This window comes from Triticum dicoccoides, chromosome 5B (genome assembly GCF_002162155.2).
Source record: "Triticum dicoccoides isolate Atlit2015 ecotype Zavitan chromosome 5B, WEW_v2.0, whole genome shotgun sequence".
Lineage (NCBI taxonomy): Eukaryota > Viridiplantae > Streptophyta > Magnoliopsida > Poales > Poaceae > Triticum > Triticum dicoccoides.
In genome coordinates, this window is record NC_041389.1 from 300,622,824 (window position 1) to 300,694,912 (window position 72,089).

The window sequence follows — 72,089 nt, forward strand, 5'->3', positions numbered from 1 at the left end:
ACAGGCCAGGTTTGACTTGGACCGGCCTCGTTGACTGCTGACGTTATAGTGACGCAATGCTGACGCAATAAGTATTTTCTGGATTTATTTTTATACAGGAAATTCCAGAAAATACCACAAACTTCTAAAATTCATATAAATTCAACCGTAACTCCAAATGAAAAATGATCAGAAAAATCCAATATATCCATCTGTACCATTTTCATGCATGTTAGAACAACTTATAGCTGCTATTTAGCACAAATCATATAATGGCATTTAAATATCCACATATGGAGTTTGAATTTGAATCTTGGATTCAAACCAACTTAATTTAATCTGGTTGCTAGTTGCATTAGCTCAAACCACATCATATTGCCATGTCATGATCATGCATCATATTGTGCATTGCATTGATTGTGTTCTTCCTTGTTTGCCGGTGTTTGTCCCCTCTCGTTAGACGTGGTTTCGACGATGAGTTTGATGACACCGATGAAGAAATTATATTATCTTTAGAAGTGCCTTACAAGCAAAACCCCCTTGTTCATTCCGATAAAATCCCACTCTCTCGCCCCTGCTCTCTTTTACTGCATTAGGACAACACCGATTCATCTGTTACTTGCTGCGGTAGCTGAACCCCTTTATCCTTTGCATGACCTGTCATTGCCACAGTAAATAGATGAAACCCACTAGCATGAGTAGGAGTTGTTTGAGCCCTGATGTGCCTACTCATTCATGCTTGTTGTCATGCCTGCTATTGCTTAGAGTTGTGTCAGGTCTGACTCATCGGGGATGAATCAGAGGTGTGTGAACATGTCCTACTGTTGAGAGCTAAGTGTGTGAACACGATTTGGTAAAGGTAGCGGTGAGAGGCCATGTAGGAGTACATGGTGGGTTGTCTCATTGCAGCCGTCCTCAGGAACTGAGTTCTGTGTTTGTGATCCATGAACAGTTACTACCACACATTGGGTTCCGGTAACTCGACCCCTCTCGACTTATTAATCAACATGATCTCTGTCCAGGAGTTGCAACTAGTTTCTAGTGTTTGTAGGTAGTGTTAGTAGTCTACCAAGTGGCACCCGGTACAGGTGGGCTTGGGATAGACTAGGCATAGTGGCCCGGTGTACCAAGTAGCACCCGGATAGTGGGCTTGGGAACCCTGCACACATCGTTTGGGGCCATGAGCGACACCCCGGCCGGATCTCCTTGCGGTTGGAACCCGAATAGGCGATAAACCTGGACGAGAGACTTGTGTGGTTAGTCAGGTCGTGGCCGATACCCTCGCTGGGCTTCCGCTTGAAGGTTGTCGAGTACATGTCGTGTAAACGGCGGTAAGTGGTGAGAGCATGTGTGAAGAAGTACACCCCTGCATGGTTAATATGATCTATTTGAATAGCCGTGTCCGCGGTAAAGGACTTCTGGGTTGCCTGTACAGTTCTGTCAGGACCCCGACTCAATGCCACATCGATCTAGCATGTAACACCTCATATCACTTTGCGGCCTCACGCACGGTATTCCCACGGGTGTCGCCTTACCTTTGCCCGGGACCGTTTGCGCCTTTTGGCACACGTATATGATAGTGTCGCTAGCATCCATATGATAAGGAGCCCGGGCTGACATGGCTAGTCGTAAACCCAAAGTGGCACAAACTTACAGGGACAGGCATCCATGACCCAGCATCGAACGTGTCGATCATCAGCGAGTGAATCCAGGCTGTAGCACTGGGCTAGCAGGACTCCGGTGAACCGGGCTGTAGCAGGCTAACAGGACTCCGGTATTCATCGCGTGACATTTCCCCGAAGGGACAGACACAGGAACGAAGAAGGACACATGCCGGCCAGCCTAAGTGTTCCGGAGCAGTAGCAAGCTACCATGGCTCGGTGGAAACACTAGGAGACATTTCCCGGTAAGAGAGGCTACTAAAGATAAACAACTAGATAGTCAGATCCCACACATACCAAGCATTTCAATAACATACACACAATATGCTCGATATGTGCAAACACAACATGGCATCACAACATGACTCTACAACTCAAGTATTTATTCAATAGGCTCCGAGGAGCGAGATATTACAAACAGGGGTCTCATGACCCAACATTCGGAGCATACAAGTCAAAGCACATGCCGAAGCTTAACATGTCTGAGTACAGACATCTATAAATGAAAAAGGCTGAAAGCCTGACTATCTACCAGATCCTGCCGAGGGCACAAGATCGTAGCTAAGGTAACAAGCTAAACGTCGAAGTCCACGAGGTACTACTAGCGAGACTGAAGTCTCTCTGCAAAACATAAAATAGGCAAACATGAGTACAAATGTACCCAGCAAGACTTACATCAGTACTAACGACATATGCATCATTATCAACAAAGGGGATGGTGGGGTTTAACTGCAGCAAGCCAGCTTTGACTCGGTGGCTATCCTGAACTACGACTGCAAATAACTCTTTTGAGGTGGCGCACACGAGTCCACATATTCACCATATCAATACACCACTATGGATCCGCTCCCGTCTCCCTACGAGAACGCCATCCATAGCACTCACGCTTATCTTGCGCATTTTAAAGTATCCACTTTCACTTGTCTATGAACTGATATAAGCAACCCAGAAGTCCTTTACCGCGGACACGGCTATTCGAATAGATGATGTTAACCCTGCAGGGGTGTACTTCTTCACACACGCTCTCACCACTTACCGCCGTTTACACGACATGTACTCGGCAACCTTCAAGTGGAAGCCCAACGTGGGTGTCGGCCACGGCCTACCTAAACACTCAAGTCTCTAGTCCAGGTTTATCGCCTATTCGGGTTCCATCCATGAGGAGATCCGGCCGGAGTTTCGCTCACAGCCCCAAACGATGTGAACAGGGTTCCCGAGACACCAAACGGGCGCCCGGTACACCGTGCCACATGCCTACCGCATCACAGCCCACCCCTCCGGTCAGCGCTGCCCATGGCCTCCAGCATACTACAAACACCAGAAACTACTTGCGACTCCTGGACAGAGGACAAGGGTGATTAAGAAGCCGAGAGGGTCCATTGGTTTCGGGCCCAATGCGTGGTACTAGCTGAATCATGGATCACAAACACAGAACTCAGTTCCTGAGGACGGCTTCAATGAGACAACCCACCATGTACTCCTACATGGCCTCTCACCGCTACCTTTACCAAATCGTGTTCACACACTTAGCTCACACACAGTAGGACATGTTCACACACCTCTGATTCATTCCCGATGAATCAGACCTGACACAACTCTAAGCAGTAGCAGGCATGACAAACAAGCAAGAATGAGTAGGCACAACAGGGCTCAAACAACTCCTACTCATGCTAGTGGGTTTCATCTATTTACTGTGGAATGACAGGTCATGCAGAGGATAAAGGGGTTCAGCTACCGCAGCAAGTAACAGATGAATCGTTGTTGTCCTAATGCAGTAAAAGAGAGCAGGAGCGAGAGAGTGGGATTATATCTGAATGAACAAGGGTGTTTTGCTTGACTGGCACTTCTGAAGATAATATAGCTCTTCATCGGTGTCATCGATCACATCGCCGGTACAACGTCTATCGAGGGGGAACAACACCGGCAAACACAGAAGAAACACGATCAATGCAATCCACAATATGATGCATGCTATGACATGGCAATATGAATGTGTTTTGGGCTAATGCACCTAGCTATGATTTAAATGAAGTTGGTTTGAATACATGATTCAAACTCCTACTCCATATATGATTATTTAAATGCCCTTTATTTGTTTTGTCCAAAACAGAGGACAAACATTGTTCAAACATGCATGAAAATGGTACAGATGGATTCCTTGAATTTTTCTGATAATTTTTCATATATAATTTATTTAATTTGGAGTTACAGCTGAATTTCTATGAATTTTAGAAGTTTATACAATTTTCTGAAATTTCCTGAATTAAAATAAATCCAGAAAACATTACTGCGTCAGCATGACGTTGGCATGACGTCAGCAGGTCAACAGGGGCTGGTCCGGGTCAAACCTGACCAGTGGGGCCCACTGGTCAGTGACTCAGGTGACTAACAGAGTTAATTAATTCTAACTAATCAAATTAATAGCCACGGGGCCCACTGTCAGTGTCAGCAGGGGTAATTAGTTTAACTAATTCAATTAGTGCTAATCCTAATTAACTAACAGAGCAATTAGCACTAATTAAAATCCTACACTAATTCAGTCAAAGGCCGGCCCCACATGTCATGGACACAGGGGGGGTCCCGCCGTGGTCAAAGTGGGTCAAACCCACCGGCGACATGACGCCGGCGAGGCCCGAGACGGCGGCGTGAACCGGAAACGCGCTACAGGGCACGGGCGAGGCCGTGCTTGGGCTCGTTGGAGAGCCCTTGCTGGTGCGCATCGAACGGTGGTGGTGGCCGTGCCTGTGGTGGCCGGTACCGACGACGGCGAGCTCGTGAGTGGCGGCCGGAGTTCGGGTGCGGTCGGGTTCGGCGCTGCTACTCGCAAACAAGGGAGCTGAGGCGCTGGAGGGGCTCTACGGGTCACTGGGGTCATCAGGAGCACTCGGAGGCAACGAGCGCAGGTGGAGGAGCTCGGGAGCACGAAGCTCACCGGCCATGGCGGACGGCGGCCTCGGGTGCTCGTGGGGAGGCGGCTACAGGGCATGCGCGGGAGAGAGAGGTGAGGGGAAAGGAAGAGGGGCTCACGGCGGACTCGCAGAGCAGCTCAATGGGCTCGGGGAAGCTTCTGTGACGGAGAATTGACGACGGCGATCTCCGGTGGCCGACGAGGGGAACGGCGGTGCTTGCGACGTCCAGGGGCTTCCGGCGTTGGACGGCTCGGTGAGGAGGAAGAGAGGGACGAGGCGGAGCCCGTGGGCGTGTCGGAGAGGCGAGTCGGTGGCTGTGGCCGCGGCGAACGGCGTCGGTGGCGACGGCCGTGCGTGTGAGAGAGAGACAGAGGAGGGGATGAGGCGAGGGAGAGTGCGAGAGGGAGTCGGGGCAGCGTGGCGTCATCCAGGCACGGGGTCAGGGAGGAGGGAGAGCCTCCAGCGCGAAGCAGGAGGTGGCCAGAGCAGGGTGGAGGTGGCACGCGCGGCGGCGTCGCGGTGTCCCTCCTCTGCCTACTAGAACGAGGAGGAAGGCGACAGGGGGAGGCGCCTGGTGGGCTGCCAGCACAGGAGCTGGGCCGGTTGCTGGCGCCAGGTGGGGCGCTAGGTGGGCTGCAGGTAGGTGGCCCAGGTAGGCTTCTGCTCTTTTTTTATATTTCTGTTCTATTTTCTTTTATTTAATATTTTGCCACTGTTTTGAATTTAAAATAATCCAAACAATGCCAAAAACTCCTCTGAATATTTTTATTTTGCTAGATGGACTTTTCCAAAAGCTCATAAAATATTTCAGGGGTATTTGAAATTATATTCTAATTATATGAATATAATTCAAATTCAAATAGCTAATGATTTAAATTCAAAGTCCCAAGATTAAGTCCTTAAAAATGTTCAATATTTTGGTTGGGACCAGAACCCTTTCCAAAAATTATCAAACATTTAAGAAGAGCATTTTGGAACAATGAATGAGATTTTAGGGTTTTTGCCCTTCTTTTATTTAGGGTTTTGAGGCTTCCAAATTTCCCCAGTTCAAGTTTTCATAAACATGATGCAAACACTAGGCAGCCCCAGAAGCTAGGGATGTGACAACTCGCCCCCACTAAACAAGAATCTCGTCCCGAGATTCAAGCGTAGGGTAAGATGAAGGGGAAACGCAAACTAGTACAATCTTCACGATCCAGGTTGCTCTTCAAATGAACGTTGATTCAATCACCATCTTTGTCTCGACGTCTTCCTCTGAGAACTCCAGCTAACATGACGAGAAGAGGGAAGGAAAACTCTAGAAGAATCTATCTTCTCAAAGACCGAACAACTCAGGATCAACTCATGGGATGAGACATTGTCACATCTCTCGAGCTGAGACACGAAGCATACATCTGAGGAAATGGAGTGAGACAGATGACGAGGGCTCACTAGGTAGACAACAATTCCACACCTAAGAAGGTGGTAAACGATTGTCAACGTAGCGAGGAGTTGAGTTGCCATGATACCACGACGAAACATCCTGGAGGAGGGTGATTCGTAGATTATCCCCTTAAGTGGCAAAAAGAATTACCTTTGATTCAGAGATCATTGAGACTCTTTAAACCAGCCTAAGGCAATTCTCGAGCGATCGTTTGGAGGGGGTCGGTAGAATGGCATACTCGGACTTGGATGATGTGGATTACCTTGTTGAAGACAACGTAATGGATGATTTTACTTACCACCGGAAATGGAAGAGACCCATGGTAGAATGGCACAATGGCGGTGCAAGCTGGGAACATAATGCAAATGCTGGGAATGATTCTGGTAACTGGGGAAGAACCCAACAATAGAGAGTGAATTCACTGTTTGAAAGGTCATAGCATTGCCGAGGAAACTGAGAGGAATCCCAGTTAGAGCCGATGATAACACGTAGCGCTTGTGCGTGCTCTCAAGAACTTGAGCATTTCCACAATCATCAAGGTTTTACCAATATCCGTGTCAAGGGTGCTGACAACACAACATACTACCATGATGAATAGCGATGGACGATGCAGATGCAAAGGAGGATAACACTTTCTCAGATTTCACCTTAGCGAGGCCAAGGGAACGAAATCTGTATGATCGACCGAGAGACATTTAGCACTCCGCTTCTAACGTTCTCCTTGATGTGCTAGTGTAACCCATTCATAGATATGGTTTGATATCTAGAACATCAAGTAAAAAGGTCGGACTTCGGAACACAGAAATCCATAGGGGCAACTTGGGAGTAAATCCTACGAAATCCCTATGGGGAGGTGGCCAACTTCTCCAATCAAGATACTACAATATTAGGTCTCCCGGTGGGGTGTGTTAGCCACGACATCCACTTTACCGGTTTCCGAGGGACCGATATTATAGTTCTTGGGAAATGTTCCAAACCATCATATCTGCCTGAGATTCAGATCTGGTTGGTGTCAGGATATTCCAGACTCATCGAGTCTAGGAAGAAAAATGAAAGTTTGCAACACAAATCGACGAGATGACGTTGCGAGATTCTCGGGGAATGAACTACGATAGTAAGCTCCAAAACATGAGCTGGTTCTGCTACAAACATGTGAACACGTTGTCCCAGACAAGCATGGCCACGTAGTAGTCTTATAATTAAACACTACCGAGTTCAGGTGGGGAACCATAATCGAGGATATCGAAGTCTTTACGCAAGTCCATGGATTAGATCCCAAGCATAGACTTCTTTTCCTTGAACAAGTCAATCAGTGGCTTAGTGTGCTAGGGACACATATAGAATGAAGGTTGCAAGCCTCCAGACTACAGAATACTTCGCACGTGTGCATGACTGATTTGGGATGATTCCAAAGGAAACAAAACAATCTTCCTCGAATTCATGGCGGCAACTTACATCAGATGCACATGAATTAGAGGAAGTCACTACTTTCATCCAAACATAGGCTTCATGAACGGAGCACGAAGACATTGCTTACAAATTTTTCAACACTAGGTTGATGTTCAACATGATTCGTGGGGGGAGACAAAATGCTACTGATGGGCTCAACAGCAACTCATCGGAATTTCCATATCACTGGACTTCCACCATCATGTGAACACGATGATAGTATTGGTCAGACCAAAGATGTGATGGTGTATGCTCGAGGGATCAACCACGAGTAAGACAACGTTACGAGCATCGTTGGTACTGATTTGATTTGACGATAGCCCACACTCAAATCAAAGGATTGATAAGACAATAGGTCCAGCAACTAATCACAGGGACCAATCGATGAAGATATCATCTTTCTTAAACACACACCACACAAGAATATCCCTTTGGAACGAACTAAGTCAGGCAAGCTTTTATCTTCCAATTCTCCAAGTTGTTGTCTAGCTTAACCAACTAGCTCAGGGATATCCAACACAGATTCTTGGAGAAAGGGTGGTTCACAAGAAACCAACTTGATCACGAGCTCAACATAACAGTCAGGAAACAACCCGGTAACACTTGCAAGAAGATATTTGGAAAGTCACGAACCACCGGTATGTTACTAAGCTCGAGAATAATCTTGATTTTGAGGGAAAGACGACATGATCAAATGAGTGAGGACTTGAAATAATTCGTAACTCATTGGGCGAGGAGTGCACCAGAATAGGGACTAGGTAGCACAATCAGTCTTAGGGTGACGATTCAATAATCAACACGCTAAGAATGAGGTTATCGTCCATTTAACTACCAAGCAACAGAGTTGCTAGCAGTATTGATTTCACACACCACGATTCACTTGTCGGCATTCCGGTTACAATAACACAGGAACCGAGGAATGAACAATGATGGCAAGAAGTATCACTGTACCAAGAGTTCATAGGATGGTGTGCAATTCCTATAACAATCCCGATATAAAGATGGTAATACTCCAAGGTAGAGCAGAACAAAAGCTGGATTAGCAATTTGCTCTGTGGAGCACAACTTCTTTGACCCAATCCTGGATATGGAAGAGGTACTGGAGTTTGTTTCTCCTAGTCATTCCGCGATAGAATGGCTTGACGGACCACAAGAGTAATAGGCATCGATAACGAATGCATGCATACTCTTGACTATCAATTGATAGACGAAGGTCAGTAGACAACTAAAGAGGGATAACTCAAAGGAACATATAACTTTCTGAGTTGTGGATGCATAGATTAGTATGTCGAACCAGGTTCAACATAATTCTTCCGGATAACCCATGCAGAAAGGTTGAGCTGGCAGAGTCACAATATAGCATGGAGAACTCATCGAGAGCACTCTTGTTGTCATCTTTTGGTTCAGAAGAACTCCTGCCAAGAATGGTTCATGGTAATTGGAAGAAGGATGTACCACGAACCTCGAGGACTATCGCAAAGGTTACTAATAACCTAAAGGAACTAGCAAACACTATCAACATGAAGTAAGTAGAGTGAATCTTGGGTTCAAGAACCCAGGAATAGAATACCTACTCCTAAGTAGCATCACGGGATGCTTTCGAGAATAAAGGCCAGAAGCATCACACTGGGAACACAGATCATGGCTAGACCACTAGATGATCCCCTAAGCACTTAGGGTCATAATAATAATTCCAACATATATGTCGAGGCAATAATTACCTCAACACACCGGTTAGTGTGCTTATTCTGACCATAAGGGACATCGGGAACGGAAAGAAAGGATTTGCAAATGCATCAGACTATTTAGAAACCTGGGATGACTCGGACAGCATAACGGCTGTATATGCTCAAAAAGAATTGAGACAATCACAAAAATGGTGGCATAACCACTCAGAATCACCATACCAAGGTTTCGAGATCAACAGTTAACATACAGAAGTCGTAGAAATTGAACTCAAGCTTAAATCCAACAATCTTATAAGTCTACGGATTAGTAACACGTGATCCTGATAGAAAGAAGAGATAGCCTAGTTCTTAATCCCCGTAGGAAAGATAAGATGACTCAGATCAGAAGGGCATGAGGTATAAGGAGTAAAAAGAGCCTTACGTTCCATCCCACAATCAATTCCCTTATATAACTAAAGAATTTCTAGACTCAACTTCGACCAGTTTGGCTTGGTAATCCTACAGGCAGTCAAGCTCTGATACCAACGCTGTCAGGACCCCGACTCAATGCCACATCGATCTAGCATGTAACACCTCATATCACTTTGCGGCCTCACGCACGGTATTCCCACGGGTGTCGCCTTACCTTTGCCCGGGACCGTTTGCGCCTTTTGGCACACGTATATGACAGTGTTGCTAGCATCCATATGATAAGGAGCCCGGGCTGACATGGCTAGTCGTAAACCCAAAGTGGCACAGACTTACAGGGACAGGCATCCATGACCCAGCATCGAACGTGTCGGTCATCAGCGAGTGAATCCAGGCTGTAGCACTGGGCTAGCAGGACTCCGGTGAACCGGGCTGTAGCAGGCTAACAGGACTCCGGTATTCATCGCGTGACATTTCCCCGAAGGGACAGACACAGGAACGAAGAAGGACACATGCCGGCCAGCCTAAGTGTTCCGGAGCAGTAGCAAGCTACCATGGCTCGGTGGAAACACTAGGAGACATTTCCCGGTAAGAGAGGCTACTAAAGATAAACAACTAGATAGTCAGATCCCACACATACCAAGCATTTCAATAACATACACACAATATGCTCGATATGTGCAAACACAACATGGCATCACAACATGACTCTACGACTCAAGTATTTATTCAATAGGCTCCGAGGAGCGAGATATTACAAACAGGGGTCTCATGACCCAACATTCAGAGCATGCAAGTCAAAGCACATGCGGAAACTTAACATGTCTGAGTACAGACATCTATAAATGAAAAAGGCTGAAAGCCTGACTATCTACCAGATCCTGCCGAGGGCACAAGATCGTAGCTGAGGTAACAAGCTAAACGTCGAAGTCCACGCGGTACTACTAGCGAGACCAAAGTCTCTCTGCAAAACATAAAATAGGCAAACGTTAGTACAAATGTACCCAGCAAGACTTACATCAGAACTAACGACATATGCATCATTATCAACAAAGGGGATGGTGGGGTTTAACTGCAGCAAGCCAGCTTTGACTCGGTGGCTATCCTGAACTACGACTGCAAATAACTCTTTTGAGGTGGCGCACACGAGTCCACATATTCACCATATCAATACACCACTATGGATCCGCTCCCGTCTCCCTACGAGAACGCCATCCATAGCACTCACGCTTATCTTGTGCATTTTAAAGTATCCACTTTCACTTGTCTATGAACTGATATAAGCAACCCAGAAGTCCTTTACCGCGGACACGGCTATTCGAATAGATGATGTTAACCCTGCAGGGGTGTACTTCTTCACACACGCTCTCACCACTTACCGCCGTTTACACGACATGTACTCGGCAACCTTCAAGCGGAAGCCCAACGTGGGTGTCGGCCACAGCCTACCTAAACACTCAAGTCTCTAGTCCAGGTTTATCGCCTATTCGGGTTCCATCCATGAGGAGATCCGGCCGGAGTTTCGCTCACAGCCCCAAACGATGTGAACAGGGTTCCCGAGACACCAAACGGGCGCCCGGTACACCGTGCCACGTGCCTACCGCATCACAGCCCACCCCTCCGGTCAGCGCTGCCCACGGCCTCCAGCATACTACAAACACCAGAAACTACTTGCAACTCCTGGACAGAGGACAAGGGTGATTAAGAAGCCGAGAGGGTCCATTGGTTTCGGGCCCAATGCGTGGTAGTAGCTGAATCATGGATCACAAACACAGAACTCAGTTCCTGAGGACGGCTTCAACGAGACAACCCACCATGTACTCCTACATGGCCTCTCACCGCTACCTTTACCAAATCGTGTTCACACACTTAGCTCACACACAGTAGGACATGTTCACACACCTCTGATTCATTCTCGATGAATCAGACCTGACACAACTCTAAGCAGTAGCAGGCATGACAAACAAGCAAGAATGAGTAGGCACAACAGGGCTCAAACAACTCCTACTCATGCTAGTGGGTTTCATCTATTTACTGTGGAATGACAGGTCATGCAGAGGATAAAGGGGTTCAGCTACCGCAGCAAGTAACAGATGAATCGTTATTGTCCTAATGCAGTAAAAGAGAGCAGGAGCGAGAGAGTGGGATTATATCGGAATGAACAAGGGTGTTTTGCTTGCCTGGCACTTCTGAAGATAATATAGCTCTTCATCGGTGTCATCGATCACATCGCCGGTACAACGTCTATCGAGGGGAACAACACCGGCAAACACAGAAGAAACATGATCAATGCAATGCACAATATGATGCATGCTATGACATGGCAATATGAATGTGTTTTGGGCTAATGCACCTAGCTATGATTTAAATGAAGTTGGTTTGAATACATGATTCAAACTCCGACTCCATCTATGATTATTTAAATGCCCTTTATTTGTTTTGTCCAAAACAGAGGACAAACATTGTTCAAACATGCATGAAAATGGTACAGATGGATTCCTTGAATTTTTCTGATAAATTTCATATATAATTTATTTAATTTGGAGTTACGGTTGAATTTCTATGAATTTTAGAAGTTTATACAATTTTCTGAAATTTCCTGAATTAAAATAAATCCAGAAAACATTACTGCGTCAGCATGACGTTGGCATGACGTCAGCAGGTCAACAGGGGCTGGTCCGGGTCAAACCTGACCAGTGGGGCCCACTGGTCAGTGACTCAGGTGACTAACAGAGTTAATTAATTCTAACTAATCAAATTAATAGCCACGGGGCCCACTGTCACTGTCAGCAGGGGTAGTTAGTTTAACTAATTCAATTAGTGCTAATCCTAATTAACTAACAGAGCAATTAGCACTAATTAAAATCCTACACTAATTCAGTCAAAGGCCGGCCCCACATGTCATGGACATAGGGGGGGTCCCGCCGTGGTCAAAGTGGGTCAAACCCACCGGCGACATGATGCCGGCGAGGCCCGAGACGGCGGCGCAAACCGGAAACGCGCTACAGGGCACGGGCGAGGCCGTGCTTGGGATCGTTGGAGAGCCCTTGCTGGTGCGCATCGAACGGTGGTGGTGGCCGTGCCTGTGGTGGCCGGTACCGACGACGGCGAGCTCGTGAGCGGCGGCCGGAGTTCGGGTGCGGTCGGGTTCGGCGCTGCTGCTCGCAAACGAGGGAGCTGAGGCGCTAGAGGGGCTCTACGGGTCACTGGGGTCATCAGGAGCACTCGGAGGCAACGAGCGCAGGTGGAGGAGCTCGGGAGCACGAAGCTCACCGGCCATGGCGGACGGCGGCCTCGGGTGCTCGTGGGGCGGCGGCTACAGGGCATGCGCGAGAGAGAGAGGTGAGGGGATAGGAAGAGGGGCTCACGGCGGACTCGCAGAGCAGCTCAATTGGCTCGGGGAAGCTTCTGCGATGGAGAATTGACGGCAGCGATCTCCGGTGGCCGACGAGGGGAACGGCGGTGCTTGCGACGTCTTGGGGCTTCCGGCGTCGGACGGCTCGGTGAGGAGGAAGAGAGGGACGAGGCGGAGCCCGTGGGCGTGTCGGAGAGGCAAGGCGGTGGCTGTGGTCGCGGCGAACGGCGTCGGTGGCGACGGCCGTGCGTGTGAGAGAGAGACAGAGGAGGGGATGAGGCGAGGGAGAGTGCGAGAGGGAGTCGGGGCAGCGTGGCGTCATCCAGGCACGGGGTCAGGGAGGAGGGCGAGCCTCCAGCGCGAAGCAGGAGGTGGCCAGAGCAGGGTGGAGGTGGCGCGCGCGGCGGCGTCGCGGTGTCCCTCCTCTGCCTACTGGCACGAGGAGGAAGGCGACAGGGGGAGGCGCCTGGTGGGCTGGGCCGCACCGGTGGGCTGCCAGCACAAGAGCTGGGCCGGTTGCTGGCGCCAGGTGGGGCGCTAGGTGGGCTGCAGGTAGGTGGCCCAGGTAGGCTTCTGCTCTTATTTTATATTTCTGTTCTGTTTTCTTTTATTTAATCTTTTGCCACTGTTTTGAATTTAAAATAATCCAAACAATGCCAAAAACTCCTCTGAATATTTTTATTTTGCTAGATGGACTTTTCCAAAAGCTCATAAAATATTTCAGGGGTATTTGAAATTATATTCTAATTATATGAATATAATTCAAATTCAAATAGCTAATGATTTAAATTCAAAGTCCCAAGATTAAGTCCTTAAAAATGTTCAATATTTTGGTTGGGACCAGAACCCTTTCCAAAAATTATCAAACATTTAAGAAGAGCATTTTGGAACAATGAATGAGATTTTAGGGTTTTTGCCCTTCTTTTATTTAGGGGTTTGAGGCTTCCAAATTTCCCCAGTTCAAGTTTTCAGAAATTTAAACATGATGCAAACACTAGGCAGCACCAGAAGCTAGGGATGTGACAAGTTCATAGACAAGTGAAAGTGGATACTCTAAAATACGCAAGATAAGCGTGAGTGCTATGGATGGCGTTCTCGTAGGGAGACATGAGCGGATCCATAGTGGTGTATTGATATGGTGAATATGTGGACTCGTGTGCGCCACCTTAAAAGAGTTGCTTGCAGTCGTAGTTTAGGATAGCCACCGAGTCAAAGCTGGCTTGCTGCAGTTAAACCCCACCATCCCCTTGTTGATAATGATGCATATGTAGTTAGATCTGATGTAAGTCTTGCTGGGCACATTTGTACTCACGTTGCTTAATTTATGTTTTTGCAGAGAGACTTCAGTCTCGATAGTAGTACCGCGTGGACTTCGACGTTTAGCTTGTTACCTCAGCTACGATCTTGTGCCCTCGGCAGGATCTGATAGACAGTCAGGCTTCTTAGCCTTTTTATTTTGTAGATGTCTGTACTCAGACATGTTAAGCTTCCGCTTGTGCTTGACTTGTTTGCTCTAAATGTTGGGTCATGAGACCCATGATTGTAATATCTCGCTCCTCGGAGCCTATTGAATAATATGCTTGAGTTGTAGAGTCATGCTGTGATGCCATGTTGTATTTGCACATATCGAGCATATTGTGTGTATGTTATTGAAATGCTTGGTATGTGTGGGATCTGACTATCTAGTTGTTTATCCTTAGTAGCCTCTCTTACCGGGAACTGTCTCCTAGTGTTTCCACTGATCCATGGTAGCTTGCTACTGCTCCGGAACACTTAGGTTGGCCGGCATGTGTCCTTCTTCGTTCCTGTGTCTGTCCCCTCGGGGAAATGTCACGCGATGAATTCCGGAGTCCTGTTAGCCTGCTACAGCCCGGTTCACCGGAGTCCTGCTAGCCTAGTGCTACAGCCTGGATTCACTCGCTAATGACCGACATGTTCCTTGTTGGGTCATGTATGCCTGTCCCTGTAAGTTAGTGCCACTTTGGGTTCACGACTAGCCATGTCAGCCCGGGTTCTTTGTCATATGGATGCTAGCGACACTATCATATACGTGAGCCAAAAGGCGCAAACGGTCCCGGGCCAGGTAAGGTGGCACCCGTGGGAATACCGTGCGTGAGGCCGCAAAGTGATATGATGTGTTACATGCTAGATCGGTGTGACTTAGGATCGGGGTCCTGACATCTTCGTGGATCGCCAGCTCCTCCTTCATCTTGACGTCACGGACGCCATCAGAGAACGCAGAAATGATGGCCTCCCAGTCACCCTGGTGATCTTGAGGCAAGCATTGTTGAAGCGCTAGATGTACTTTTGCAAGATCTCTCTGGGTTGCTGCCTAATGCGGCGCAGGTCACCCACGACCGGTGGACGGTCGCGAGTGCCCTGGAAGTTGGCGATGAAGCGAGTGCGCATCTTGTCCCAGGAGGAGATCGTGCCAGGAGGCAGGTTCAGGAGCCAGGTGCGGGCGCCGTCCTTGAGCACCATGGGAAACCAGTTCACCATGATCTTTTTGTCCCCGTTGGCGGCTTCGATCCCCAACTCGTAGAGTTGCAGGAACTCCGCGGGGTCTGCAGTGCCATCGTAGCGGGGAGGCAGGTCAGGTTTGAACTTGCCCGGCCATGCGACACTGCACAGCTCGGTGGTGAAGGCACGATAGCCTGCGGTAACCACCAGAGCTCTCTGCTGATACAGGGCTTGCTCATGGAGATTCCCACGCGCTGCTGCCTGAAGCAGCACGGGGTCTTGACGTGCTGGTGCAGGGATGCGGTCGTGGTGTGCCGGTGCCTGGAGCACGCGCGCACCTTCTTGGGGACGAGGGATTTCTTGGCAGCTCCGTTCTTGACGTGCCGGTGCCGGACATGGTGGGTCTCATCCTGGGGCCGCGCGCCTCGGGGCCAGGGTGCCTTCTTGGGGAGGAGGCGGCGGAGGCACCTCCTGATCTGCGCCTCCTGCGCATGATGGAGGGCGAGGCAGCGAGAGGGACGGTGCAGGGGAGCCCCCTGCGGCGCTGACGAGCTCGGTGATGCGAGCGAGCCACTCCTCGTAGAGGTCGTCGACAGGGCGGTAGTGCAGGAGCTCATGCGCTAGGAGCAACGTGGTGTGTGCGTCCATGGGGGCGCGATGGGCGTGGGAGGACGAACTAGCTGGAGTCAGCGATGGGGTGGCGGTGCGGCCTTCCCGCCGCACCGAGGATGCAATGATAAGGACTGCTGCTTGTTCCCTGTCGGGCCGGTGGTGGCGGGCGACATGGAACGACGGGGACACCCACCAACGGGGGCCGTCTGGGCGACGCAGGTGGCACGAGTAGCTCGACGCTCGGCGCGAGCCCGACGAGCGTCAGCCATGGACACGACAGAAGATTGAATGTGAAGCAGCGGAAGAAAGATTCCGGCGCACCCCTACCTGGCGTGCCAAATGTCGGATGTTGGGTTCCGGCAGACCCTTAAGGTTCGAACTCTGGTGTGCGCACGAAGATCTCTCCCCTACTGACCTACGTCCGATCATCTTGTGAGATCTAGGCTAAAACAATGAACAACACAAGGGACACACGACTTATACTGATTCGGGCCACCGTTGGGGTGTAATACCCTACTCCAGTGTGTGGTGTGGTGGATTGCCTCAGGGGCTGATGATGAACAGTACAAGGGAAGAACAACCTCGCGAGAGGTGTTCTTGAGCTGGTGCGATGAACTTCTTGGGTGAGTTCGATCGCCTTTCTCTCTATCTTTCCTAAATCTTCAACCGATGCCCTACCCTGTGGTGGCTAGCTCTATTTATAGAGGCCTTGGTCCTCTTCCCAAATATTGAGCGGGAAGGGCACCAACAACGACCATTTTGAAGGGGAACATCTACTACAAGTTACCCTGACTAACGTTGGTCTTCGGCTGCCAAAAGCACTGGTGATGACGCCGTCTTGGGCTCCATGGTGACCTCCATCCTGCCGCTCCGCTGGTCTTGGTCTCACTGCACTCAAATGGCAACCTTTGCTTGATGCCTTGGTACTCCGCGCCTGTGATTGCCCCCTTTGCACCAAAGAGGAAACAAGGACACTACGCAGGCCGGCGCCCGCGTGGCGTCCGCCTGGTCTCGATCATCATGGCTTGCGTCACGAGCACCTCACGAGGTACCCTGCCTTGATCTCTCCGCCTCCTCGCGAGCCTGCTTGGCAAGGCTGCTCCTGAGGAAAGCGTTGTGTCGTCCGCCCCGCGAGGCTTGGCCCCTCGCGAGGGTTTTGAGTCTCGTGCTGATGAAGATGGGCCGTACTAGGCCTCCACTTGAGCCACACCGCAGGCCGCAGGCAGGCAAGTCTAGGGACCCCCATTCCCAGAACGGCGACAATTGTATTGATGTGGCATTGTATGCCTCTTGTATGTATCCCCAACTATTTTGTAAAGGTACGATGTAATGATATCCACCTTGCAAAAGCGTCTCCAATATGCGCTTCTATCCTTGGTGGGACCTTTGAGTTCCTTTAGGATAGGGTCACATATTGGGCGTGACACAGTGAACACCACTTCAGTGAAAAAAGGTTTATCAAAACTTCTTCTTGCCTGAATAACCAAAGCAGACATGCAGTTACCAACAGACCAATCAATCTGCAAATAATTCCAAATTCTAACACTGAAGTTGCAGTTAAAGAATAGATGGTCCCTGGTTTCTCTTATCTGTAAAGGACAGAGCTTACAATCAACTCCATCCTCCATGTGCCAGTGCCTCCTTTCCACCATATCCTTTGTGTTCAATCTGTCCATAATGAGCATCCAAGCAAACACCTTAATCTTGAGAGTGCAAGAAGACTTCCATATCCAACAAGTCAAGGGATTGAAAGTTTCAAACACAAAAGTGTGAGAATTAAACATCTTAGGCCTGTACTGCTTGGATGAGGCTTGCCAAAACCACACATCTTTAGAGCCAGATTCCCTGTTGTGAGAGCCCATCATATCTTGAATCATGGTCAAATCATCAAAAGCCTGAGCAGACAAAGGAAGATGAAAATGCTGGTACATGTCCTGGGTGCTGAAAACTTCCTTAACTGAAACCCATGGATCCTTAGCATATGAAAAAAGCCTTGGAAATCTAGTCTGTAGGCTAGAGACCTCATTACCAAGATTCCAATTCTCAGACCAAAAAAGTGCAGTGTCACCTTCATTTATCTGCACCCAAGAGCAATCCCTTAAATTTTGCATCACCTTGCAAATATCTCTCCACCAAAAAGAGCCACAATCATTTGTTCCCTGGGGCACCTTTCCAAAGTAATAGGAGTCCCAAATTAGAGACACCCAGGGAATATCTCTTTTGTTTAGGAAATTACTAGCATGTTTGAGGAGCAGGGCCACATTATGAACTCCCAGATTGAGGACACCAAGTCCTCCTTTGTTTTTTTGGCCTGCATATAAGCTCCCAAGCAGCAAGAGAAGGGGCTGGCTCATCTCTATGTTTCCTCCAAAGACACTGCCTCTTAATTCTCTCCAACTGTTTAAGGATTCCAGCAGGAATATCTAGACTACACAAAAAGAAAATTGGCATGGAGGACAGAGCAGAATTTAAAAATTGCAACCTTTCACCTTGATTTAGGAAAGAGGACCTGGCAGTCATTCTCCTTTCCATACAATCCACTAAAGGCATAAAATCCACCATTTTTGGCCTTGTGGTTCCTGTCGGCATTCCGGGAACGGGGGTACCCAGACTTGCCTACCTACGGCCTGCGGCGTGGCTCAAGGAGTGGCCCAGTATGGCCCATCTTCATCAACACATGATCAAGACCCTCGCAAGGGGCCAAGCCTCATGGGGAAGGACGACAGGAGGCTTCCTCAGGCACGACCTCGTCAGACTGGCTCGCGAGGAGGCGGAGAGATCAAGACGGGGTACCTCACGAGGTGCCCGTGACGCAAGCCATGACGACCAAAGCCAGGCGGGCGCCAGGCGGGCGCCGGCCTGCGCAGAGTCCTTGTTTCCCCTTTGGTGCAAAGGGGGCAAGCGCAGGCAAGGGCATCAAGCAAAGGCAACCATTTCAGTGCAACAAGACCAAGACCAGCAGGACGCAGAACGGAGGTCATCGTGGAGCCCAAGCCAGCGTCATCGTGAGGGTCTTCGGCAGGCGAGGACCAACTTTAGTCAGGATAAGTGTACTAGATGTTCCCCTTCAAAATGGCCAATTGTTGGCACCCTTCCCGCTCAATATTTGGGAAGAGGCCCGGGGCCTTGCTCTATAAATAGGACTAGCCACCATAGTATAGAGGCATCTCGAATCGCCCCCTCAAAAGGGACAACACCACCATAAGAACAGACCCTCGCGAGGTTGTGCTTCCCCTTGTATTGTTCATCATCAGCCCCAGAGGCAATCCACCACACCACACACTAGAGTAGGGTATTACACCACAATGGTGGCCTCAACAAGTATAAATCTCGTGTCCTTTGTGTTGTTCTTCGTGTAGTTTAGATCCTAGCGAGGCGGTGAGACATGAGTAGGCTGGGGGTGTGATCTCCGCGTGCACCCCAGTGTTCGAACCTCAAGGGTCTGCCAGAACCCGAAATCCGACATTTGGCGCGCCAGGTAGGGGTGCACCGGAACCCGCCTTCCGTCGCCTCGTGTTTCGCCGCCCGTTTCATCCATGTCCGACGCCCGTCGAGCCTGCGCCGAGCGCCGGGCCGCTATCGCCACTCGCGTTGCCCAGACGGCCCCCGTTGGCAGGTGCCGCCGCCGTTCCCCGTCGCCTGCCGTCAACGCCGCCATCGGCCCGGCGGGGAACGAACAGCAGGCGTCGTCCCTGCATCCGTCAGTGCGGCAGGAAGGCCGCACCGCCACCCCGTCGCTGACCCCAGCTGGTTCTTCGTCCCACGCCCGTCGCGCTCCTGCGGGCGCGCACGCCGCGCTCCTCCTGGCGTGAGAGCTCCTGCACTACCGTCCCGTCGACGACCTCTACGACGAGTGGCTGGCCCGCATCACCGAACTCGTCAGCACCGCTGGGGGCTCCCCCGCACCGTCCCTCTCGTTGCACCGCGCCCCGCCCTACGCGGGTGATGAAGCTTCGGGGGCACCTCAGCCGCCTCCCCCGGAAGAAGGCGCCTTGGCCGCAAGGCGCATGGCCCCTGGGCAGAACCCGCTCCGCCCGGCGCCAGCGCAGCAAGAGAAGAGCTGCCAGGAGATCCCTCGTCCCCAAGAAGCCGCCCGCGTGCTCCCTGCACCGGCTCGGCACGAGCGCGCACCTGCTCCGGCGCATCAAGACCCCGCGCTGCGCGTGGAGGCAGCGCACCAGGACTTCCAAGATAAAGCTCTCCATCGCCCAAGGCCTCCCGCGGCCACTACAGGCTGTCGTGCCTTCTCCGCCGAGCTACGCAGCGTGGCCTGGTCGGGCAAGTTCAAGCCAGACCTTCCCCCACACTATGACGGCACGGCTGACCCTGCTGAGTTCCTCCAGCTCTACGAGCTAGGCATCGAAGCCGCCAATGGGGATGAGAAAGTCATGGCGAACTGGGTCCCCATGGCGCTCAAGGACGGCTCCCGCACCTGGCCCCTGAACCTGGCTCCAGGCACGATATCCTCCTGGGACGAGATGCGCACCCGATTCATCGCCAACTTCCAAGGCACCCGCGACCGGCCCCCGGCCATGACCGACTTGCGCCGCATCAAGCAGCAGCCGGGGAGACCCTGCAGAAGTTCATCCAGTGCTTCAACAGCGCTCGCCTTAAGATCCCCAAGGTGTCCGAGGAGGCCATCATCTCGGCCTTCTCTAACGGCGTGCGTGACGTCAAGATGAAGGAGGAGCTCGCAATCCATGAAGACCTGTGCACCTCCTTGGAGCTGTTCAATCTGGCGACCAAGTGCGCTAGGGCTAAGGAAGGGCGCCTGTCCCTCCTCGAGCTGCCAGTTGCTGACCAAGAAGAGAAGAAGCCCAAGACTAAGGACGTGAAGCGCAAGGGGGCTGCAGTGCTTGCAGCAGAGCCAGACACCAAGAGAGGAAGGGATCAACCAGTCATCCAAGGGCAGATGGTACTGCGTGTACCACAACCTCCACACCCACAACACCAACGAATGCCAAGAGCTCAGAGCCGTGCGAGACGTACATGCCGGCCGACGCCCCGAGCGCAGCGACCGGGGCTACCGCCGAGGAGGGGGAAGAGGTGGAGAAAGATGGAAGACCGTGGACCTCGCCAAGGGTGGTGTGACTGACCTCGCGAGGACCGCTGGCAAGACCAGCCTCGTGAGGGAGGTTGGAGGGACCCACCTCGCGAGGGGGGTTGGAGAGATCAGCCTCGCGAGGATCGCCCACAAGGCAATGCGGGCCTCCCTCCACTGCCGCCGCAGCCGAGGAGGAATGAATACCATCATCAGGACAAGGGGGTTGGGGGCTTCCAGGAGCCGCGCGCAATCGCTTGCATCTTGGGTGGCGCTCAAGCCCCGGCCTCTCAGCGCATCTTCAAGCAGTTTGCCCAAGAAGTGAATGCAATCCTCCCCAAGCTTGAGGCCACACACCCTCTCAGGTGGTCATCGTGCGCTATCACGTTCAGCTCAGCGGATCAGCTCAAGTGCGCGGCCACAGCCTGAGTCCTCCCGATACTTTGCTCCCCAATCATCAGCAAGTTGCAAGTCACCAGGACCCTCATCGATGGCGGAGCGGGGCTCAATGTCCTATCTGTCGAGACGTTCAACAATCTCCAAGTGCCATACAATCAACTGCAGCCGACCAAGCCTTTCTCAGGAGTCACTGATGGTTCCACAGTTCCGATAGGGCAGGTCCGCCTTCCTGTCACCTTCGGGCAGCGCGAGAACTACCGCACCGAGCTCATTGACTTCGACGTCGCTCACATCCGCCTGCCGTACAATGCCATCCTTGGGTACCCAGCCCTTGCCAAGTTCATGGCCGTGACCCATCCCGGCTACAATGTCCTCAAGATGCCAGGAAGCGGTGGAGTCATCACGGTGCTCTGTGAAGAAAGAGATGTTGTGTGTTCTCTAGAACGCGCTTTCCAAGCCGCACCAATTGAAGACCCAGATCATGGAAGCGGGAGGCTTCTCGAGGCCGCCCCCAAGAAGAAGAAGACATTGCCTGGAATGACCCCTCGGGAGGCAGGCCCCTCAGGGTCCGCGCCCGTTCAGGGGGCACCTCCTTCTGTCGCATAGGAAGGCGCGCCCGACGCCCTCCTCGAGCAAGGCTCGGGGGCTCTCCCCTGGAGGGCCATCGACTTTGCCAGGATCACGAGGGAGGCGCTCGGGCACCACTTGGAGGCGTGCTTCAAAGCATGTTTCCCTCAAGAAGGAGCAAGGCAAGGAGGGCCAAACCCCCAGGAGTTCATCAGCGAGATCATTCAGGAGCTGCAGGAGTCAAGAGTCATGAGCGGCAACCGCCGCTTACCCGCCGTAGCCCCCCATCCAGGCGAGGATGGCGGGCTGCGTGTATGCATCGACATACCAGAACTCAACCGAGCCACCTCTCAGGAGCGCCTCTGGCCCTCACGCGTGGGGCGCTGCAAAGGTCCACCCCACAGCTATGTTTGCATGCTTCACGGCCTGCCGAATGCGGCTGCGGTGCGTCAGCGCCTCATGAGGAGCATCTTGGAGGCTTAGGCGGTCAGGCATTCTGCAGTCCTGGTGGAGATGGAGATGGTCCGCGAGGAGCCGCCAGTGCCTCCGGAGCCTCCCGAGGCCCCGGGTCCCGGGGGCTCATGAAGATCGTCTCCTGCAGCACACACCGTCCACTACTTCAGCATCCCTTCATCTTCAATGTTATCAGGTGACATCCTCCGAGCTTCATTTTCAGCTGGGAGCACCCCCCAGGGTTGCATCATTCCCAGGCCGTGTGGGTCCGTCCCTGCGGCATGTATCCCTTTAGTTCATGTTTTCAGCTTACTTTATCGGGGGCGCCCCTGGGGCTGCATCATCCCCAAAGTCGCTCGGGTTCGACCCAGCGGTGATCGTCTCTTTCTGCGTCTTTATAAATGGATTTGCTTCTTCATGGCTAATGTGCTTGACCCAATCGCCCGCTCGATTGACACCAACTGATGGAGCTGCTCCTTCATAGCACGACGCTTGCACATGGGTCCGTCCCTGCAACGTCGACAAACCTAAGTGGCTGAGCTCTCGCCGCGGCAACCCCGCAGGGCGCCACGTCACCAAGCCTTCAGTGCCTTGTTTCCCTCCCAGAGCAACCAACAGCTAGCCGGCAATTGTAACGGCAAACCCTCACTTTTCTCATGATGAACTCGCAGGATCACTCTAAGGAGCAGCGTCGGGTGAGGTCTCCGCGGCGTATCCTTCGCTCTCATCCGCGCGAACCGCTTGCACGTTAAAGGGGGGGGGGTACCTGAGCATCGCGACTCATGGGCTCTTACCGGCTCTCCAGCCCTCACCCTCTAGCCTTGTCCACGGCATCGCGACCTGGCATACCAGCGACGGCTGAGCTTGCTCGAGGGCCGGGACCTGAGGACGTAGAGCACGAAGGGGAGTAAAGGCGAGAGGGAAGAAGCACGAAGGGACCTTGCTAGGCAGCTCCACAGCTGCCGATGCGCGGGCCTGGTGCCGCGCCGAGGAGTGGCTTCTGACTCCTGAGATAAGTCATCCTCCAGAAACGCTAGCTGTCACAGCACCAACCCGGCACCTAATGCAGTTCTGTTTTTGGCGATGTCGCGCTCCTTTCTCACTGAGCGATGGCTGCTTGAGCGCTAAGGGGGACCTCCTGAGCATCGCGACTCAGGGGCTCTTACTGGACCCCGGGCCGCTCACCTCCTGGCCTTGACCACGGCATCGCGACCTGGCATACCAGCGACGGCTGAAGCCTGCCTTGGGATCGGGACCTGTCAGCGCAGAGCATCAAGTCCTCGCGAGGTTCGGAAGGAGGAACTAAGCTAAGACTGGACGACCACCCCTCACCATTTCATAATAAGGTTCATATTAACAAATGGAACTACAAGCACCTTACAAACCCCCGCGGGGTGTGTTCTGTGATTCCTAGCAGGGAACAAAAGGAGCAGATCCTAAGGAGTGCTAACTACACGCGCCACCGCAAAAGACGCCATCACCAACAGTGGGCCGTTAGCCACCGGCGCCAACCCCATACAGATCAGTGGCAACGGCGGCCCGACGAGCCTGCCCTGCTCCGGAAGCGACGCAAGCTCGGGGGCTCGTAGTTGTCGTCGCTCATCTCCGGGGTCGCGAGGAGCTCGGTGGAGTCGCTGGATCCTTCGACACCTCCGCTACCTGAGGAGCTGCTGGGGAAGCGGCTGACGAGCCTAGTCCTCGCCGCAGCAAGATCACGACAGCCTTTCTCAGGGCAGCACTCCAGCCGGCGCCCCTCCGTGTCGAAGACCTTGAAGAACATCAGGGAGGAGCCATCATACTCGAGGTGGATTGCGAGGGCGCCACCCGTCCTGCCGACCCGGGTGATCTCGCCCCAGCCACGGGTCAAGTAGTCGCTGCCCGGAGCGACGACCTCGACCTCCGCTTTGGTCGTAGGGGCACTGCAGCCAGCGTGCTGTAGCCAAAGCTCGATAGTCCCCCTCGGCGGGATCTCGAAGGCGAAGGAAGGAGGGAGGCGAATCCAAGACCGAGGAGGCGTGGCGGTGTGAAGCACGAGCTCGCAAGCAGAGCCCATGGCGTGAACCCCAGGAGGAACGACGCGCACCGCCGTGATCCGCCGGCGGCGACGGTGCCTCTGGCAATGCTGCTCGGTGTCAGCATCTTCAGGGCCCTCGATCCGGGCATACAGAGGTAGTGGGAATCCCGGCGGTGGCCATTCGGACCATGGCCTCGACACCTCCTGCCATGCACCTCCTCCCCCGTGGCGAGGGATGAGCCGTTTCTTCGGAGGAAGCGGGACAGGACCCTCTCGGGGGGCCTTCCCCTTCTCTTCGGCAGAAAACCGATGGATCGGAGCCATTGGCGAAGGGAGCAGCAAGGCCAAAGAGGGAGACGAAGAGTAGCGGGAAGAGATGAACTTGAAGGGCTCGCGCCGTTCCGTACATATAGCCAAGGGAGTCCAACCGCCGGCCTAAACGATCACAGGTAATCATGACCCGTTTTGCATGCAGGGACTTGTCAAATCGTGCAACTACCAAGGCGTCGTGGGGGAGCCAGGACGCCCACATCCAATCAACCGCCATGCGGCGCCCAAGGCCGAAGGCTCTTTCGGCCCGTGGCGCTTTGCACTTGCCTCTTCGCTTCTCTGCTAAGCCAAGTCCAAGCGCGCCTTGGGCCCGGGGGCTACTGTCGGCGTTCTAGGAACGGGGGTACCCAGACTTGCCTGCCTGCGGCCTGCGGCGTGGCTCAAGGAGTGGCCCAGTACGGCCCATCTTCATCAACACATGCTCAAGACCCTCGCAACGGGCCAAGCCTCGCGGGGAAGGACGACAGGAGGCTTCCTCAGGCACGGCCTCGTCAGGCTGGCTCACGAGGAGGCGGAGAGATCAAGGCGGGGTACCTCACGAGGTGCCCGTGATGCAAGCCATGACGACCAAGGCCAGGCGAGTGCCAGGCGGGCGCCGGCCTGCGTAGAGTCCTTGTTTCCCCTTTGGTGCAAAGGGGGCAAGCGCAGGCAAGGGCATCAAGCAAAGGAAACCATTTCGGTGCAACAAGACCAAGACCAGCAGGACGGCAGAACGGAGGTCATCGTGGAGCCCAAGCCAGCGTCATCGTCAGGGTCTTTGGCAGGCGAGGACCAACTTTAGTTAGGATAAGTGTACTAGATGTTCCCCTTCAAAATGGCCAATTGTTGGCGCCCTTCCCGCTCAATATTTGGGAAGAGGCCCGGGGCCTTGCTCTATAAATAGGACTAGCCACCATAGTATAGAGGCATCTCGAATCGCCCCTCAAAAGGGACAACACCACCATAAGAACAGACCCTCGCGAGGCTGTTCTTCCCCTTGTATTGTTCATCATCAGCCCCAGAGGCAATCCACCACACCACACACTGGAGTAGGGTATTACACCACAATGGTTGCCTGAACCAGCATAAATCTTGTGTCATTTGTGTTGTTCTTCGTGTAGTTTAGATCCTAGCGAGGTGGTGAGACATGAGTAGGCTGGGGGTGTGATCTCCGCGTGCACCCCAGTGTTCGAACCTCAAGGGTCTGCTGGAACCCGAAATCCGACAGTTCCCTCTGGCAAGCCAAGATAAGTAAATGGCATCTTTCCAATTTGGCAACCAAAAGTAGCAGCTAAATCCATCATCAATGCAGGGTCAACATTTATTGGAATAATGAAAGATTTGTGGTAATTCACATCAAGACCTATGGACTGAGAGAACACTTGCAACATATCTTTCAAAGCCAAAAGCTGAGCCCTGTCTACAGGGAGGATGATCAAGGTATCATCAGCATATTGGATCACTAGGTAATCCTGATCATGACATGGTATAGGAAGGTGAAGAATTCCTCTTCTGAACATGTCATTGATAACTGTTTGCAAGAGATCAACAACTATAACAAATAAAAGAGGAGAGACAGGGTCACCCTACCTAACTCCCTTCTTGCAAACAAATTTCCTCCCAGGGACTCCATTGAGAAGAACAGAAGAAGTACCAGTGGCCAGAAGCTGTTTCATCCAAAGGATCCATTTCTCATTGAAACCTTTATGCCTCAAGATTTGAAAGATGGCTTCATGCTCCAAAGAGTCAAAAGCCTTCTCAAAGTCAAGCTTAAGAATTACAATTAGCCTCTTAGACTGATGGCATTGGTGCAGGTACTCAAAGGTCCAACCAATACAATCCTAGATTGTTCTACTCTTTATGAAACCATATTGACTCTTATGAATACATTGCATTATCACCTCTTGGAATCTGTTGGCAGCTATTTTGGAAAGAAATTTCAGACCCATACTAGTAAGAGAAATAGGCCTATAATCACGCACTTCCTCAGGTGTGAGCTTTTTGGGCACGAGGGTGATGAAAGAACCATTGATATTCTCCAAGACAGTAGTACCCCCATGGAAAGATTGAGCTAATTCATGGAGGTCCTATGAAATTATATGCCAACATTTCTTGAAGAACAGACCATTAAATCCATCGGGTCCTGGGGCTTTATCCACAGGCATGTGTTTGACCACCTTATCCATTTCCTCCTTTTCAAAAGGCTTGGTGAGCAAATCAAGGCCCTCCACAGGGGAAATAAGTGAAGATAGATCAAAACCCATCACAATCCCTCTTGAGGTGCCCATTCTATTTTTATAGCAGCTCCAAATGATTCCTCCCATTTGGGACTGATCAGAGACCACAAAACCATCTGTTAACTTACGACTAGAAATGGAGTTTCTCCTGTGTCTCTCAGTGGCCATGGCATGGAAAAATTTGGTATTTTCCCCTCCAACTTTGAAGTACCTGATAGTGCATCTCTTTTTCCAATGTAGAAATTGCAGATGCAAAAGCTTTTCCAGATGGCCCTTGACAATTCTTCTGAAGTTGATCTCCTGCCTAAACAGAGGCCTCCACTCCTCCAACTCATCCAAGAGGAAAACAACATGATTACTTTTGCTAATCAGCAATTTTAACTTGGAGACATTCATTTGCCACCTTTTGAGGCACATTCTCAAAGATTTAAATTTATCTGCAATCCTAGCAGTTATGTGCCCCTTCCCAGAAGGTTTTTGCCAGGATGATTCAACACATTCCATGAAACCCTCCAACTCCATCCAATAATTCTCAAACCTAAAAAGATTTGACTTCGGGATGGAAGTCTTAATAGAAACCATACATGGGACATGATCAGATGCAGTCCTAGCCAGGGGCAGCACCTCAGTCATGGGGTAGTCTGTAATCCAGTCCACTGAAATGAAGAACCAATCTAATTTCTCAAGAAGTGGGTTATCTTGCATATTAGACCAGGTGAAAGATCTGCGTTTGATGGGTAATTCAAGGAGGCCCAAGTGCCCAATTATCTCACTGAAGATAAACATGTCATTTATATCCCCACCAGGTAGATTCCTATTATCCATGGACCTTATGAAATTAAAGTCACCTAACAGTAACCAGTTCTCATCAACAGGAATACACAAGTTATAAAACCAAGTAACAAAGTTATCTCTGGCTTCACCCTGGCAAGGTCCATAAACAACAACCAAGGTCCACTTTTCATTATTTTGTTAGGATACAAACTGAATAACCACATCAAATTTCTGCACTTCAATTAAAGTCGCAATAAAAACAAATGAATTCCAGACCACACGAATTCCACCAGAGGCTCCCATGGAAGGAGAGCAAGCAAAAGAATCAAACCTTTTAGGACAGAAACTTTTAATTGACCTAGAGTCAAAGGATGAGCATTTAGTTTCTTGCACTATAGCACATCGGCTTTCCTCAATTCTTTGTCTGACAGCTCTCTGCCTAGCTTCAGAATTTAATCCTCTGACATTCCAGCATAACACATTCCAATTTCTACAATGATTACTCATTAAAACACAATATAATAACAGCCATAAACCACATGGCACACAATGCCACATGTCCAAAAGAGCACATAATAGTCTGACCCAACATTAATACATATAAGTTTTCATGACAAAGCATCCAACAAAAGGACAGATAACTAGCAAACTTATGGGCTTGCCAGACCCAAGAAAACATGGCCACACTAATCATCAAAATTAGTGGAAGCAGCAGCTGGTGGGTCCACCATAAGTGCATCCACAGAGAGAAGGCTGGCATCAATTTCCAGCTCCCTTCCAATTTCTTGCAGACCACTGACATGCGTAGCGGGAGGGATCCTTCTGAAGCAGGATCATCAGGCATCTGAGCAGTGAAAGGCTTGGCTCTGGGCTTCTTCCTCTTGGGATGCAAAGTGAGCTTCTGGAAGGTTGGCTTGAACCCATCATGTTGGACCGAGCTCCTGGTGCATTGCCTAACAGAAGTGTCCACAATTGGAGTTGGCGCCAAAGTTTTGGGGCCTCCTGACTTTAGCAACCACAGCCGCAGGTGAGATTACGTTCTTAGAAGTTTCTTCAAGATCATCAGAGAACAATGCCCTGGCAACTGGCCTGGCTGGCTCCTGGTCCTTCCAGGTGAGTAATGGCAAGTCCATGTCTCTGAAAGCAAAGTCCCAGCTTCTCTTTGACAGAACAACTGGTGACAGAGGCTGCAATAGGATAGGCTTTGGAAGAGGAAAAACAACAAGTGCTTGTAGTAGGTTTTCAAATGTTCTCTTCCAAACCATTTCAGGCGGCAGAGGAGGCCCATAGGGAACCGTTGGCAAAGCAGCAACATGCCTGGCAATAGGAGGCTGATAAACAACAATGGCCCACTGGTTAGCTGCCTCCACATCATCATTCAAAGGAGCATATGGAGCCTCAGGCAGATCATCATCAATCATGATGACAGGAGCAGCGGGCACCTGTTGGACAGCATCAGAACTAGGCTGAGCAGAGAGGTCAACCACCATTGACTCCTGGTCTTGGGCAGGCTGCTCCTCAGGATCCACAAGCTCATTCCAATTGCCCCAATTATCATCCGCCACCTCACTGATCACTGGTTCCGGAGGGGGAGGGGGGACTGCATTCCAACCCAAAGCAGGAAAAGGTGGTAAGTTAAATGGAGGCAATTCAAGGAAAGGAATCCCAGGAACATGGTGAGGATTGCCATTGATGGGCATCCAGTCTTCATCCTGCGGCATCTAATCAGCAAAATTTGCACCCAAAATATACAGAGGTGCAGTCCAAGAAACTCTGACACCACCCCAAGCCGCAAAATCCATGAACACCACATCACGAGGCACAAGCATATCCTCCGGGAAAGAAGCAAAAACCAAAGACCGAACCAGATAGGGGTCCTCGCTAACCCAGTGATGAAACTTGCCAAACGTGTTAACATGAGCTCTAATACATTCAGTATTGCGAAGATCTAGTGGAATAACCAGGAAAATAAGCAACCCCTGGCGAAAACCCTGAACACTACAGAAAGAATCCCCCTCATCATGCTTCATAAAACGCACGAAATGATCATTACCCAGCGGTTAAGGCTGTAGCTGTAGCAACGAGAACCTGACAACAGCATCTCAGAGCTCAAACAATCCAACCGAATGAATCCATGGCTGCACAAACCTGACTAGTACTCCGTGTGCTTGAAGCCACTACACCACCTCCTCTCTAGCAGCACCAATCTCATTAGGCCGAGGGATAGGCATTACCTCAGCAAGCATGAACTCTTCGTGGCGGTGCACAATTGGGGTATGTGGCGTCACAAAAGTCCTCGGCAGACGATCTTCCCCGCCATGGATGATGTGATGGCCAGCTAGGACGTACAACAGAGGGTCCAGGTGGAAGTTGGCCATCGAAACAGAGAAGTCACACTCCGCCGACGGCGAGTGTAATGGCGGAGGAGGGGTTGCAAGCGGTGAGGTCGATGGAGTCCTGGGGCCAGGGCTGATGGGACTGGACGAGGAAGTAAATGCGGAAGTGGAAGGGAGGTCCAAGTTTGGTAAAAGCATTGTCAGAGAGATATTCTTGCAGCGCACCTTGGAAGTTGCAGCGTTAGCGGGTTTAGCTTGCCAAACGAGACCCAAAATCTGAGCAAATCTGTTACAATCCTTCTTGGCGTGACCGATCCGGAGGCAAGAGATGCACCAGAGATTAGATGTGCAAGCAGAAGAAAAATGGCCCTTTTTTAAACATTTCTGACACGTATGAATTTCCTCAACCATTCCAGCAATCAAGCTATCACAATCATCCGCAGCTTGCTGAGATGAGGGGATTTCCAATTGCCCCACAGAAGGCTCCTGCTCAGCCCGGTCTACTGGCCCACCAGAGGTTGCTGGATGATCTTGGCCCGTGGCACGTGCACAAGTTGGCCCATCATGGCTTTGCATGTCCACATTGAAAGAACCCGAATTCCCGCCCAAGAAGGACGGTGTCCGATCAGCCAGAGATAGGAGATCTTGAACAGTACCGAAAGATATGGACGGCCTCGCCGACGTCCACCGGAGATTTGCCGGCAAGGTTGGACGAATGACTACCCGCTCATAAGGAGGAATAGAATAACCCGCATCTTAAGAAGTTTGAATGCAATTCTCCGATGGCGGATAACAATAACCCCGACAAGCAGTGTAATTTTGGAAAACTGCATACGATAATTTCTTACCAACCGGATGAGAAGATTTGAACGAAGATTTAGATGGCTTAGAATGCATGGCCAATAAACCAAGGGCAGCACCCGTTTTGCAGGACTAAAAAGGATCCACTCAGCATCACATTCTAGCTTCCAGATCTTAAACTCACGACTCCAATTAGGACCACCGTTACTCCAAAGATGAAAGTAACATTTGAAATGATCACAAGCAAAAGATCTAAGACTAAGAATGATCATGGCTACTGCCTTGCAAGAGACTTGAAAACCAAATACCTTATCCTTGGTCAAGAAAACCATGAGTTCGATAACCGAGCCACCAATGGCCGCCTCCAGGGCTGCTGCCACCGAATCTTCGTTCAAATGAAAATTATGATGTCCAAAGGAGACCACCATGGTGAAGAGATCCGAGTCATCCATGGGGTGCACCGAAAATCCAGTAGATTCAAACATCTTATCCGCGAAAACCAAACCCTTGGAGAAGTCCAAGCCAAGGGTAGAGCCATCATTGGAACCCATAAGAGATGGGTATGAGCGTGTAGATCCCAAGACGCCGAAGAGATCTAGTGGAGAGAAATTAGAAAGTGGTGGCTAGAGGAGGAGATCGTTGGAGGTGGTAGGTGTCGCCGGGGAGGGGGTGGGAGGACGCCATCAGATGTAAGTCATTATAAAGTGCCATTGGGTGACACATCTGCATAAAGTTACAGGTTCCTGCCATGAACTTGGTTTCTACAAGGAGATGATAAGATGGACCAACACTATGATCCCTAGCAAGCCAAACAGATAAGTTCTACCTCTTGTCCATAAGCGTTCTGTAAGCTAAAACTTGTGCATGAGAAAGCTTCACCACTCTTTGAAGCCTAGGTGCTCCCACTTTCGGCTAGAACATTGATTCAGCCTAGGTGGTTGCAATGTCCTTTGCTAAGAAAGAGTTGGCGGGGGGCCGGTCCCTTTATTTTTTCGCCCGGTAGACTCCGGTCCCCGGCAACAAAATTGAAAAAGGGTACCGGCAAGATAGCCTGCCGGGGAAGGCTCGTTTACTTAACTAAAGAGGCATCCCACCTCTGCATGGACATACACATGCACGAGTGTTGGAAATATGCCCTAGAGGCAATAATAAATTAGTTATTATTATTACATTTCCCTGTTCATGATAATCGTTTATTATCCATGCTATAATCGTATTGATAGGAAACTCAGATACATGTGTGGGTACATAGACAACAACATGTCCCTAGTAAGCCTCTAGTTGACTAGCTCGTTGATCAAAAGATGGTTACGGTTTCCTGACCATGGACATTGGATGTCGTTGATAACGGGATCACATCATTAGGAGAATGATGTGATGGACAAGACCCAATCCTAAGCCTAGCACAAAGATCGTGTAGTTCGTATGCTAAAGCTTTTCTAATGTCAAGTATCATTTCCTTAGACCATGAGATTGTGCAACTCCCGGATACCGTAGGAATGCTTTGGGTGTACCAAACGTCTCAACGTAACTGGGTGGCTATAAAGGTGCACTACGGGTATCTCCGAAAGTGTCTGTTGGGTTGGCACGAATCAAGACTGGGATTTGTCACTCCATGTGACGGAGAGGTATCTCTGGACCCACTCGGTAGGACATCATCATAATGTGCACAATGTGACCAAGGGGTTGATCACGGGATGATGTGTTACAGAACGAGTAAAGAGACTTGCCGGTAACGAGATTGAACAAGGTATCGGGATACCAACGATCGAATCTCGGGCAAGTACTATACCGCTAGACAAAGGGAATTGAATACGAGATTGATTGAATCCTCGACATCGTGGTTCATCCGATGAGATCATCGTGGAACATGTGGGAGTCAACATGGGTATCCAAATCCCGCTGTTGGTTATTGGCCGGAGAGTTGCCTCGGTCATGTCTACGTGTCTCCCGAACCCGTAGGGTCTACACACTTAAGGTTCGATGATGCTAGGGTTATAGGGAATGTTTGTATGTGGTTACCGAATGTTGTTCAGAGTCCCGGATGTGATCCCGGACATCACGAGGAGTTCCGGAATGGTCCGTAGGTAAAGATTTATATATGGGAAGTCCTGATTTGGTCACCGGAAAGGTTTCGGGTGCTATCGGTAACGTACTGGGACCACCAGGAGGGTCCCGGGGGTCCACCAAGCGGGGCCACCGGCCCTAGAGGGCAGCATGGGCCAAGTGTGGGAGGGGACCAGCCCCAGGTGGGCTGGTGCGCCCCCCACCAGGGCCCAAGGCTCCTTGGGTTTGGGGAGGGGGCGCCTCCACCTTACTTGGGGGGCAAGTTTCCCCCTCTCCCCCCTTGGCCGCATCCTAGATGGGATCTAGGGGCTGATACACCCCTTGTGGTGGGAACCCTAGAGGGGGCGCAGCCCCCTCCCTCTCCTCTATATATAGTTGAGGTCTTTGGGGCTGCCAACACAAGAGTTTTCACCTCTCCCTGGCGCAGCCCTACCTCTCTTCCTCCTCGTCTCTCATAGTGCTTGGCAAAGCCCTGCTGGAGTGCCACGCTCCTACACCACCACCACGCCGTCGTGCTGCTGCTGGACGGAGTCTTCCCCAACCTCTCCCTCTCTCCTTGCTGGATCAAGGCATGGGAGACGTCACCGGGCTGCATGTGTGTTGAACGCGGAGGTGCCGTCCGTTCGACACTAGGATCATCGGTGATTTGGATCACGACGAGTACGACTCCATCAACCCTGTTCACTTGAACGCTTCCGCTTAGCGATCTACAAGGGTATGTAGATGCACTCTCCTTCCCCTCGTTGCTAGATTACTCCATAGATTGAACTTGGTGATGTGTAGAAAATTTTGAATTACTACTATGTTCCCCAACAGTGGCATCATGAGCTAGGTCTATGCGTAGTTTCTATGCACGAGTAGAACACAAGTTGTTGTGGGTGTTGATTTTGTTCAATATGCTTACCGTTACTAGTCCAATCTTGTTTCGACGGTATTGTGGGATGAAGCGGCCCGGACCGACCTTACACGTACACTTACGTGAGACAGGTTCCACCGACTGACATGCACTTGTTGCATAAGGTGGCTAGCGGGTGCCAGTCTCTCCCACTTTAGTCGGATCAGATTCGATGAAAAGGGTCCTTATGAAGGGTAAATAGCAATTGGCATATCACGTTTGTGATTTTTGCGTAGGTAAGAAACGTTCTTGCTAGAAACCCATAGCAGCCACGTAAAACATGCAAACAACAATTAGAGGACATCTAACTTGTTTTTGCAGGGTATGCTATGTGATGTGATATGGCCAAAAGAATGTGATGAATTATATGTGATGTATGAGATTGATCATGTTCTTGTAATAGGAATCATGACTTGCATGTCGATGAGTATGACAACCGGCAGGAGCCATAGGAGTTGTCTTAATTTATTGTATGACCCGCGTGTCATTGAACAACGCCATGTAATTACTTTACTTTGTTGCTAAACCGTTAGCCATAATAGTAGAAGTAATAGTTGGTGAGACAACTTCATGGAGACACTATGATGGAGATCATGATGATGGAGATTATGGTGTCATGCCGGTGACGATGATGATCATGGAGCCCCGAAGATGGAGATCAAAAGGAGCAAAATGATATTGGCCATATCATGTCACCTTTTGATTGCATGTGATGTTTATCATGTTTATGCATCTTATTTGCTTAGAACGACGGTAACTTAAATAAGATGATCCCTCGCAATAATGTCAAGAAAAGTGTTCCCCCTAACTGTGCGCCGTTGCGAAGGTTCGTTGTTTTGAAGCACCATGTGATGATCGGGTGTGATAGATTCTAACGTTCGAATACAACGGGTGTAAGCCAGATTTACACACGCAATACACTTAGGTTGACTTGACGAGCCTAGCATGTACAGACATGGCCTCGGAACACGGAAGACCGAAAGGTCGAACATGAGTCGTATAGAAGATACGATCAACATGATGATGTTCACTGATGATGACTAGTCCATCTCACGTGATGATCGGACACGGCCTAGTTGACTCGGATCGTGTAATCACTTAGATGACTAGAGGGATGTCTATCTGAGTGGGAGTTCATAAGATGAACTTAATTATCCTGAAGATAGTCAAAAGGTCTTTGCAAATTATGTCGTAAGCTCGCGCTTTAGTTCTACTGTTTAGATATGTTCCTAGAGAAAATTCAGTTGAAAGTTGATAGTAGAGAATATGCGGACTAGGTCCGGAAGTTGAGGATTGTCCTCGTTGCTTCGAAGAAGGCTTATGTCCTTAATGCACCGCTCAGTGTGCTGAACCTCGAACATCGTCTGTGGATGTTGCGAACATCTGACATACACGTTTTGATAACTACGTGATAGTTCAGTAATGATAAACGGTTTAGAGTTGAGGCACCGAAGACGATTTTGAAACGTCGCGAAACATATGACATGTTTTCGAGGGATGAAATTGGGATTTCAGGCTCGTGCCCATGTCAAGAGGTATAAGACCTCCAACGAGTCTCTTAGCCTGCATACTAAAGGAGAAAAGCTCAATCGTTGAGCTTGTGCCCAGATTGTCTGAGTACCACAATCACTTGAATCGAGTGGGAGTTAATCTTCCAAATAAGATAGTGATGTTTCACCAAAGTCATTGCCACCAAGTTGCTAGAGTTTCATGATGAACTATAACATCTCAGGGACAGATATGGTGATCCTTGAAATATTCGCGATGTTTGACACCACGAAAGTAGAAATCAAGAAGGAGCATCAATTGTTGATGGTTAATTAAACCACTAATTTCAAGAAGGGCAAGGGCAAGAAGGGATACTTCATGAAATGGCAAATCAGCTGTTGCTCTAGTGGAGAAACCCGAGGTTGAACCCAAACCCGAGACTAAGTGCTTCTGTAATAAGGGGAACAGTCACTGAAGCAGAATTACCCTAGATACTTGGTAGATGAGAAGGCTGGCAAGGTCGATAGAAGTATATTGGATATACATTATGTTAATGTGTACTTTAGTAGTACTCCTAGTAGCACCAGGGTAATAGATACTGGTTCAGTTGCTAAGTGTTAGTAACCCGAAATAAAAGGCTACGGAGTAAACGGAGACTAGCTAAAGGTGAGCTGGCGATATGTGTTGGAAGTTTTTCCAAACTTGATGTGATCAAGCATCGCACGCTCCCTCTACCATCAAGATTGGTGTTAAACCTAAATAATTGTTATTTGGTGTTTGCATTGAGCATAGACATGATTGGATTATGTCTATCGCAATACGTTTATTCATTTAAGGAGAATAATGGTTACTCTGTTTATTTGAATAATACCTTCAATGGTCTTGCACCTTAAATGAATGGTTTATTGAATCTCGATCGTAGTGATACACATGTTCATGCCAAAAGATATAAGATAGTAATGATAGTACCACCTACTTGTGGCACTGCCATGTAAGTCATATTGGTATAAAACGCATGAAGAAGCTCCATGTTGATGGATCTTTGGACTCACTCGTTTTTGAAAAGTTGAGACATGCGAACCATGTCTATTGGTCTATATGCATGAAGAAACTCCATGCAGATGGACCGTTTGGATTCACTTGATTTTGAATCACTTGAGACATGCAAATCATACCACATTGGCAAGATGACTGAAAGCCTCATTTTCAGTAAAATGGAACAAGAAAGCAACTTGTTGGAAGTAATACATTTTGATGTGTGCAGTCCAATGAGTGCTGAGGCAAGCAGTGGATATCGTTATGTTCTTACTTCACAGATGATTTGAGTAGATACTGAGTATGTTTACTTGATGAAACACAAGTCTGAATTATTGAATGGTTCAAGTAATATCAGAGTGAAGTTGAAGATCATCGTGACAAGAGGATAAAATATCTATGATATGATCATAGAGATGAATATCTGAGTTGCGAGTTTGGTATACAATTAAGACATTGTGGAAATTGTTTCACAACTAACACCACATTTAACACCATAGTGTGATGGTGTGTCCGAACATCATAGATGCACCCCATTGGATATGGGGCATACCATGATGTCTCTTATCAAATTACCACTAGCATTCATGGGTTAGGCATTATAGACAACCACATTCACTTTAAATAGGGCACCACGTAACTCCATTGAGACGACACCGTATGAACTATGGTTTGGAGAAACCTAAGCTGCCGTTCCTTAAAAGTTTGGGGCTGCGACGCTTATGTGAAAAAGTTTCAGGTTGATAAGCTCGAACCCAAAGCGGATAAATGCATCTTCATAGGACACCCAAAACAGTCGGGTATACCTCCTACCTCAGATCCAGAAGCAAAAGGGATTGTTTCTATTAACGGGTCCTTTCTCGAGGAAAAGTTTCTCTCGAAAGAGTTGAGTGGGAGGATGGTGGAGACTTGATATGGTTGATGAACCATCACTTCAACTAGTGTGTAGCAGGGCACAAGAAGTTGTTCCTATGGCACCTACACAAATTGAAGTGGAAGCTTATGATAGTGATCATGAAACTTCGGATCAAGTCACTACCGAACCTCATAGGACAACAAGGACACGTACTGCTTCAGAGTGGTACGTAATCCTGTCTTAGGAGGTCATGTTGCTAGACAACAATGAACCTACGAGCTATGGAGAAGCGATGGTGGGCCCGGATTCCGGCAAATGGCTCGAGGCCATAAAATCCGAGAGAGGATCCATGTATGAAAACAAAGTGTAGACTTTGGAAGAACTACTTGATGGTCGTAAGGCTATTGGGTACAGATGGATCTTTAAGAAGAAGACGGACGTGGACGGTAATGTCACCATCTATGAAGCTCGACTTGTGGCGATGAGTTTTTGACAAGTTCAAGGAGTTGACTACGATGAGATTTTCTCATACGTAGCGATGCTTAAGTCCGTCAGAATCATGTTAGCATTAGCTGCATTTATGAAATCTCGCAGATGGATGTCAAAATGAGTTTCCTTACCAGTTTTCGTAAGGAAAGGTTGTATGTGATACAATCAGAAAGGTTTTGTCGATCCTAAGGATGCTAAACGGTATGCTAGCTCCAGCGATCCTTCCATGGACTGGACTAAGCATCTCGGAGTTGGAATATACACTTTGATGAGATGATCAAAATTTTTGGGTTTATACAAAGTTTATGAGAAACTTGTATTTCCAAAGAAATGAGTGGGAGCACTATAGAATTTCTGATGAGTATATGTTGTTGACATATTGTTGATCAAAAATCATGTAGAGTTTCTAAGGGTTATTTGAAAAGTGTTTTTCAAGGAAAAACCTATATTAAGCTACTTGAACATTGAGCATCAAGATCTATAAGGATAGATCAAAAACGCTAAATGGTACTTTCAAACGAGCACATACCTTGGCATGATATTGAAGGTGTTCAAGATGTATCAGTCAAAGAAGGAGTTCTTGCCTGAGGTGTAAGGTATGAAGTTAAGACTTAAAGCTCGACCACGGCAGAAAAGAGAGAAAGGACGAAGGTCGTCCCTTATGCTTTAGACGTAGGCTCTACAGTATGTTATGCTGTGTACCGCACCTGATGTGTGCCTTGCTACATACCTGGCAAGAGGGTACAAAGGTGATCAAGGAGTGGATCACCAGATAGCGGTCAAAATTATCCTTAGAGGAATAAGGATATGTTTCTCGATTATGGAGGTGATAAAGAGTTCGGCGTAAAGGGTTACGTCAATGCAAGCTTTAACACCTATCTGAATGACTTTGAGTAGCAAACCGGATACGTATAGTGGAGCGACCATTTGGAATAGCTCCAAGTGGAGCGTGGAAGAAGCATTTACATTATGACCTAGAGATTTGCGAAGTACATACGGATCTGAATGTTGCAGACCCGTTGACTAAAACCTCTCTCACAAGCAAAACATGATCAAACCCCAGAACTCATTGAGTCTTAATCACATGATGATGTGGACTAGTTTAGTGACACTAGTAAACTCTTGGATGTTGGTCACATGGCGATGTGACCTGTGAGTGTTAATCACATGGCGATGTGAACTAGATTATTAACTCTAGTGCAAGTGGTAGACTGTAGGAAATATGCCCTAGAGGCAATAATAAATTAGTTATTATTATTACATTTCCTTGTTCATGATAATCGTTTATTATCCATGCTATAATTGTATTGATAGGAAACTCAGATACATGTGTGGGTACATAGACAACACCATGTCCCTAGTAAGCCTCTAGTTGACTAGCTCGTTGATCAAAAGATGGTTACGTTTCTTGAGCATGGACATTGGATGTTGTTGATAACGGGATCAAATCATTGGGAGAATGATGTGATGGACAAGACCCAATCCTAAGCCTAGCACAAAGATCATGTAGTTCGTATGCTAAAGCTTTTCTAATGTCAAGTATCATTTCCTTAGACCATGAGATTGTGCAACTCCCGGATACCGTAAGAATGCTTTGGGTGTACCAAACGTCACAACGTAACTGGGTGGCTATAAAGGTGCACTACGGGTATCTCCGAAAGTGTCTGTTGGGTTGGCACGAATCGAGACTGGGATTTGTCACTCCGTGTGACGGAGAGGTATCTCTGGGCCCACTCGGTAGGACATAATCATAATGTGCACAATGTGACCAAGGGGTTGATCACGGGATGATGTGTTACGGAACGAGTAAAGAGACTTGCCGGTAACAAGATTGAACAAGGTATCGGGATACCAACGATCGAATCTCGGGCAAGTACTACACCGCTAGACAAAGGGAAATGAATACGGGATTGATTGAATCCTCGACATCGTGGTTCATCCGATGAGATCATCGTGGAACATGTGGGAGCCAACATGGGTATCCAGATCCCGTCGTTGGTTATTGGCCGGAGAGTTGCCTCGGTCATGTCTACGTGTCTCCCGAACCCGTAGGGTCTACACACTTAAGGTTCGATGACGCTAGGGTTATTGGGAATGTTTGTATGTGGTTACCGAATGTTGTTCGGAGCCCGGGATGAGATCCCGAACGTCACGAGGAGTTCCGGAATGGTCCGGAGGTAAAGATTTATATATGGGAAGTCCTGTTTTGGTCACCGGAAAAGTTTCGGGTGCTATCGGTAACATATCGGGACCACCAGGAGGGTCCCGGGGGTCCACCAAGTGGGGCCACCGGCCGCAGAGGGCAGCATGGGCCAAGTGTGGGAGGGGACCAGCCCCAGGTGGGCTGGTGCGCCCCCCACTAGGGCCCAAGGCTCCTAGGGTTTGGGGAGGGGCACCTCCACCTTACTTGGGGGGCAAGTTTCCCCCTCCCCCCCCTTGGCCGCACCCTAGATGGGATCTAGGGGTTGCCGCACCCCTTGGGGTGGGAACCCTAGAGGGGGTGCAGCCCCCTCTCTCTCCCCTATATATAGTTGAGGTCTTTGGGGCTGCCAACACAAGAGTTTTCACCTCTCCCTGGCGCAGCCCTACCTCTCTTCCTCCTCGTCTCTCGCAGTGCTTGGCGAAGCCCTGCCGGAGTGCCACGCTGCTCCACCACCACCATGCCGTTGTGCTGCTGCCGGACGGAGTCTTCCCCAACCTCTCCCTCTCTCCTTGCTAGATCAAGGCATGGGTGTCACGCCCAAGATGCGACCCTATCCTAAAGGAACTTGAAGGTCCCACCAAGGATAGAAGCGCATCTTGAAGATGCTTTTGCAAGGTGGATATCATTACATCAACATTACATAATAGATAGGGATACATATGAAAGGCATACAATGCCACACGAATACAACATCACAATACATAGAACATCATCCGACTACGGATGAAACACAAATAGAAACTCAAACGACATCCACCCTGCTAGCCCAGGCTGCCGACCTGGAACCTATCCCCTGATCGAAGAAGAAGCCGAAGAAGAAGAACTCCAAAACAAGCAACATCGCTCTCGCGTCATGATCATCACATAACCTGTACCTGCAACTGTTGTTGTAGTAATCTGTGAGCCACGAGGACTCAGCAATCCCATTACCATGGGTATCAAGACTAGCAAAGCTTAAAGGGAAAGGAAGGGGTAAAGTGGTGAGGTTGCAGCAGCGACTAAGCATATATGATGGCTAACATACGCAAATAAGAGCAAGAAGAGAGCAAGCGGAACGTTCATGAAGCTAGCAATGACCAAGAAGTGATCCTGAACTCCTACTTATGTCAAACATAACCCAAAAACCGTGTTCACTTCCCGGACTCCGCCGAAAAGAGACCATCATGGCTACACACGCGGTTGATGCGTTTTAATTCGGATCTGGTGTCAAGTTATCTACAACCGGACATTAACAAATTCCCATCTGCCCATAACCGTGGGCATGGCTTTCAAAAGTTTATACCCTGCAAGGGTGTCCCAACTTAGCCCATGATAAGCTCTCGCGATCAACAAAGGATATACCTTCTCCCAGGAAGACCCGATCAGACTCAGAATCCCGGTTTACAAGACATTTCGACAATGGTAAAACAAGACCAGCAAAGCCGCCCGATGCGCCGACAAATCCCGATAGGAGCTGCACATATCTCGTTCTCAGGGCACACTGGATAGGTCATCCTACGAGTAAAACCAACCCTCGAGTTGCCCCGAGGTGGCCCTGCAGTCTGCCCGTTTCGGACCAACACTCGAAGGAGCACTTCCCGGGGGGGGGGGGGTTAAAATAAAGATGACCCTCGGGCTCCGGAAACCCAAGGGAAAAAGGGCTAGGTGAGGCAAATGGTAAAACCAAGGTTGGGCCTTGCTGGAGGAGTTTTATTCAAAGCGAACTATCAAGGGGGTTCCATAAATCACCCAACCGCATAAGGAACGCAAAATCCAGGAACATAACACCGGTATGACGGAAACTAGGGCGGGAAGAGTGGAACAAAACACCAGGCATAAGGCCAAGTCTTCCACCCTTTACCAAGTATATAGATGCATTAATTAAGTAAGAGATATTGTGATATCCCAACATAATCCTGTCCACCATGGAGCAATCTTCAACTTCACCTGCAACTAGCAACGCTATAAGATGGCTGAGCAAAGCGGTAACATAGCCAAACAACGGTTTGCTAGGAAGGGTGTCAAAGGTTAGAGGTTCATGGCAATTTGGGAGGCTTGATGAGCAAAAGATAGGTAACACAGCATAGCGATAGAACGAAGCAACTAGCATAGGAATGATAGTAGTGAGATCCAGGGTAGCGGTCATCTTGCCTGAAATCCCGCTAGGAAGAAGAACGAGTCCATGAAGAAGACGAACGGGCGTAATCAAACGAATCCTCACAAACGCAGCATTACCGGAACTATCAAGGAGAAGCGCAACCGGAAAGAAGTAAACAACATGGTAAATGCACAAGAATAAACATGGCATGATGCACAATCAAGTATGATGCATGTCCGGTTTAATGAGGCATGGCAAGGCAAAGTGCAACAAACAACACTACAAATTAAGTGGAGCTCAGTATGCAACGAGTTGCATATTGACGAAACACCACATCAATTATTTAGTTCTCTCTTGTTTATGTACCCAACAATAATAAATGTTGTTAAACATGACAAGGGGTGAAGCATAAGAAAACTACCTATCTAGGCAAGTTTATATGAGGCCAAAACAACAAACAACAATTCCGAAAAATCCCCATGTGCATATTTTAGATTCGGTACTGTTCTGCCCTAAAACATATTTTAAGGTTGTTAAACAGGAAAATAAAGTGAACCATGTTAAACTAGGCCTTTTTCCACCCCATTTACATATAAAGTTTATTAAAATTGGAGCTATGGTTGTTTAGTTATGAAATAAAGCATTTTAGCATGTCATTTATGCAAATTAATGCAAACAACAATTTTAAACATTTTAAATGTTTTTATCATGATGCGAATGACATAAACAAGTTTATGCAATATTTATGAAAATGTTGACATGAGCATGTTATGAAGCATTAGTCACCATGGTGGAAAGAAAGGGTGCCACGACAACGAATTCGAAAATGATGCCACGACAACATATCGATTCCGGTAGCTCATGGAGATACCGGTGCAAAAGGAAGTGTGACGTGAGCGACTCATGCAAGATGGTGGGGTGATCCCGGATTCCGGGTTCCCACGAGACAACGGCATGGAAAACGAGAAGGAACGTGCAAAGACAACTTGGACACGGTTCGAACATGAGCACCTCATACAACATGCATTCGTTCACGGGCGGTCGTCTCGGCAGTTATACCTTTGTAGCGTGCGTTTGAGGCGGAACGAGTACGACGAAGGAAGTAGTGGTACACGAGCCATAGTGGAACCACGCCAAAAATCTCCATGTCTACATTGCGTTTGCTCCCTCAAACTCCTCCCTTTACCTTCATGTGCAATGTTTTACATTCCGCTGCTATACTCTTAGAATTGCATGTGTAGGTTGATTGCTTGACTTGTGTAAAGTTGCTAAAATCTGCCAAGACTTAAAATTGGAAAAAGGCTAGATTTTTATTTGGTCAAGTAGTCTAATCATCCCCCCTCTAGACATACTTTCGATCCTACACAAGGTGAGTCGCGCGCCCCCCTAGCCCAAACCGAATTGGACTAGGGGGCGCCCCCCCTTTCCTTCTCTCCTTCCCCTCCTTCCTTCTTCTCCTAGTTGGACTAGGAAAGGGGGTAACCTTCTCCTACTTGGAGCATGAGTCCCACCCCCCCCGGGGAGCGCCCCTTGCGCCCGGCCGACCCCCTCGTCCCCTCCTTTATATACATGGGAGGGGGGCAGACCATAGACACACAAGTTGATCTTTAGCCGTGTGCGGTGCCCCCCTCCACAGTTTTCCACCTCGGGCATATCGTCGTAGTGCTTAGGAGAAGCCCTGCGCCGGTAACTTCATCATCACCGTCACCATGCCGTCATGCTGAAGGAACTCTCCCTCGGCCTCAGCTGGATCTAGAGTTTGAGGGACGTCACCAAGCTGAACGTGTGCAAATCACGGAGGTGTCGTGCATTCGGTACTTGATCGGTTGGATCACGAAGACGTTCGACTACATCAACCGTGTTAACTAAACACTTCCGCTTTCGGTCTATGAGGGTACGTGGACACACTCTCCCCCTCGTTGCTATGTATCACCTAGATAGATCTTGCGTGATCGTAGGAATTTTTGAAATTATTGCGTTCCCCAATAGACACCCCCCCTGCCGAACCAGCAAGGGGTCCCTTGGTCCCATAGGTGTCCATGGTTTCCTACAACACATGCATCTAGCGTATTAAGTTCATGGAGAAACGGAGTAATGCAATAAGAATGATGCCATGATGTAGACGAGATCTATTCATGTAGGAATAGCCCCCAGCTTGTTATCCTTAATAGCAACGATACATGCGTGTCTTGCTGCCCCTTCCATCACTAGGAAAGAACACCGCACGATTGAACCCATCACAAAGCACCTCTTCCCATGGCAAGAAAACTAATCTAGTCGGCCTAACTAAACCAAAGATTTGAAGAAGAAATATGAGGCCATAAGTAATCATGCATATAAGAGATCAAAGAAAACCCAAATAACTTTCATGGATATAGATCTGATCATAAACTCAAAGTTCATAGAATCCCAATAACACACCGCAAAAAGAGTTACATCAAATATATCTCCAAGAGACCATTGTATTGAGAATCAAAAAGAGAGAAGAAGCCATCTAGCTACTGCCTACAGACCCGTAGGTCTACAATGAACTTCTCACGCATCATTGGAGAGGCACCAATGAGGATGATGAACCCCTCTGTGATGGTGTCTAGATTGGATCTCGTGGTTCTGGAACTTGCGGCGGTTCGAATTGTGTTTCGTCGATTCCCCTAGAGTCTCTGGATTTTTGGGGTATTTATAGAGCAAAGAGGCTGTGCGGGAGACCACCGAGGTGGGCACAACCCACCATGGCGCGTCTGGGCCCCCAAGCACGCCCAGGTGGGTTATTCCCCCCTCGGGGCACCCCTCTGGTACTTCTTTGGCCCAAGTTGTTCCTTCTGGTCCATAAAAATTCTCCAAAAAGTTTGCTGCATTTGGATTCTGTTTGGTACTGATATTCCGCGAAGTAAAAAACAAGCAAAAAACACCAACTGCATTGGACACTATGTCAATAGGTTAGTCCTAAAAAGTGCTATTAAGTTGCTATAAAATGATTGTAAAACATCCAGGAATGATAATATAACAGCATGGAACAATAAAATATTATAGATACATTGGAGATGTATCAACATCCCCAAGCTTAATTCCTGCTCATCCTCGAGTAGGTAAATGATAAAAACATATTTTCTGATGTTGAGTGATGCCTAACATGTTCATCACATATTCTTTTCTTTTGTAGCATGGACATATGGACTTTTATATGGTTCAAAGCAATAGTCTAGTTTTGACATGAAGATTTCAATACTCAGCATATCAACAAGCAACGATGTCTTTCAAAATATCAACACTAAAGCAAGTTATCCCTAGCTTATCATGCTCAATCATTGATCCATTCATGAAACACACTCGCATATTATCTACATCCAATGCTCAAGTACGATCATAGTGCCCCTTAGTTGGTGCTTATAAGAGAAGATGGAGACTCAAATAAAAATAAAAATTGCATAAAGTAAATGAATAGGCCCTTCGCAGAGGGAAGTAGGGATTTGTAGAGGTGCCAGAGCTAAAAGCTTAAATTGAGGATAAATTTGTTGGGAGACATACTTTTCCCGTCAACGAAAACGACCGAGTAATTCCCAACACTTTCCATGCTAGATATATCATAGGTGATACGTCTCCAACGTATCTATAATTTTTTATTGTTCCATGCTATTATATTGTCCATCTAGGATATTTTATATGCATTTATATGCTATTTTATATGATTTTGGGGACTAACCTATTAACCTAGAGCCCAGTGCCAGATTCTGTTTTCTCCTTGTTTTTGAGTTCTATAGAAAAGGAATACCAAACGGAGTCCAATTGACGTGCCAATTTTTGATGATTTTTATGGACCAAAAGAAGCCCCTCGAGTGAAAGAGTTGGGCTAGAAGAGTCCTGGGCTTCCCACGAGGGTGGGGGGCACGCCCCCCTGTCTCGTGGACAGCCCGGAGACCCCCCTAACGTGAGACGTAGGCCAAAATTCCTATAAATATAGAAACCTCCAAAAAATATCCGAGATAGGGAGTTCCGCCGCCGCAAGCCTCTGTAGCCACCAAACTCCAATCGGGACCCTGTTCCGGCACCCTGCCGGAGGGGGGATCCATCACCGGTGGACATCTTCATCATCCCGGCGCTCTCCATGATGAGGAGGGAGTAGTTCACCCTCGGGGCTGAGGGTATGTACCAGTAGCTATGTGTTTGATCTCTCTCTCTCTCTCTCTCTCTCTCGTGTTCTTGATTTGGCACGATCTTGATGTAACGCGAGCTTTGCTATTGTAGTTGGATCTTATGATGTTTCTCCCCCTCTACTCTCTTGTAATGGATTGAGTTTTCCCTTTGAAGTTATCTTATCGGATTGAGTCTTTAAGGATTTGAGAACACTTGATGTATGTCTTGCATGTGCTTATCTGTGGTGACAATGGGATATTCACGTGATCTACTTGATGTATGTTTTGGTGATCAACTTGCGGATTTAGTAACCTTGTGAACTTATGCATAGGGTTTGGCACACGTTTTGGTCTTGACTCTCCGGTAGAAACTTTGGGGCACTCTTTGAAGTACTTTGTGTTGGTTGAATAGATGAATCTGAGATTGTGTGATGCATATCATATAATCATGCCCACGGATACTTGAGGTGACATTGGAATATCCAGGTGACATTAGGGTTTTGGTTGATTTGTGTCTTAAGGTGTCATTCTAGTACGAACTCTATGATAGATTGAACGGAAAGAATAGCTTCGTGTTATTTTACTACGGACTCTTGAATAGATCAATCAGAAAGGATAACTTTGAGGTGGTTTCGTACCCTACAATAATCTCTTTGTTTGTTCTCCGCTATTAGTGACTTTGGAGTGACTCTTTGTTGCATGTTGAGGGATAGTTATATGATCTAGTTATGTTATTATTGTTGAGAGAACTTGCACTAGTGAAAGTATGAACCCTGGGCCTTGTTTCCTTGCATTGCAATACCGTTTATGCTCACTTTTAGCACTTGTTACCTTGCTGTTTTTATATTTTCAGATTACGAATATTCATATCTACCATCCATATTGCACTTGTATCACCATCTCTTTGCTGAACTAGTGCACCTATACAATTTACCATTGTATTGGGTGTGTTGGGGACACAAGAGACTCTTTGTTATTTGGTTGCAGGGTTGCTTGAGAGAGACCATTTTCATCCTATGATGTCGGTGTACTAGAGTAGGGGTACCCTATTATCCCGAACTTGTGCACGGGCAGTTGCAGCACCCCGCGGCAAGGCTTGCCGGGTGACCGCCAAGGTCCTCCGTGGTTCCTTTGGAGCCATTCAAGAACAAAGTATTTAAGCCAAGGAGACAAGGCCCCGGCAAGAGGAGCTTGCCGGGAAGGCCAACCAAGGCATCTCAAGGAACTTGCCACGACGCGCCACGCGTCCCGGCGAAGCCCGGTGAGCGACAAGCTTCCGGACGCAACAAGACGACGACCGCGGCAAGGAGCTTGCCGCAGCAAGCTACCACTCTGTACCCGCGCTCCAGCACATCCACCAACATGTCACCCTAGGGCCTTTCCAGGCGCGAGTGGCAAGAGGCTGTGCAGCCAGCGGTGCGTGGTGGCAAGCGACGCTGACAAGATTACCATCGTGGTGAGCGGTGGCGTCCCTGACTGTCCCTTTTTGCACTATTTGGGCGACGTAGACGGGCATTTAATGCCTTTGTCCCCTGCCGTCAGGGTTAGGTATGAAACACTGTACAGGTAGTTGTACCAACTGCAATTCCTTTTCCATTTTTACCCTTGTCTATGTTGCCACCGGTCGGAGACCCCTTTAGCATATAAAAGGAGGCCCATGCGCAACGTAGAAAGGGGTTCGAAGGCAGAAAAACACTCACGCTCGGTCTCATTAGCAGCTAGTGTGTACTCTAGCACTCAGCGCTCTCGAGCAAGAACTCAATACACTCAGACATGCAGCAGTAGGAGTGTTATCTCTCCAGAGAGCTCCGAAGCTGGGTAAACTGCTTGTGTGCTTCGCCTCGATCCGCTCTTCGTGCGATCTCCGCCCCCCGCCGAACCGAAAGGGGCACGGTCCGCCGGTCCCATAGGTGTTCGTGGATCAGTTTCCCCGACATCTTTGGCACGCCAAGTAGGGGGCATCGAGGTTGTGTGAACCTGATCCGGCGTTCACACGAGCTAGACCTTCATCTTCTTCATCGACATGCCACCGAAGAAGAAGGCTTCGGCGGCAGCTGTTCCGTCCACGTCGATCCCACCACCACCAGAGCAAACGGGTGGTGGGGTAGACACCGGCGGAAGAACGGACATCGACGAGGGAGCTCACGGTGCTGCCAGGTCCAAGGACATGCACCGCGCCCATACATGCACCGCGCCCATCTCAGGAGGCGCAGGACCGAAAGCGTCATGGTATTCGCAGTGCCATACGTTTGTTGGACCAAGATGGAGCTGGTGGATCTCGGGGTGCTCAAGACCAGCATGCACGCCAACATGCTGGCATGAGCGAGACACGGTCGCCTGGACGGGATACTGCTCCTTCTAACATAGTTAGAAGTCCGAGCATATCCCGCTCCTTGCACCATTCGCCACTACCGCCCACCACTCCAACAGAAGCTTTGGCGCGAGCTCAACTGCTCCTGGATTACCCTCCAATAGTAGACAAGATCGACGGATGGAGGGCCACCATTCAGAGTCTTATCGGCTTCGCCAACGGCGACACTCCGCGGCAGCCGAGTACATTGCTGCTGCGGCAGGACTGCCAGGCATGAGCCGATGGCGACGAAACCGGTGGGGGTGCAACCACCATGCACTCTCCACCTCGAAGGCCAAGATCGCCGACTCCCCGGATCCACCTCGACAGTGACTCCACCGCATCATTAGATCCACGAGCTCATCGCAATCAACGCCAAGTTCTTCACGAACGACAGCAAGAAGACGCTCGTACTCGCATCGAGCGCCGAAGAGAAGCGCGGCGTCAATCAGACCAGTGCGCTGGGCCCTCTGGCGACATGCATGCACCAGGGGAACCAGGCGACTTGCCGTACGCGGTAGGTTGCCCTGCGTTCACTCGTGAGCTGCGGCAAGTCCAGTGGCCCAGCACGAAGAATTTCAAGCCAGACGTACCAGAGAAGTATGACGGCAAGTCGCATCCGTCGGAGTTCCTCAGCATCTACACCATCGCGGTGCAAGCTGCCGGGGGGCGGGATGACAAGATCCTGGCCAACAACTTCCCGCTGGTACTCAAGCCCAATGTCAGATCCTGGCTCATGCACTTGCCGGACAATTCCATATCCTCCTGGGCAGACCTATGCCATTAGTTTGTCGGTGCCTTTACAGGCGGCCACAAGCCTCATGGCCAAGAGAGCGACCTTCATCTGCTCGCCCAGAAGGAAGGAGAGCCCCTGCGCAAGTACATTCAGAGATTCAGCCGCGTACAGCACAACATCCCAGATGTCCACCCTGCCGCGGTAATCAGCGCGTTCCATCAGAACGTGCGAAACCGCAGGATGCGGGAGGAGATGGCGATGTGCAAGATCAGAGACGTCAGTGAGCTATATGCCCTGGCCGACAAGTGTGCACGTGCTGAGGAAGGGAGGAAACTCCCCGGAGAGAATACAGAAGCAGGAGGATCTGATAGTGAGGAGGCCGCCCCGGCAAAGAAAAACCGGCGGCGGAACAACAGGAAGAAGAAAGGCAGAGATGTGCTAGTCGTTGAGCAGTCCGGCAACGGAGGTGGCGCCAAGAACGCCAAAGCTAGTAGCTCTGGCAAGGAGATTGCCGCAGGCACCAACTATAAGGCTGTGGCGGTCACCGACAAGCAGGACGGCACCAACAAGCAGTACTGCAAGATCCACCGCACCAAGGGCCATGACCTCCACAGCTGCAAGAAGGTCGAGCAGCAAAAGGTTGAATACGAGCGACGCGACAAGGAGAAATCCCAGGAAGGTGCTGGAGGAGCCAGCAAGGAACGCCCCGGCCGAGGAGAACGCCGCGGCAAGACCAAGCAGCGGCAAGGAGACAGACCTCCCCACGGCTGCGACAAGGATGAAGATGACGACGACGACGATGAAGATATGGATGATGACGAGACCGATGAGCAGGAGTTCCAGAAAGCCACAGAGGTCCTGTGCATTGACGGCGGTGCTTCTCTGCATACTTCACACCACCAGCTCAAGCAGTGGGTGCGGGAAGTCAATGCGGCAGAACCACCCGTCGAGTCACGCAAGCCTCTGAAATGGTCCAGCACGCCTAGCATCTTTTATATTGAGGACCACCCTGATCGCATAACTGCGGTCGGGTGCTTGCCGATGTTGGTTTCACCAACTATCTGCAACCTCAAGGTCACTAAGATGCTAGTTGACGGCGGGGCCGGCTTGAACCTGATCTCCTCCGCGGTACTCCAGAAACTCCAGATCCCTGATGGCGAGCTCGAAGAGACCGGCACATTCCAAGGAACCAATCCGGGAAGGAGCAAGCCAAAGGGAAAGATCACGTTGCCGGTGACATTTGGCAGTGAGTTGAACTTCAAGACTGAGAGGGTCACTTTTGACGTTGCTGACTTTCCATTGCCTTATAATGGGATACTCGGCCGTCCAGCACTAGCCAAATTCATGGCAGCCTCTCACTATGCATACAACATGCTGAAGATGCCAGGCCCGATAAGTGTCATCTCTGTCCCTGGCGACAAGAAGGATGCTCTTATCTGCGCTGACAAGATCTACCGGGAAGCAGTAGCCGCAACAGATCGCAAGTCACTTGCCGCTGAAGCTCCCGGGCCGAAGAAGAAGTCCAAGTCCGGCAAGAGTTCTGATGCCCACTCCGGCAAGCACACCTCTTCGGAGTGCTGCGCTACCGTCGAGGACGCACCATCGAGCTCCACCGGCAAGTGTAAGAAGACAATGGCAGCTCCACCAGAGACCAAGAAGGTGTTCGCCAAGAAGGATGGCACTGGTGGTACCTTCACCATCAGTGCCACTCTCGAACCTAAATAGGAAAGCGCGCTCGTTGCTTTCCTGCGGGCGAATGTCGACGTATTTGCGTGGCAACCGTCTGACATCCCCGGTGTTCCCAGGAAAGTAATCGAGCACCATCTTGCCGTCTGTCCTCATGCGCGGCCCGTCAATCAGAAAGTCAGGAAACAGGCAGTGGAGCACCAAGAATTCATTGCAGAAGAAATCAAGAAATTGGAAGCAGCAGGGCTTGTCAGAGGAGTGCTCCATCCTACGTGGTTGGCCAACCCTGTAGTCGTGCACAAGGCAAACGGGAAATGGAGGCTTTGTATAGACTTTACCGATGTCAATAAAGCTTGTCCCAAAGACCCATTTCCCTTGCCGCGCATCGACCAGATTGTTGACTCCACTGCCGGATGTGACTTGCTTTCATTTCTTGATGCATAATCAGGATACCATCAGATCTTCATGGCAGAAGAGGATGAGGAGAAGACCGCATTCATCACCCCATGTGGCACATACTGCTTCGTACGGATGCCTTTCGGTTTAAAGAATGCTGGTTCAACATTTGCAAGGGTAGTCCATGACGCTTTTGAACCGCAAATACACAGAAATGTGGAAGCCTACATGGATGACATAGTGGTCAAGAGCAAGGACAAGGTGACTCTGATTCAAGATTTAGACGAAACCTTTGCAAATCTGCGTAAGATCAACCTCAAGCTTAACCCCGAGAAGTGTGTGTTTGGAGTCCCCTCCGGCAAGCTTCTCGGGTTCTTCGTGTCTCAGCGGGGAATTGAAGCCAATCCCGACAAGATCAAGGCCATTGAGCAGATTGAAGCACCAAAGCGCGTCAAGGATGTACGAAGACTTGCCGATTGCGTAGCTGCTCTCAGCAGGTTTATCTCTAGGTCTGCTGAGCGCGCCCTGCCATTTTTCAAAATATTGAAAAAGGCAGGTCCAATGAAATGGACTCCGGAAGCGGAGGCTGCACTGCAGGACTTAAAGAGATACCTGTCCTCCACTCCAACACTTGTCGCACCTAGGCCACAAGAGAAGTTGCTGCTATATATAGCGGCAACCAATCAAGTGGTTAGTGCTGCGTTAGTAGCAGAGAGGGAGGCGGATGATGAGCCAGCAACCACGGCAGATGCATCCAGCGACAAGTAGGGGACTTCACCGGCAAGCTCTGGTCCCGACAAAGATGGATCTGCGCAGGCGCGTGAGAAGATGCAGAAAAGAATGGTGCAGCGCCCAGTTTACTTTGTCAGTTCCCTTCTGCAGGGGGCTAGGTCAAGGTAATCTGGTGTGCAGAAATTGCTTTTCCGCCTTCTCATGGCCTCGAGAAAGCTGCGCCATTACTTCCAAGCACATGAGATCACAGTCCTCACTCGTTTTCTTCTAAAGAGGATACTGCAAAATCTAGAAGCAACAGGCAGGATTGTCGAGTGGGCACTGGAACTGTCAAGCTTTGGCCTCAAGTTTGAGAGCACTTCAACTATCCAAAGTAGAGCATTGGTGAAGTTCATAGCAGAGTGGACGCCAACACAAGATGAAGAAATTCCAGAAACGAGCATCCCCATCAAGGAAGCAAGCAAAGAGTGGCTGATGTACTTTGATGGTGCCTTCTCGCTGCAAGGCGCCGGTGCGGGCGTGCTACTTGTTGCACCCACCGGAGAGCACCTCAAGTACGTAGTCTAGATGCACTTTCCCAAGGAGCAAGCAACGAACAATACCTCAGAGTATGAAGGTTTGCTTGCCGGTCTCAGGATCGCAGCAGGCCTTGGGATCAAGAAGCTCATTGTCAGGGGTGACTCACAGCTTGTCGTCTGCCAAGTGAACAAGAATTATCAGATTCCGTTGATGGAAGCTTACGTTGATGAAGTGAGAAAGCTAGAAGAGCACTTTGACGGCCTACAGATGGAACATGTTCCAAGAGCTCAGAACGACATTGCCGATGGCCTGTCGAAGTGCGCCGCACTTAAGTTACCTGTGGAACCAGGGATCTTTGTGCTCAAACTGACTCAACCATCTGTAACGCCATTAACTGGACAGAGCAAGAAGAGGAAGTTGATTTCTGGTGACTATTTTCCGGCAGAGCTCCCCGAAGCCACCGCCAAGAAGCTCCTCAAGATCAACACCAAGGGTGCTGAGGAGCAGTCTGCTCCGGCAAGCCCTAGGGTTTGTTCCGTTGAAGCAGACGCTCCTGACAAGTTTTGCTCCGGCAAGCTTGCCGGGGAACATCAAGCTCCGGCTGAGCCGTAGGTTCTCGCTGTAGAAGCGGATGTTCCCGCAGCAGCAGATGTGCCTTTAGTCCTTGTTGTCGAGCCGCAAGCTCCAGCATGGGCACAGCAGATTGTCCGTTTCCTTCAGACAGGAGAACTTCCCGAAGAGCAAGAAGAAGCGGAAAGATTAGCCCGATAGTCAAGTATGTACCAGTTTGTCGACAACACACTGTACAGAAGAAGACTCAATGGCGTGAAATTGAAGTGTATTCACCGACAAGACGGACAAAAGCTGTTGGCGGAGATACATGGAGGCATATGTGGTCACCACATTGGCGCAAGAGCACTTGCCGGCAAAGCGTTCTGACAGGGTTTCTTCTGGCCAACAGCCCTCCAGGATGCGAGTGCACAAGTAACCAAGTGTGAAGCGTGCCAGTTTCATTCCAAACAGATCAATCAGCAGCCAAGTTCTTCAGGTCGATTGTTTGCCGCTTCGGGATCCCTAACAGGATCATCACCGACAACGGCACGCAATTCACGAGCCGCACCTTCATGCAGTACGTCCAAGATCTTGGCGCCAAGGTCTGCTTCACTTCTGTTGCTCATCCGAGAAGCAATGGTCAAGTGGAGAGGGTGAATGCTAAAGTGCTGCGCGGGCTCAAGACCAGGACTTTTGACAGGCTGCGCAAGTGCAGAATGAATTGGATTGAGGAGCTGCCGGTGGTTCTTTGGTCGATCAGGACGACGCCAAATCGAGCCACTGGCCAGACACCTTTCACTCTAGTCTATGGAGCAGAGGCAGTTCTCCCCACGGAACTCGTATACGGGTCACCTCGAGTGCTCTCTTATGATGAGCTTGAGCAAGAGCAGCTGCGACAAGATGACGCGCTGCTCCTTGAGGAAGACCGTCTTCAGGCCGCTGTACGAGCTTCTTGATACCAGCAAGCTTTGCGCCGCTACCATAGCCGCAAAGTTAATGCCAGAAGTCTCGAGGAAGGCGACCTTGTTCTTCGACGCGTTCAGTCCGCCAAGAATTCCAACAAGTTGACGCCGAAGTGGGAAGGCCCTTACCGGGTGAAACGAGTCACTAGGCCTGGCGCTGTCCGCCTTGAGACCGAAGAAGGCATTCCGGTGAGCAACTCCTGGAACATTGAGCATCTTCGTAAGTTTTACCCGTAGGGCACGGTTGCCGGAACCTGTTCCGGCAACCACCTTTTGTACAAGTCTTGCCGACGTTGCATATAATCCTTTGTACGAAGCCGGGCGCAGACCCCGTGCAAAAGTAAAGCTCATGTGCTCCTCACATCTTGTCAATTTCATCCCGACTAGTTGCGACAAGGTTTCTTGTTAGTAGCGGCTCCGCCAGCAGGCTGCTGACGTCCCGCACTCAGCGCTCGCGGCTAAGGTGCCTGCACCGACAAGTCCCCTAAAAGCGTAGGGCAAAAACATACAAAGGAAGGAATCAAGTACAGGAAATAACATAGCAATCGCTACCCAAAATAGAGTCATATTACAAGATAGCTTGTCACAGCTCTAACAGATTGTTCCCATAACATGACCAGCAGCGACAAGATGAAGAGAAGACGGGCGGCCTAATCTACGCGATCGCCCTCAACCCTCTTGATCCCGCTCACCTTGTCCACAATGGGTGCGACAAGGGTCTTGAGCACTTCCAGATCAGCATCCGGCGGCAAGGTCCTGAGGACGTTGGTGAGGTTGAGGCCTGGGTTGCGGAAGGCCACCTTCACCAGCACCTTTTGAAGAGCACCCACATAGATCTTCCGCGACTCGTCAGCCAGCTGCTTTGGGATCTTCTCCCGGAGTCGCTGGAGGGTCGTCGCCACGCCTTTGAAGAACAAGCTGAGCTTGGCGCTGGGTTGGAGGTGCTCATCGGAGGAATACCCGAGATCCTCCATCCCCAGCTGCGCCAGCTCCCCATCGATGGCTGCAGCAACATCCACGAGACCCTCGGTCCAGTGCTCCACATTCTCCCTAAAAGCGTTCTGGGCGGCAGCAGCACCCGCCAACAGCGCCTCGTCGGCCTTGATCTTCTCCTTCAAGGCCACCTCCTGCTCCCTGGCGCCGTCCAGACTCTTGGTCAAAGTAGCCAGCTTCAACTCAAGATCTGTGTTGGAGTCCTTGGCGGCACTAAGCTCCTTGCTCCTATCGGCGAGACGACCCTGCAGCTCGCCATGGGTGTAGGCGTCCTTCTCGCGCTCATGCTTGAGTGCAGCAAGCTCCTCGCCGCTCACCTTGAGATCGGCCTCCAGCTGTGCCACCTTCGTCTCCAGCTCCTTCTTGGCGGCCTCGGCAGCTGCGGCAGCATCCTCTGCTTCCTTGAGAGCCCCGCCAAATGTTTGCTCGCGCGTGGCAAGCTCCTCCTCGTGGCTGTCACGGTTAACCATCCACTACGCCAACTCGCCTTCCTGCGCAGACAGCTTCTCGGCAGCAAGCCGCTGTTGCTCTTCAACTTCAGCCTTCTCGAGGAGGAAGGCTTTCCGCTCCTCGGCGAGTTGCTCCCGCTCCTCTGCCAGGGACCGGAGAGCTTCATGGTTGAAGCCCCGGAGCTCCTCCGCGCTCTTCTCGATGTCCCTTCCCGCCTTCGCGACAAGCGCTTCTCGGGATACCAGCTTGGGCTGTCGGGCGCGGTAGAGCGACAACAGCTTCCGCAGCAGCAGCTCCTCCTCAGGCTCGCCGCTGCTGCTGCTCGGCATGTCGACCAGCGTCAGCCCAGCGGAGGCGAGCAACTCTTCATCGAAGATTTCTCCTTCGATCGGTGCCCTGGAGCTCGACGCCCAGGGGAGCTTGATGAAGATGCCGTCGCCGGCCTTCAAATAGGCGCCGGGCTGGGGCTCTTCGGAGCCTGACGCTGCAGCAGCGGCGGAGGGATCGGCGGTCGGCGTAGCGCCTGACGCTCCTGCGGCCTCGGGGCAGTCAGTGCGATCGCCGGACCCCTCGCCAGCTTCTGCGGCGGCAGCTTTGGCGGCCTCTCCGCCGGCGGGATCATCAGCGCCGGCTTCTTCTTCAGTGACAGCGGCGTCGTCAGTATTGCCACGCGTGTTCTCCTCGCCGGCGACCTCGGTTTCCATCGGCTCCGTGGCAGATGGACCTGACGACCGGAAAAGGGAGAAAAGTCAAGCAAATATTCAACAAGAAAATCAGAAGAAGAAGAACCCAAAGGAAGTTTTCAAGCAAGAGGATTACCTGTACTAGGATCTACAGTCGTGGTCTCCGCCACCGGGGGGTCGCTGGTGCTGTCCCTTGCCGGAGAACTGTCCCTTGCCGGAGACTTCTCCCTTACCGGAAAATTCTCCCTTGCCGGAGAACGTTCCCTTGCTGGGGAATCCTCCCTTGGCGGTGTAGTCGAAGCAGAGGGCATGTCGGGAGCGGCTTCCGGGCACTCCTGGTGAGACTGCTCTGCTCCTACACAAACCAATAGTCAGATGTCAGCAAAGAAGGAGCACCCATGCGCGCCTAACAGCAGGAAGTAAACCATATACTTACGCTGGGGGCTGCACTGGGGGCTGCTTTGGGGAATAGTTGCCGGGTCCGGCAAGGTGGTCTCGGACGCACCCCCTGCTGTCGCGGTGGGTTCGTCCTCGATGACAATCACCGGGACCTTGGCTCTCTTCGTCACTCTCTGGGCCAGAGTCCCAAAAAGGAATGGGTTCGGAGTAAAGCAAATCAGATACAAGACAAAACAACAAGAATTGAAGAACTACAAGTACAGCAAAGAATCTTACTCTTCCTCTTCCTCATCGGAGCTGAGCGCGGAGAGGTCGAAGTCCGGCCCACCTTCGGCGCGACGAGGCGGAGGGGTAGTTTCCCTTAGCCGCTTGGCGGGAGCAGAAGCGGTGGCCCGGGAGGGCCCCGCTCCAGTTGCCGCAGCGGCGTGAGATGCTCCCGCGGCAACAGTGCTTGCCACGGTGGAGCGCATCGCGCGGCGCGGCGGCTGTTGACCCGTCTGCCGTCCCGCTACGTCCACGGCCTTGCGGAGACGCCTTCTTGGTGGAGCTGGGGGCTCCGCTTGTGGCGAGCTGTCTGAAGGTTCGGGCCCGACAAGCTCTCCCTCGCCGGGCTCGCTCGACTCAGCTTCAGGCCCGACAAGCTCTCCCTCGCCGGCAAGCTCCTCTCGCTCGGCAAGGCTTGCCGCTTCTGCTGCCTCTGCCTCCTCCACGGTGAATCCAAACTCGCCCGCGGCAGCTGCTGCCGCCGCCTCTTCCAGCCTGGTGGTGATGCGCTGCATCTCCGCATCGGTGGTGTCGCGAGTAAGGCTCTTCTGTTCATCGGAGCGGACCGGCACTTCTACCAAGCCGTCAAAGAACTCCTGCACGACGTTGTCTGCAGGCTCTTGCCAAGTTGGGACAATTCCATGCGAATCGCACAGCGGCATCATTGCATAGATGCGGTCAAGCGAGGAGTTGTTGCATAGCGGAACGACACCCCTCGGCAACATGAACGCTTCGGGATGTTGAGGATCGCGCTTGAACAGTTCTAGGAGCATCGCGTCCAGTTCCAGGACAGTGAAGTTGAAGTTGAGGCCCGGGCGCAGCCTCATGATATCCGCCACATTCTGGAACTCCCAGGCGGGTCTCCTCCTCTCCTGCAGGGGGGCGATGCGGCGGCGAAGAAAATCTGTGCCAACGGCGCCTACGGTGAGCCCGGCAAGCCTGAGGCATAGGATCCGGGTGACGGCAATCTTCAGCCTATCGTCTTCCGGGGCCACGTTGCTCCAATCGTTGCCGCGCGCTACTGGGGTTTGGCGTTGGGCGGTAAATGGCTGTGGGTTCTCCTCGACAATCCAGCACCAGTCTGCTCTCCATTCCTCCCACTTGCTGCGGAGCTCTCCCTCCAGATAAGCTTCCTTCTTGCCAGCTCTTGAGATCCAGGCGATTCCGCTAGATAAAGGCTCCCCTCTCTCAAGTCGGGGCATAAAGAAGTGGCGAAAAAGAGCTACATTTGGATAGACTCCGACAAAGTTTTCGCAGAGATGTGCGAAAACTGCCATGGTCAGAACGGCATTGGGGGTGAAGTCAAGGACGCGGAAGCCGTAGGTGTTCATAATATCGCAGAAAAACTCAGAGAAAGGCAGGAAGAGCCCGCAGTAGAAGAACAACGCGAAGAAAGGATATCCATTCGGAGCCAGTTCCGAAGCGGCATCTGAGAGTACGTTCGTGCGCGGATGCGCTCGCGTCTCCGTCGAGTAGAAGAGGTAGTAATACTCCCTCAGCTCCTTCGCGGCGAGCTGAGGGGGGAAGATTGCCCGCTCCTTTCGCAGCGCCACGAGCCGCTGCGCCTCGACCGACTTCACAACCTTCCCGGCTTTCGGAGCCATGGAGGAGGTGGTGAGAGAGATCGACGGCGTTGGTGGTGCCGGTGGCGATGTGGGCGGAGCGCTGCTCTCTTTCAGCTTTGGGAAGAAGGGGGGAGCGGCGGAGATTTTTGAGATTGGAGTAGCAACCGGCGAGATGGGCGAACTGCCCCTGTTTCCCTGCTTATAAAGAGGGAGGGGCGGACGTTCCGTCTTTCCGAATAAAGAAACCACCCACGATCTCTCCCACGACGTCGCATTCAATGCGTGCCGTTCGAGGAGGGCGCGGTGGATACAGAGTGAGATACGGCGTAACCCAGGCCACGCGTGCCCGTGCCCTGTTTTGGGCCTGGCCCAACAGCGCTCGACACCGTGTGTGGCCCAGGCCCGGGGGCTCCTGTCGGTGTACTAGAGTAGGGGTACCCTAGTATCCTGAACTTGTGCACGGGCAGTTGCAGCACCCCGCGGCAAGGCTTGCCGGGTGACCGCCAAGGTCCTCCGTGGTTCCTTTGGAGCCATTCAAGAACAAAGTATTTAAGCCAAGGAGACAAGGCCCCGGCAAGAGGAGCTTGCCGGGAAGGCCAACCAAGGAATCTCAAGGAACTTGCCGCGACGCGCCACGCGTCCTGGCGAAGCCCGGTGAGCGACAAGCTTCCGGACGCAACAAGACGACGACCGCGGCAAGGCGCTTGCCGCGGCAAGCTACCACTCTATACCCGCGCTCCAGCACATCCACCAACGTGTCACCCTGGGGCCTTTCCAGGCGCGCGTGGCAAGAGGCTGTGCAGCCAGCGGTGCGGTGGCAAGCGACGCTGACAAGATTACCATCGTGGCGAGCGGTGGCGTCCCTGACGGTCCCTTTTTGCACTATTTGGGCGACGTAGACGGGCATTTAATGCCTTTGTCCCCTGCCGTCAGGGTTAGGTATGAAACACTGTACAGGTAGTTGTACCAACCGCAATTCCATTTCCATTTTTACCCTTGTCTACGTTGCCACCTGTCGGAGACCCCTTTAGCATATAAAAGGAGGCCCATGCGCAAAGTAGAAAGGGGTTCGAAGGCAGAAAAACACTCACGCTCGGTCTCATTAGAAGCTAGTGTGTACTGTAGCACTCAGCGCTCTCGAGCAAGAACTCAATACACTCAGACATGCAGCAGTAAGAGTGTTATCTCTCCGGAGAGCTCCGAAGCTGGGTAAACTGCTCGTGTGCTTCGCCTCGATCCGCTCTTCGTGCGATCTCCGCCCCCCACCGAACCGAAAGGGGCACGGTCCGCCGGTCCCGTAGGTGTTCGTGGATCAGTTTCCCCGACATATGCCTCCCACGGATGATAAACCTTAGGTCATCCACTTGAGGGAAATTTGCTACTATCCTACAAACCTTTGCACTTGGAGGCCCAACAACGTCTACAAGGAGAAGGTTGCGTAGTAGACATCAAGCTCTTTTCTGGCGCCGTTGCTGAGGAGGTGAGTGCTTGAAGGTATATCTTTAGATCTTGCAATCGAATCTTTTAGTTTCTTGTTTCATCACTAGTTTAGTTTATGAAAGAAAACTACAAAAAATGGAATTGAGGGTGCCTCATATGCTTCATCTTTTTAATATCGTTCATGAAAATAAGGATTCCGATAATTGTGCCAAAGTGTTAGAAGAAGAATGCATTAGAATGTTTGGCACTAAATTTTTGAATGATGAGCATGATTATAATGTTGTTAGTATGAACTCTTTGAATATCCATAGTACTAATGATGATTGCACTAGTCATGATGAAAATGTCTCTTATAAGCATGTCAACTTTTGTGGAGTGCATAGAGTTTGCAAGTACACACCAAATAGGGAAGATAGATTTTTCAAGAGGCATAAGTATTTAGAAACTAAATGGTTGCAAGAGAGGCTAGAAGTTTGTGCTGAAAATTTAAAATTTCTTTGCCATCCTTGTGAACTTTGCAATGAACGTGATCATTTAAATCTCCAATGCAAATTGTTTCATGATCGAGCGTGTCCAAAAATTGTGATGACTTGATTTCCCTTGCAAATCATAATGAACTTAGTATTCTTATGGGTTATGAAGAAATGAAACGTTTAACTAAGAATCTTCCAGAGTTTGTCCTTGATAAAGTTCTTGATTTTGATCTAGAGGAAATTTATATGTATTGTGCGGAGAATTGCATTGAAAATCCTTACATTGCCAATTACATAAAATCAAGAAAACAAATAGAAGATGAAGAGAATACTAATGAAAGGGAAGAGATTTCCCAATATCCTCCTATTCTTTCTTATGATGAATTAGGTAACGAGGAGGAGCCTTCTATTCAACCAATCTCATTAATAAGGAGCTCCAAAAAGAGGGTTAACCCCACACATGATGCGAAGAAGAAAAAGAAAAGACGTAGAAGCAGAGGTAAAAAGGTACCCCTTCCAAATGATGTTGCTCTTATTACTCATTGTGATGATGATAATTCCTATACTATTGGTGCTATCCATACTATTAATCATGAGAGTGATTATGCTTATGATATGAAAAGGCCCAAGCTTGGGGATGCTATGTTTGATGAGAATGACATGTTTGAGAATTTATTTGCTGCAATTAATGTTTGTCCCAAGCTTGGGGATGCTATGTTTAATGAAGATGATATTTTTAGTCTCCCAAGTTTTGATATTTAAATTTATTATGATGATAGCATGCCTCCTACCTATGATGATTATATTGATGAAAGTGGGTTTGGAAGAGTGTCAACTTTATAAAGTAATGATCCCACTATTTTGGAGGGTGTTGAATCTTATTGTGATAATTATAAAAGTGGATTTGGAGAGGTCATGACTTTATTTAGTGATGATTCCACTATCTTGGAAGAGGTTTCAATTGATTATGATGAGAACAAAGTTGCTACTTATGATGTTTATTGTGATGACACTTATGTTATAAAAAGTAGTGATGATTATATTAAAACTTGTCATGATTATGATTACCCTTTTTCTAAACATTACTCTTTTAATGTGGAAAAAATTTATAGTGTTCGAGTTTCTTATGATACTCCCACTATTCCGAATGAGAAGAATTTTGCGTATGTGGGCAGTAGTAAATTTTCTATGCTTGTAGATCATGAAAATAACGCTTTATGTGATGGTTATATTGTTGAATTCATTCATGATTGTACTGAAATTTTTTATGAGGGAGGAATATATGCTTGTAGGAATTGCAATAATATTAAGTTAGCTCTCTATGTGTTGAAAATCTTGAAGTTATGCTTGTTTTGCTTTCCTATGCTAGTTGATTCTTGTTCTCATAAATAGTTTGCTCACAAAAACCCTATGCATAGGAAGTGGGTTAGACTTAAATGTGCTAGTCATATTCTTCATGATGCTCCCGTTATGTTTCAATTCTTATCTTTTATGTGAGCATCATTGTGATCATCATGCCTAGCTAAAAAGGCATTAAAGAAAAGCGCTTGTTAGGAGACAACCCAATATTTACCTTTACTATTTTTGTGTGTTCACATGATTATGCTACTGTAGAAATCATGTTTTATAGCTTTTGTTTCAATAAAGTGCCAAGTAAGACCTTTAGGATAGCTTACGGTGATAGTTGTGTTGATCCTGCTAAAAATCAGAAACTTTTGCACCTAGTAAATTAGTTTTGATAATTCACAGAAACATGATTTTGATCTTTTTGAGAACTGATGACAGTGAGATTTTCTCACTGCCTTTTGAAAATAATAAATGAAAGTTAGGGGGGGTTAGATAGTCCAGCACTGTACAAATTACATTGGGTGGGGGGAGGGGGGGTTAAGAGCACCAACAGAAACTAACCAAGAAGGGTAAATCAAAGTAAATCAACTACAGACAGAATGAAAGGCCTCTGCTCCTGCTTTGATCGATGAACCAGCATGGCAAAGTCTTGTTTAAACCTGTTCCTCCAAGAATCAAAAGAAGGTTGCACCCCTCGGAAGTGTTTATCATTCCTTTCCTTCTAGATCCCCTAGGCAGCCACTGCAAAAACCTCTAAAAACATCGGCCTAGCCCATCTGTCCTTGCCCTCATGAATCATTCTGATCCAATCTGTGTTATTTGCCCAATGAATCCCGAAAGCATTCCAACACCTCTTGCTGAAAGGGGAGGTGAAAAAGAGGTGCACAATATCTTCCTCAGGCGGATGTTGACAAAGTAGGCAAGTATAGTCATCATTCTGGATTCTGAAATGCCTCCTCCTGAGCATATTTCTGGTGTTTAGCCTATCTGCCAACAGTAGCCACAAGAACACTTTCCATTGCATTGTACATTTGGTTTTCCAGACCCAACCAAAAACCTCATCAGCATGTATCTGGCTGAAACAGTGAGCATAGTATTTCGAGGATCGAAATACATCACCACCCCAAACACAGTACCAGACATCCTTGTCATCCGACAGCGTTGTCTCCCTGGTATCCAGCTGCAGTCCTGCAACCTCATTCCTCGCCTCAAGGGATAAAGGTAAGTTGAACACCTCTCCCAACCTCTCGGAGGACAGCAGTTTCCTCATAGACACGTCAGGTTCCAAAGCAAACGAAAAGGCTCTCGGGTATTTCTCTTGAAAAATTTCAGTATTCCAATTATCTTTCCAAAACAGGACCGTGTCCCCAGCCGACACTACCGATTGGGTGCCCCTTTGTATACATCAGATAATTGCATGAGATATCTCCACCAGAAGGATCCACAAGGGTCGGAGGCATGAGGAACTTTGCCCACACAGTATGAATCCCAGATCAAGTTAACCCATGGGACATCATATTTGTTATAGAACTTGTGAAGTTGCTTCAATAACAGCCCCTGGTTTTGAGTTTTGAGATCAATGATCCCCAGCCCTCCTTTGTTCTTGGGTTTGCACACCATATCCCAAGCTACCAGCGAGCTACCTCTGATCCCATCATCTGACCTCCTCACCCAAAGACATGATCTGCGTAATTTATCAAGGTGCTCAATTATTCTTGGGTTTATTTTGATGGAGCACATAGCGTAAATGGCTAGAGAGGTAACCACTGAATTGAGCAATGTAAGCTTTGAGCCATAATCCAGCAGAGAAGCTGCCACCGGCACCCTCCTCTGCACTGTCATGACCAGTGGCATCAGGTCAGTGACGCTTGGGCGCGTGGTGCCCATCAGCAAACCCAAGTAAGTGAACGGCATGCCACCAATGCAGCAGCCAAAAATGGTTGCAACCTCCCCCGCCAGCACAGGATCAGTGTTTATGGGAACCAAAGTTGACTTGTGGAAGTTGATCTTCAGACCGACCGACTTGGTGTAATCAACCAAAATAGACTTCAACACTTGCGCTTGTGAGATACAAGCAGGGAACACAGCGATCGTGTCGTCAGTGTACTGAATTACCGGAAAGTTATAGTCAGATGTGGGCAATGGTAACTGCAGTAAACCAGATCGACATGCATCATTGATTATTGACTGTAAGAGGTCGGCAGCCAGCACAAAGACAGTCAAATTGTTTCCCAGGGGTTCCATTGAGCAAAACTGAAGAACTCCCAGAGGTAAAGATACATTTGATCCACCCCAGCCATTTCTCATTGAAGCCCATATGCTTCATTATCTCAATCATCGGTTCATGCTGGATAGTGTCGAAAGCTTTCGCAAAATCCAGCTTCCGAATACAACAGGCTTTCCCCGATGCTTGGCATTGGTGAATGTATTCAAATGCCCAGGCCAAGGAATCCTGGATAGATCTCCCTTTCAGAAATCTGTACTGATTCTTGTGAATGATTTTGAGTATAAGCTTCTGCAAATGGTTAGCCAACAATTTAGTAATGAGTTTCAGACAACAGTTTAGTAATGTGATGGGCCTGAAATCATTAGCGGTCTCTGGAGACTGGATTTTGGGGATGAGAGTTATGAAACCCGAGTTTAGACTCTGAAGATCAATGACACCCTCATAGAAATCATTGCAGAGCCTATAGAAATCCTCTTTGATAATATGCCAACACGATTTCAGAAAGCACCCGTTGAAACCATCAGGGCCAGGAGCTCTGTCTGACGGCATCTCACGAACTACTCTGTCAATCTCATCATTTGTGAAAGGTGTGGTTAACTGCTCAAGCCCCTCAACCTTTTTAATGATTCTAGATAGGTCAAACTTCATTTCATAATCTCCTTTCACGCCCAATCTCCCCCTGTAGAAGTCAAATAATTCCTTTGCTTTCCCCAAATGATCAGAAACCACCGTGCCATCCTGAAGTTTAAGTGAAGCTATGGAATTTTTTCGGTATCTTTCCGAGGCAGCAGAGTGAAAGAATTTGGTGTTGTCACCTCCACAAGTAAACCAGCGGACCGTGTACCTCTTTCTCCAGTATTCTCGTTTGTAGCCAAGAGTGTAACAAGGTGGTTTTTGAGGATCACCCTAAAGTTAGCTTCAGGTACAGTGAGTGCTCTTTTGTCTTCGATATTATCAAGTTCCAGGAGAGCCCAGTTGGAATTATCGATGCACAAGTTCAAACGAGAAGTCTGCCTACTCCATCGTTTAAGAGCATATCTTAAGTTCTTAAGCTTTTTGCACAAAAGTTGGGTAGAGTTTGGAGCATAGCATCATTTCTCCCATGTTGATTGTACCAGATCAAAGAAACCAGGATGAGCTATCCAAAAAATTTCAAACCTAAACACCTTACTCTTAGGGACCAATGTTTCAATCGAGATCATGCAAGAAGTGTGGTCAGACACTGGCTTGGGTAGGGGGCCCACTGTTGTGTTAGGATAATTTGAGGTCCAATTGGAGGAGGTGAAGAACCAATCTATTTGCTCAAGCAATGGATCATTCTGCATAGTGCTCCACGTGAATTGTCTACCCTTAATCGGCAACTCGACAAGTGCCTGAGTGTGAATGAAATCATTAAAGGTAAGCATGTCATTAACATCCCCTCCCGGTTTGTTACGATTATCCGGAGCTCTGATGTAATTAAAAACCCCACAGTAAGCCAATCCTCAACATCAGGTATATCCAGATCAAACAGCCAAGATGTGAATGCAGATCTACCTGGCCCAGAGCATGGACCATAAACATTAACTAATTACCAGGAGCGTGCTGTATGCATTGAAGTGAACTGAACGCCCAAAGCAAAAGATTCAGAGCAGAAAACACTGCCAAAGAAAACACTGCTGTCCCACAACACAATTAAACCACCAGAGGCCCCTTGGGCAGGCACAAATTCAAACCTATCAAATTTTTTGGGGCAGAAAAGTTTAACAAAAGAAGGATCAAAGGTAGCACGCTTAGTTTCTTCTAAGCAGATTACTGAACAACCACTACTACTAATAGCATTACAGAGCGCCAATTGCTTCTTGTCCGAGTTGATCCCTCGAACATTCCAGCAGAGAACCTTCCACGCCTTATGCTGCATTGGGGTCACTGACTGCATTCCTGCGTCCACCTTGGATAGCAAGCAGCTTCCCTGCGCTTAGCTGGCTCGGATGAACACCACACATATTAGTCCCAATGGACTGAATAGCATGGATAGAAGTAAGAGGTGGGACAGTATCAAATACCTTATCATGCCGCTTAGAGTTAGAGGTGCCACCAATGGAGGGACCAGGAAGCGAGGGATCTTTCCTAGGCTTAACCTTGGACGTTGTAGATCGCTTGTCAGACAGTGGAGGCACTCTGAACTCATCATACTTGTTTGCGCGAGTACTGCGACAAAGAAAGACAATGTCCACATGAGCTGGCTCATTGAGCATCATGCGCCCGATTGGGTCAGCAGAATTATCCACAACTGCAGGCATCTCCAAACTCAGAGTGACATCTGGCAGTGTTATATCTGAAACAGGCACCTCCAAGCTGGACACATCCAAAGAGGAAGACAAAACAAGCACCAACCCCACGCTGAAAGCAGAACTGAATATGCGACCAAACACATCCGATTCAGGACCCACAATAGCCAGCAAAGGCAAACACATAGAATCAAGCTGAGATCTAATAGCAGCGAATGGATTCAGAGGAAAACGTGCAGAGGTTGGGGTTTCAACCTGCAAAATTGCGCGGGTATAGATCCTATTTAGCATGCCACCCATCCATGCAAGTAAAGCACTGTCAGCAGCAAAATACATAGCAATGTCTGAACCTCCAGCTCTGACAAAGGCGTGCGCTGCAGCATGAACCCCATTGATAAAACTGTCAGCCAACTCTTCCACAAAAGAAACTTCAGGCCACACATCAGACAAGTTATCCACCAGGTTGTGCTCTTGTGGAACAGCATCCATCAGAGAAGGTCCATCATATTCAAAGTATGTTCTGAAACTAAATCCTGTGTACGGAGGTGGTGCCACTGTCCAAGAACTCCAACCATTGTCTTGCACCTAGTCCTGGGCTTGTTCATTGCCATTCCAAGCCGCCTCATTGGCAGCTTGCTGCGCCTGCATCTCATCGATCCTAGCTTTCTACATGATAGTATAGTATGGCTAGGTGTATGGGTGCGGAGATGCATTCAGAAGAGGTGGAGCATCTTCAGTCCCTTGTAACCCGGGAACAACGTCCCTGCCACTCAGCACATAAACTGGGACAGACCAGGAACGGCCCAATCCCGGCAGCACTCCAACCTTGGTGACTAGCAAGCTATGAGGAACTTCCGCGATATCTTTGATGTGACATTTAACCAGGACACGAGCCTTGTTCTCGTTCGGTCTAGGCCAAGCCAGCAGCTTACCGAAGCGAGAGACCGCCTTATGAACATAATGTTCAGTCATGTAGTCCATAGGGAAAGCAAGCATCAAGATCCAAACTTCATACTGAAAAGCAGGCATTCTCATGTTGATTCCTTCATCATGAGGTATTAAAGTGAAATAAGAATCCTCAGTTAAAGCATGAGGACCTTCCCTAATGGCCTCGTCCCTACTCTGAACATCACGAAAAGCCACGCAACCAACAGCAATCGGATAAATAAAGTCATCCTCTATCTGAAACTCCAGGTCTTCCCTAATGATCCGACAAACTTCCTCCAACCAATAGCTTTTCTGATGATCTGGGACTGGAGGGGTGATCTCAATCAAAGCGTACCTGTCGTGGTTCAGCGGCGGCTCATCCACAACCATAGTGCTCCTTTGCAGACGATTATCAGGCCCGCGCTCAATGTGCGCTCTGATGGGGGTGAAAGGGAAAGGCCTGACCGGAAAGTTCGCCATGGCGGCAACACTAGGGTTTTCGAGGGCTGCGGGCTTGGAACAAGGGAAGACGAAGCAGAGGAGAGGGGGGAGGTGGATGAAACTGGGAATACTGCTTCTGATTGGACCCCCGGGGCAGTGGAGTTGACAGATGCGGGGGGAGGGAGTCGTATCAACAAGCAATGAGAGGTGGCCACATCACTAGTACATGGGATTTTCCATTTCACTTGCCATAACTGACCCGGATTTTTACTGTGTGTATCCCACCAACCTGTAGAGCTGATATACTTCCGTTCCCCGAAACTAGGCATAGGTGGTTTGAAGCTCTTGGGCTGCCAACAATAAGTTGGCCCAATCCAACCCCCTAGCAGATAGAATGGCCCAGTAAACTACAGCACCGACATCGCTTAAGCCCAGGACAGCTAGGTCCAATGTGATCATTGCGATTACACACTAGGAAGGTACGTAACTTATGGCCCAACATGCATGTATCTAATCGATCAAACTGGTATTCAGGGCATAAACATTGATCGATGAGACGGATACAATGTTGGCAGAAAATACCTGGGCAATCTGATGCAAGATGTCCATGACGAGAGCAGCTAAGGCATTTCAGCAAACGAGAATCAATATACTCGTGATTTTGATCTGATTCGTTTTTCTCTGGATTGGTACACAAATTTCTCAGGTTTTCCTAATTTAGTAGGATTTTCGGAGTTAAAGAAGTATTTGAGAGTTACAGATTACTACAGACTGTTTTGTTTTTGACAGATTCCGTTTTCTATGTGTTGTTTGCTTATTTTGATGAATCTGTGAGTAATATCGTAGGGTATGAACCATAGAGAAGTTGGAATACAGTAGATATTACACCAATATGAATTTATAATGAGTTCATAACAGTACCTAAGTGGTGATTTATTTTCTTATACTAACAGAGCTTACGAGTTTTCAGTTAAGTTTTGTGTTGTGAAGTTTTCAAGTTTTGGGTAAAGATTCGATGGACTATGGAATAAGGAGTGGCAAGAGCCTATGCTTGGGGATGCCCAAGGCACCCCAAGGTAATATTCAAGGACAACCAAGAGCCTAAGCTTGGGGATGCCCCGGATGGCATCCCCTCTTTCGTCTTCATTCATCGGTAACTTTACTTGGAGCTATATTTTTATTCACCACATGATATGTGTTTTGCTTGGAGCATCATTTTTTATTTTTTTGCTTGCTGTTTGAATAATACCCCAAGATCTGAAATTCTTAAATGTTAGAGAGTATTCACATAGTTGCATAATTATTCGACTACTCATTGATCTTCACTTATATCTTTCGGAGTAGTTTGTCATTTGCTCTAGTGCTTCACTTATATCTTTTTAGAGCACGGTGATGGTTTTATTTTGAAGAAATAGATGAACTATCATGCTTCACTTATATTATTTTGAGAGTCTTAAATAGCATGGTAATTTGCTTTGGTTATAAAATTAGTCCTAATATGATGGGCATCCAAGAAGGATATAATAAAAACTTTCATATAAAGTGCATTGAATACTATGAGAAGTTTGATTTTTTATGATTGTTTTGAGACATGAGGATGGTGATATTATAGTCATTCTAGTTGAGTAATTTTGAATTTAAGGAATACTTGTGTTATAAGTTTTTGATTCCCGTAGCATGCACGTATGGTGAACCGTTATGTGATGAAGTTGGAGCATGATTTATTTATTGATTGTGTGCCTTATGTGTGGTGGTCGGGATCGTGCGATGGTTAACTCCTACCAACCCTTCCCCTAGGAGCATGCTTGTAGTACTTGTTTTGATAACTTGTAGATTTTTGCAATAAGTATGTGAGTTCTTCATGACTAATGTTGATTCCAAGGATTACACGCACTCTCACCCTTCCACCATTGCTAGCCTCCCTTGTGCCGCGCAACTTTCTCCGGTATCATACACCCACCATATACCTTCCTCAAAATAGCCACCATACCTACCTATTATGGTATTTCCATAGCCATTCCGAGATATATTGCCATGCAACTTTCCACCGTTACGTTTATTATGACACACTCCACCATTGTCATATTGCTTTGCATGATCATGTAGTTGACATCGTATTTGTGGCAAAGCCACCATTCATAATTCTTTCATACATGTCACTCTTGATTCATTATACCATTACACCACCGGAGGCATCCACATAGAGTCATATTTTGTTCTAAGATTCTTGAGTTGTAAGTAGATAAAAGTGTGATGATCTTCATGATTAGACCATTGTCCCGTGTGAGGAAAGGATGATGAAAGCAATGATTCCCTCACAAGTTGGGATGAGTCTCCGGACTTTATGAAAAATAAAAGAGGCCAAAGAAGCCAGAATAAAAAAAAGGCCAAAGAAGCCCACCAAAAAAATGAGAGAAAAAGAGAGAAGGGACAATGTTACTATCCTTTTACCACACTTGTGCTTCAAAGTAGCACCATGATCTTCATGATAGTGAGTCTCCTATGTTGTCACCTTCATATGCTTGTGGGAATTTTTCATTATAGAACTTGGATTGTATATTCCAATGATGGGCTTCCTCAAATTGCCCTAGGTCTTCGTGAGCAAGCAAGTTGGATGCACACCCACTTAGTTTCTTTTGTTGAGCTTTCATAAACTTATAGCTCTAGTGCATCTGTTGCATGGCAATACCTACTCACTCACATTGATATCTATTGATGGGCATCTCCATGGCCCATATATATGCCTAGTTGATGTGGGTCTATCTTCTCCTTTTTGTCTTCTCCACAACCACCATTCTATTCCACCTATAGTGCTATGTCCATGGCTCACGCTCATGTATTACGTGAAGATTGAAAAAAGTTAGAAAATACTAAAATATGAAACAATTGCTTGGCTGAAACCGGGGTTGTGCATGATTAAATACTTTGTGTGATGAAGATAGAGCATAGCCAGACTATATGATTTTTTAGGGATAACTTTCTTTAGCCATGTTATTTTGAGAAGACATAATTACTTTGTTAGTATGCTTCAAGTATTATTACTTTTATGTCAAAATTAAACTTTTTTCTTGAATCTTTCGGATCTGAACAATCATGCCACAATAAAGAAAATAACATTGATAATTATGTTAGGTAGCATTCCACATCAAAAATTCTGTTTTTATCATTTACCTACTCAAGGACGAGCAGGAATTAAGCTTGGGGGTGCTTGATAGATCTCCAACGAATCTATAATTTTTTATTGTTCCATGCTATTATATTATCCATCTAGGATGTTTTATATGCATTTATATGCTATTTTATATGATTTTTGGGACTAACCTAATAACCTAGAGCCTAGTGCCAGTTTCTGTTTTCTCCTTGTTTTTGAGTTTTACAGAAAAGGAATACCAAACGGAGTCCAATTGACGTGCCAATTTTTGATGATTTTTTATGGACCAAAAGAAGCCCTTGGAGTGAAAGAGTTGGGCCAGAAGAGTCCCGGGCTGCCCACGAGGGTGGGGGCGCGCCCACCCCCTGGGCACGCCCCCCCTGTCTCGTGGACAACCCGAAGACCCCCCTGACGTGAGACCTACGCCAAAAATTCCTATAAATACAAAAACCTCTAGAAAATAACCGAGATCGGGAGTTCCGCCACTGCAAGCCTCTGTAGCCACCAAAAACCAATCGTGACCCTGTCCCGGCACCCTTCCGGAGGGGGGATCCATCAACGATGGCCATCTTCATCACCCCGATGCTCTCCATGACGACGAGGGAGTAGTTCACCCTTGGGGCTGAGGGTATGTACCAGTAGCTATGTGTTTGATCTCTCTCTCTCTCTCGTGTTCTTCATTTGGCATGATCTTGATGTACCGCAAGCTTTGCTACTATAGTTGGATCTTATGATGTTTCTCCCCCTCTACTCTCTTGTAATGGATTGAGTTTTCCCTTTGACGTTATCTTATCGGATTGAGTCTATAAGGATTTGAGAACACTTGATGTATGTCTTGCATGTGCTTATGTGTTGTGACAATGTGATATTCACGTGATCTACTTGATGTACGTTTTGGTGATCAACTTGTGGGTTCAGTAACATTGTGAACTAATGCTTAGGGGTTGGCACATGTTTTCGTCTTGACTCTCCGGTAGAAACTTTGGGGCACTCTTTGAAGTACTTTGTGTTGGTTGAATAGATGAATCTGAGATTGTGTGATGCATATCGTATAATAATGCCCATGTATACCTGAGGTGACATTGGAGTATCTAGGTGACATTAGGGGTTTGGTTGATTTGTGTCTTAAGGTGTTATTCTAGTATGAACTCTATGATAGATCGAACGGAAAGAATAGCTTCATGTTATTTTACTACGTACTCTTGAATAGATCGATCAGAAAGGATAACTTTGAGGTGGTTTTGTACCCTACAATAATCTGTTCGTTTGTTCTCCGCTATTAGTGACTTTGGAGTGACTCTTTGTTGCATGTTGAGGGATAGTTATATGATCCAGTTATGTTATTATTGTTGAGATAACTTGCACTAGTGAAAGTATGAACCCTAGGCCTTGTTTCCTAGCATTGCAATAC